Source organism: Prionailurus bengalensis, chromosome F2 (genome assembly GCF_016509475.1).
Source record: "Prionailurus bengalensis isolate Pbe53 chromosome F2, Fcat_Pben_1.1_paternal_pri, whole genome shotgun sequence".
Classification (NCBI taxonomy): domain Eukaryota; kingdom Metazoa; phylum Chordata; class Mammalia; order Carnivora; family Felidae; genus Prionailurus; species Prionailurus bengalensis.
This window is the reverse complement of record NC_057353.1, coordinates 46,981,252-47,053,340: the sequence shown is the minus strand read 5'-3', so window position 1 is coordinate 47,053,340 and position 72,089 is coordinate 46,981,252. Positions and strand designations below refer to the sequence as shown.

Here is a 72,089-nt window from a genome sequence, read left to right as displayed (position 1 = left end):
AAGATCTTTTCCTGTCCCGCAAAATTTAAAACCATATCCCCAACATCAGTGGCCACGTGTGCTTTGTAATTTCAATAAATTCCGGAGCACCATAATTCATGCTTATGCCTTCTGGCCCGGGAGCTGTATAGCACTCTGACTACTTCCTGCTTCTCAACAAGCATTTCGATTTCCTTCCATCCTTCCAAATGGAAATGAACTTGAAGTCTTTTTTTTTTTCTTAATTGTATCTCTCAAAATCTTTGCCTGAGCGATAGCTGGCAAAGGAGGACTTGGCTTTAGACAAGACCTCTGGGAGATGAAAATAGGCTGGAGTCATTTCCATTCTTTGAAGGTCCTGGTCTAATATTCTTGTAATGGAGACGTTCAAATAGGGTCAAAATATTTGGTGTTTGTTTTTTTTTTTAAATGCTTAGTTTTCATAAGCTGAAACTCTTAATGTGCACACGCGAAAATACAATGCAATAAGAAATAATAATGTGACTAGTAAAAATAATAATGCAATAAAATAAGGCTAGACAGTTGCAGAATTTATTAAAATATTAACTGATAATACATAACCATTGGTGTGGCTTGTCATGGGACTAAGTTAAAGTTGTATGAAGATCATTTCATTTTAATCCCATCCGTGTGTTTAACTTCAACTGAAGAGAAAGGTAAAGCTCTTCCAAATAAACCTGAGGCCTCAGAGCAGTGCTCCCCTCCTCCAACCTTGGAGTTGTGACATAAGACAGACTTTAAAGTCTTCTTTAAAGTCTTTAAAGTCTTCAGGTTACTTGTAGACACCACCCTCATCAGGTACAGTTATCTTAAAACTGAGGAACTAAAAAGTGGTCACACCTTTCCTATCCATTTGCTGGAGTTTCAAATGACATTGTTTTATCCTACGCATTCTTTTCTTTTGAAGACAGCAGCTCTCCTATGAATAGCTTTTTATATTCCTTATCCCGTTCTTGGATCTCTCGTAGCTCTGGAGAGCACCCAACTCGATGATGTCACGAGGAGGCAAGTTCGGGCCTCGCATGGAGCGTCCTATTGGTGGTCACGGGCAGGCCTCCTCTCCCGTCTTCTCGACTGTGCCCCTGTTCCGTTCAGTCAGCAAACCAGTCGCCCCTCCCTGTCTTTTGTGGGGCCTCCCACATTGATAACTAATATCCACAATCTTTCTGTTGTCTTCGACTCTCCGTGAGAGAAGCGAACCAAAAATACGTTGGGGTGTCGGTACCACAGAAACTGTGACCTCTCTATCTGTTAATCTGTAAATATTTTGAAAGATAATGCTTGACTGATTGCTACTTAAGCAGATTCCCTTCCCCACTCTGACTCTAAGGGAGACTTTTCTCAGAGCCTGTCTGCAAGGCAAACAATATGCTGATCTTAATAATTAAAGCACTTCCTGCCAGGATGCATTTTCAGTTGGAGGCTGTAAGTGCTCCAGAAAATATAAATTGGTCTAGTCATTACCCTTCCCCCAATGCCTGGGTCGGTGATGAAGCCAGGAACCTTTTTTATATAATAGCTTCAAATATTTGATTTCTTGAGACTAATGATTAGATGCTCCTTGCCATGATGCATTGACAAAAAAAAAGGCAACAGTGGGAGTTCTAGATTGAGAAGTACACATGGAAGAGATAAATGGATGACTGTAGGATATCATTCACTGTAAGGATCTCATAATCAGTTAAACATTTTTTATTTTGTTGCAGATACAGCTGAAAAGCTTTATGAACGTCTCATCTTAAATTGTATTTAATCTTTTTTAAATATGCCAACACAAAACATTTTTTTTTTCATTTGGGGGAAGAGGTTTCAGAAGAAAGAAATGAGAGAAAAGACAATAAATGGCTCCCTTTTATATCCTTAGGCCTCCTACATGCTGTTAGCGCTCCACAGCTCCCGTCCTGTGAATACCAGGCAGGAGCAGGCAGGGGGAGTGAGAAGCACTCAAACAAGTCAGGGCTACGTTCAAATTCTGACTCCAGCAGTGACCAGTCAGTGAGACCCAGAGTACATTACTTGACCACTCTGTGCCTCCATGTACTCCTAGAGCATTTGTGAGAATGAAAAGGAAGAAAATACCTGGTTTTCCTGAAATAAATTTGTGGTAGACCGTGCTAATCCCCATTCCTCTGAGACGGGGAAGGTTCTGGAAAATGTGAAGAGCTTCTCTCATGGTCTCAGTTTGAGAAAGTCTTCAGAAGAAATAGTACTACCATGAGGAGGAGTCTTGACATTTTGTGGCGGGTAATATGGAGCACTTACCAGTGCCCGTCTATTCCCGCTTCCTTGACCTGGCCGCCGACTGCCACCCACTTGCGGCCACTTGAGTTATAGTCATCGACATCTCTTTGCCTTTCCTTCTCCCAGGTCAGCAAGCAGTCAAAAAGCAGGTGTGGTTGGTGCCACAAGATAGACAAGAATCCTCAACCCTATGAGACAGACGCTGAGTGCATCCAAATTATCATGAAGTGGTCGTTAAAGAGATCTCACTTCTTGCTTCGGACTATTTTTGAGGAGACTTATTAATGGGCGTGAGTAATGCTTTCCTTATAGATCTCATAAAATTTTACATTTGTCTGTCTGTGTTTTCCACTGCTAAGTTTCGGGAGCCAGGACTTGTGTTGACCCCGTTCAGGACCCACGGCACCAACCCTGCATTCACTGTGCTTCCTGATCCATCTGTCACATAAAAAGGCTTGTCTCCTGGGTGCTCCTTTCCAAAGTTTCTCCTCGCGATGTCAAGGACTGTGAAGATGACTTAGGATAGTTGTATCAGGTGGGAGGAGATATAAGCTCTTACTAGACATTTAGGAATAGTTAACGATCAGTCAAAAATCGAAATAAATTAAGATTCTCTGCCTTGGGTTTACTAGTGGAGGCTTCCTCTTCTCCCTGCTCCATGGTCCTCTCTCGAATTCTCCAAGCTGAATTAGAGTTAGGGTTTGTGGGTTTCTCCTACCGGGGCTGAGGCTTTTTCTACCAACTCACTCTCTTCTACGTCCTTCTCTGCTGTTTCTTCCTTGTTTCTGTTCATCGCTTTTTCTGGTCCCCTTTTCTGCCACCGGCCTTATTTCTTGCCTTTTAGTTTCTCATTTCTCATCTTTCCCATAAAAGGAATAAGCGTCATCGTTGCTGACCAAGTCTATTTTTTGTTCTCTGTGGGCTCATGCTGGAACTCTATTCAAAAACTGCCAGCATACACTGGGTCCTGATAAAACCATAGAAAGCAGAGAACCCACCCCAAAAATAAATAGTCACTTCCTTCTTGGAAAGGCCTTTAGTAGTACAACCAATACATCCTTCACCAAAAGCTGTGAAAAGCAAACTGTTTCCATACCAAGTGAGCTCCCTGAAACGTGCATCCTGTGCGTGCAATCAACAAATATTTCCAGAGCCTCACGAGGTCAGGCAGTAAGAAAGGTGATAAGTTCCCGAAGTTCAACTGGTGTCTGTCCTTGAGAAGGTGAGTAAGCCAAAAGGCCCAACAACAGCAGCTTTTCTCCCACCCCTCCTACCTTTTCCCGGCATGATCTTTCTCCATTATCACTTATCACCAACTGACCTGCCCTACATTTCCCCATTTTGTCTTCAGTTTCCCCCAACTAGAATGCGAGCTCGAGCTCGGTGAGGGAGGGACTTTTGCATCTTGATGCGTGGCTGAATCCCTAGGACCTGAACACCGCCTGGCATTTCAAGGTCTCAAACATATATGCTGCACAAATGAAATGCAGCATGATGCATGCACCATCAGAAATGTGGATGAGGGGGGCGCCTGGGTGGCTCAGTCGGTTGGGCGTCCGACTTCAGCTCAGGTCACGATCTCGCGGTCCGTGAGTTCGAGCCCCGCGTGGGGCTCTGGGCTGATGGCTCAGAGCCCGGAGCCTGCTTCCGATTCTGTGTCTCCCTCTGTCTCTGCTCCTCCCCCGTTCATGCTCTGTCTCTCTCTGTCTCAAAAATAAATAAATGTTAAAAAAAAAATTAAAAAAAAAAAAAAAGAGATGTGGATGAGGTGCTATGGAATTCTAGGAATCCACTTGAAACTGAGAATCATCGTGTGTGTGTGTGTGTGTGTGTGTGTGTGTAAAAATCAACATTCAAAGAGAAATTTGATGCTTTGGAGTGACGTAAGTAAAATATCGGAGTTTAGAAGAGCCGTGGTCATCTAGAACCGCACAGGAGGGGAAAATGTGACATTTTCTACCTCTAAAGCTTATTAAGGTGTGTGTCCTTTCATTGAATTGTGTTAGAAATGCCTACCTTTCATTTGGAAAGAGGGGAATGGGAAACATTCTCAGAGATTCCTTAGAACACAAAAGGCAACCTAGGTCACAGCTGTCATAGGCACATGGGAGGAGCCTAAGAACTCAGCTATGGGGAGTCCCGGTTTCTTTCTGGTCTCTGCTATGTGAGCTTGAGCGCGTTACTTTACCTCTCTGAGCCCTGCCTCCTCAGAATATCCATATTCTGATATAGATATATATCACCTCTATAGCTGGAGGTAGCCTAAAGATTAAATGAGATAATGGTTGTAGTTTTTAACACGGCACCTGCCTTTAAGCCCACAATTAAAAAGGCAGCTATTCTTCTAGTCATTACGCTCATAAGAGCAAAACACAGAGCTCATACCCTTGTGGTGTCCATATCACTGAGGAGTGGGGACACCACATTGCTAAGGGTATATATGTAGTTTCAAGCAAGCTCTAAACCAATCCCCTGGCTCCAGTTCTTTATTCCTATACAAGGTGACTGGATGCAACATAAATTAGGTACCAAAAAATATTAATATCCCAGGCTTTCCCAAACCTGGTCGGAAACTGAGAACAGAGAGATCACACTCCTCTCCTTTTTCTCTTGCTACTGAGTGGCTAGGATGGTTTTCTTTCACCCGGAGTATGGTTATCTGGGTGACGGCATCATTATACTGCTCATCCCTTCACATGCACCCCTTTCCGCCCTCCATTACTGAAAACGCTTTCAGCAGAGAAACTTAATCCACAATTTTATAAGCCACTATAGCCATGTATTTGAAAAAATTTTTTTTCTTTCCTGCATAAATACACAACATATTTTTTGATACCCTGAAGAAAACACATCTTGGGCAGAAGAAGGGAATTTTTAAAAGCACACAATAAAAGAAGCAAGGTGCTGGAAAATAGGAAAGCCAGGAGTCTACTGGGCCTCGCAGAACTCCCTGGCCATTGAGTTTCTTGGGTTGAGTGGCCTTGTAAATTGGTGTTTGACCTCTGAAAAAAATGGGGTCCCAAGGTCAGACTTGGCCTCTGGGTCTTATTTTCCCTGTTTGGACTACTTGGGCACTGGATGAAATGTTGGCCCCGTAAGATAAACCTTCCCTCTCTCCTGTAAGTTTTAGCTTAAGCTTGTTATCCTAGAGCAGGGTTTCTCAACCTTGGCACTGTTGATATTTGGAACCTGATAATTGCTGTTTGGGGAGCAGTCCTGTTCACCGCTATAAGACCATTAGCCAAATCCCTACTCTTCATCCATTAGAGGCCGGCAGCAAATTCCCCTCCAATGCAGTTGTCACAACTAGAAATGCCTCCAGACATTACCAGATGTGCCCTGGGGTGCAAAATTGCCCCCATGCAAGAACCACTGCCCTAAAGTTATCATTGAAGAGAGGTTAGAAGGACGCACGATGCTTGTTGGGTTCAGAGCTGGTACAAAATTGCATAATGTTTTAAAACAATTTGCTTATGAAAATATAATCAACACATATCTTACCCTTCCCCCCCGCCAACCCGCCACCAAAAAAGTGCTTAGTTAAGCAAAGTACACTTATATATTAAATAATCCTTTCTTAGGGAGCCTGGCTGGCTCAGTTGGTGAGCATGACTGTTGATCTCGGAGTCATGAGTTCAAGTCCCACATTCATCATAAAGCTTACTTTAAAAAGTAATCCTTTCCAAAAAAAAAAAAAAAAAAAGTAATCCTCTCCTATAAGTAAATGGCCCAATTAATACCTATTGTTGCTAGGTTTGAAACAAAGACACCATGACCAACTCAAGTTCAGCCTTAGGATTTAAATTTTTTTTAATGTTTTTTTTTTTAATTTATTTTTGAGAGAGAGAGAGAGACACTCAGGGGAGGGGCAGAGAGAGAGGGAGACACAATCCATGAATCAGGCTCCAGGCTCTGAGCTGTCAGCACAGAGCCCGATGCAGAGCTCGAACCCATGAACCATGAGATCATGACCTGAGCAGACGTTGGAAGCTTAACCGACTGAACCACCCAGGCGCCCCCAACCTTAGGATTTAAATAAAATATTGAAAAGGTGCTTTCTCCCACGAGCCTCCCTTTGGAAGAGGAACAGAAGTTGCTCTTTGGGTAGAGCAGTCCGAGAAACAAGTCTTCCTAAAATGTCTTTGCATTTCCTTTTCCTTCTAGCCAGTAAGCTTTCTCCAAAGAGCCGTATGTCTTGCTTGCTTACTTTGTTCACCTATCTGTTTCAATATCTCCTTATCAGAAAGGCCTTGCGAGCCCAATCTTCACAAACAGCACCTTCCCAATCTGGTCCTCCTAATCCTGGATAGCACTTCTCACCATCAGACATACTGTATATTTTACTTTTCCTTGTTTTCTGCCCTCTACGCCCCTAAGGTGTCAGTTCCAGACGATCAGGGTTTTTGTTTTATTGTCTGCTGTATCCTTACACCTGTGAGTAGTGCCTAGCACTAGATAGGTCTCAGTAAATATTTGTTGAATGAGCCAATGAACGGAGGTGGTGAGTGCTGGGCAAGGAGGTGTCTGTCAAACGCCAAGGAAGGTTCACGTTCCCCTGGGATGGGGTGGGAGGGAGACTTTTCCCTGCATCTTGGATAGCACCTTTTGGGTTGTGAATCGTGTGAAAATAATAGCTACTTAAAACAATGAAAACGTAGGAGAAAACCATGGTCTGTTTCTTCCTTTCACCAAATGGGGCAAAATAGTACCTGCTCTATCATGTCCGCATTACTGTCCTTGAGAATCATCCTCCAAAGGTGTTTTCACCATGTCTCGTTTACCCTTAGTGTGAAAGTGGCTTGCGTTTATGGTTGGCGTGACATAAAGTGGCAGATTATTTTAGATCCTCAGTCCTCATTTTGAGAGCCTCTTGGCCTCTTTTAAGTCATGCGTCCGTGTTTCTTCAGTTTTTTCAAGTATTTTTAGCCATATAAAAGCAAAAAAAAAAAAAAGCGAAGCTATCGCTATGTGTCGTCTACAATTATGAAGAGCAGTTATTTCAAGCATATTATATCTACTTAACTTGATCACTACTTTTTGAGGACAATGAAGTGTAAATTCAAATTGGGTACATCAAAGAGTTTAAATGTAGACATGGAGACATTCTAAGATGATCCTGTGGTGAATATTTTTATTTTTTAAAAAATGGAAACAAAAGTCCTGCTACGAAGCAAGTAATTAGTCCTGTGATATTGTGAGTTATAATATGAAATATACATTTGGTCTTTGTCCCTCACATTTCTGGCTCCTAAAACCCTTGGAATTTCCAAAGTGAGGAGGGTGACAAAGGTGTCTTTTGTTATGTTAATAAGGCGACTTTTGGACTGCGCCTAAGGATGGGGGCCGGTTGCCAGGAGAACCAACCTAGTGATAAGAGAGTTGGAACTTTCAGTCCCATCCCCTGCATTTCTGGGGAAAGGAGAGGGCCTGGAGGTTGAATCATTGGCCATTGGTGATCAATGGCCAATGACCTAATCAGTCTTGCAGTAATGTAGTAGTAATCAGTAATGCAGCCTCCATAAAAACCCAAACGGACAAGATTCAGAAAACACATGGTGAACACGTGGAGATTTGGGGACAGTGGCACACTCCCAGAGGTCGTGGAAGCTCCTGATCTCTTCCCCATGCTCTGCCCTATGAATTTCTGCCATCTGGCTATTCCCGAGTTACCTGCTTTTATAAACACAGTGGTGATGTGGTAAGAGAAAGTTTCTCTAAGTTCTTTGAGCCATTCCAGCAAATTAATTGAACCTAAGAAGGGTGTCATGGAACCTCTGATCTACAGCCCATTGGTCAGAAGTGCAGTTGACAACCTGGGCTGATGGCTGGAGTCTGAAGATTGGGGGAGGGAGCCGTCTTGGAGTACTGAGCCCTTAACATATGGAAGCTGATGCTTTCTTCCAGCACATAGTGTCCGAATTCAGTTGAATCATAAGACACCCAGCTGGTGTCTGAGAATTGCTTGGTGGTGTGGGGTGGAAATCTCTGTACACTTTGGAAGTGGGTGCAGAACTGTAATCCCTTATTCTAACCAGGCCTCTCCTTAGCCTATCCAAGCTACACACAAACATCACATCTGGCTTCTTGAGTGACATGATTAAAATTACAAAGAGCAAGATAGAATTACAAAGACCCTAAAATATATCTGCCCACTCAATGCATTTGAACTCGGTTGGGCAGGATACGTGCAGTGGTGGTCGTGGGGGTGTAGGGGGTACAAAAACGAATAAACATGTAAATGAATGAGTGAAAACACAGATGGTAGGACTATTTTATGGCAAAGCAAAAGTAGTTTATTGCACAAGTCACTCCATCTTTCTGGAACTCAGTGCGAGGGAGCAAAATAGTGTAGAAAAATATTATGCAGAAAATAATCACTTTAGGCAACTTTGGGGTAGCCTGATTGTTTTTTGGAATGCCATCAAAGTGCAGCCTGACATTCAAAATTTAGTGACCTCTCCTGCTCTGGGCAAAATAACCTTGGGAGGTGAGGAGACAAGCTGGATATGTCCAAAGTGTACAACTTTGCTCAAACCAAGAACTAAGGGACAGTTCTTAGAGGCTCAGGACCAAGATTCATTTTTTCACCCACTTTTACAAAGAAGAAATAACCATCAGCACTCTCATTTTGGAACTCAAAAACACTCTTTTAAGGAAGTGATATGCCCAGATCACCTGTGATGATCAGGATTTACTACAAGGATATTGGGTAGCAAAGGACATGTTGCTTCTTTCGGGCTTCTAGATTCCTCATGTCTCTGAGCACCTGCTTCAAGCTCTCCTTGGACACTTAACATTTGAGCCTTCCAAAATGAGAGTGTTGAGTTGTTTTGTCCCCATTCAGAATGGACAGTTTCACATCAAGCCATCTTCAGCCTGCATATGGCTGCCATGGGCTGTGGATCAATCCCCTGGCCAGCCCTATCAGTCACAGCAAAAGAGCATGGTTAGTCACCCAACATAGAAGGCACAAGCCGTGGCAACTTATGCAGAAAATAATTGGGCTACTTTCAGTAAAAGGCAGCTGTGGGTACATTGGGAAGAGGCTGTTTCCTAACCAAGCTATGTCTATTGATGGCAGTGCTGTCCTAGTAATCAAGGTTACCTGTAACCTCTCGCCTGTATAACTGACCGTTCATCAAGACTTGTCAAGACTTCTCTGTCAGATTCTTCCATCCCTCCCCCTCTCATCCCCCCACCACCCTTCCGGGGCAGGCAGAATGTGCTGCTCTTTTCAGAAATGACTCGTTGCCCAGCTGTGGGGAGTGTCATTGTCTGACCCCCTCTAGCTCTCAGCAACTGAGAGGCTCTGCCTCAGCTTTTCAAGACAAGATCACACTCTTGGGGGCCGGGGGGAATCCCCAGCCCAATAACTGAACAAGATAATGGTGCAAAGGCCTGGCCATTTCCCCTCAGTGCAAGACTCCTTGAGCAGCAATCTCTGTGCTGCCCTCGTCATGGGGCTAGCCAGCTTGGTCCAGTCTGATGGCCTTCTGGCTGCTCTGCCCTCCAGGTTCTGCTTCCCTCCCCTTTTCTGCGGTGGAAGACTCCTCCCTCTCAATATGCACGTCTCTTTCTCAGCCTCAACTTCCTAGAGAACCTCGCTGCTGCAGGGGCTCTCTTCCCTTAGCCCTGAGGATTTGTCAGATGCCAGTCCAGGATGTGTGCTGTCGTGTGAAAGTCTCCCAAGAAACTGCCCCCGTCCCAGTGATTCTCGTGTTCCCAGAGGAGAGGTGTAAAGGAAAACACAAATGATGTGTTAAAACCTGAATAATCATCATGTGGGGGAAAAAAATGAAAAATGGGTACAAATCACCAGGTTTGGGTTCAGTGTTGGATTTTTTTCTTTTTCTTTTCTCTCTTGGTTCTTTCAAGGGGCGCCTGGGTGGCTCAGTCTGTGAAGTGTCCAACTTTGGCCCAAGTCATGATCTCACGGTTCATGGGTTCAAGCCCCGCATTGAACTGTTCTGACAGCTCGGAGCCTGGGGCCTACTTAGGATTCTGTGTCTGTCTCTCTCTCTGCCCCTGCCCCACTTGCACTCTGCCTCTCTCCCTCTTTCTCTCTCTCTCTCTCACAAAAATAAATATTGAAAAAAAATTAAAAGAAAATAAGTTAAAAAAATTTTTCAATAATAATTAGAAGTATTCCACACAAGTAGAATTAGTTGCTGCCTGAGATGGGAAACTCCTATCACTGGGCTATTCAAAAGGCCATATTTATTGAGTGAGAAATTGGGCCACGTGAATTCTAAAGTCCAGGTTCTATGATTTAATGAGAATTCAATATTCTTCACCCGCAGCAGGTGATACAAAGAAGAAAATCATCCTTGGCTCTAATGGTTCACAATCTAATTAAAAGGACCCTGTTTCGTTTAAAGTTATTCTATATAAATAGAACTGTTTACAGTACCATCCATTTGATGCCAAATCTGTGCACTCCCCCATATGTAAAAATCTTAAAAGCATACTCAAAAACTAGAATTGAGCTGCACACACACACACACACACACACACAGAGCTTAGAAGCAGGGAGCCCTTGCTCCTGTAATTTCTTCCCTCTCTTACAGGGTGACTTCTTTGACTTCTTTGACCTTCAGGTCATGCAATAAGAAACATCTATTTCCTTGAGCTTTCCCCAGGTAGGAGCCAGATTACAATGGAAAAAGAGAATCACTTAAGAGGTTGTGTTGCTGGGGATTTTAATTTTTGAGACACAATCTAAATTGTAGTTTGAAAATTAACATTTTGAAAAGCTCAAAGGTGAAGAAGGAGTGCCTGAGTGGCTCAGTTGGTTAAGTGTCCGACTCTTGGTTTCAGCTCAGGTCATGATCTCGTAGTTTGCGAGATCGAGCCCCACATGGGGCTCTGCACTGAAGGTGTGGAACCTGCTTGGGATTCTCTCTCTCCCTCTCTCTGCCCCTTCCCTCCATTCTCTCTCTCTCTCTCTCTCTCTCAAAATACATAAACATCAAAAAAAAGTTCAAAGGTGAAAAAGAAAAGAAATAAGAAAAAGTTATAAAGATAATATTCAAACTTGTTCGTTTCTTTTCAATATGTTAATTAAAAATCAACATTAGCAAATGCCAATGTTCATTGTCGCACGGATCCTTGGGGGAATTTTGATATTTTTTTATATCTATATTTGTTGAATGGAATACCAGTTGGAAGAAACCAGTTTCTAGGTCTTTGGCCTATAGGGTAGAAAACGTAGGTATGCTAAAGAGATCACATATTGTTCAAGTTTATACATGGTAGGTTCCAATAAGTTTATAAAATGATACCTGCAATGATACCTGCAAACATAGCGGAGGGCAAGTTTAAGGCCAGGCGAGTTTTGGATTAGTTCAAGCTTAGAATGCAAGTAAAATAAAGAAGGCAGGCAGGGGACAGTAGCAGTTAAAATACCAATGTCAGGATTTGACTTTGGATTCCATCTCTGCCTCTTACTAACTGAAGAATTTGGAGCAAGTTACTTCACTTTTATGTGTCTCTCCTTTCTGAAAAGTAAGGATAAAGAAACCTACTTCCTATTAGTTTTGTGAGAATTCATATGTAAAGCACTTAGCACACAGCTTGACATGTGATAAGGGGCCAGTTATTGAAAACAACCCATAACAAAATGTAACCTTGAAATAAAAACCTATCACTGGGGTGCACGGGTGGCTCAGCCAGTTGAGTTTTCAGTTCTTGGTTTCTGCTCAGGTCACGATCTCAGAGCTTGTGAGTTCGAGCCCCGCATTGGGTTCTGCAAGTTGTGGAGACCGCTTGGGATGCTCTCTCCCTCTCTCCCTGCCCCTTCCCTGCTCGCACGCTCTCTCTCTCTCTCAAAATAAATAAACTTTAAAGTAAAAATAGAAATAAAAACCTATCACAATGATCACTTCTAATGTTTAAGTGGTTAACTTAAGCTACAGACAAGGAAGACTGAAATATGAGAATAAGAATTCTTATTTATTGACCCTCTACTATGAGCCAAGCATATTGGCAGACATTTTATTCACAAAACACTAATTCTCATGTTCTACCTCGTACTATTATCACCATTTTGAAGCTGAGGATGGGAAGGCCAGACTCTCTAACCCAATCTCTTTACTAGGCCAACTGCCTCTGGGCATTGCAATTCGATCAAATTAATTAGTAAATAAAATTAAGATACTAAACAATGCAACTGATTGCTGACTTCCACATCACTCCTGTCAGATGTCACGCACCATATGGCGGAATATTTCCAACGATGGGGAGCTTCCCTCTCTGAGGCAGCACATTTCACTGCCAAAGAACTGATGCTTACCGAACTCTCTTCTATTTTGGTAAAATATGCTTTAAAAGGGAATGAAAGTAGAGGAATGAGAAATTGCCCTCTGTGTTAGTAGGTTAACACCTTTGACAGCGTGATTAACTTGTACTCCTGGGTTGGCATCATAGGTCTTACAGTGCCTGGTGGACCCTGGTCTCAAATCTACCCCCGGTCTTTAAACTACTGGATAGAAATGAAAAGCAAGGGGCGCCTGGGTGGCTCAGTCAAGTGTCTGACTCTTGTTTTCAGCTCAGGTCATGATCTCATGGTTCGTGAGTTTGAACCGTGCATCAGGCTCTGCATCAGTGTGGAGCCTGCTTGAGATTCTCTCTCTCTCCCTCTCTGTCCCTCCCCAACTTGCTCTCTCTTTCTCTGTCAAAATAAATAACTAAACATTAAAAAAAAAAAAGGAAGAAATGAAAAGCAAGACAGAATATTCCACTGCCTTCCATCCCTCTCTAGTGCCATTACCTTCTGGATTTGTGGCACTTATTTCTGAAAAAGGCGTGTCCCGAGATGCATCTTTTGCAGCACAGAGAGGCTTTTCAAAGTTAGAAGAAGGAATGATTACCTTTGGGAGGAGTCAGAAAAATTACCTAGAAGAGTTATTCACTAAAATGCTAAAACCCTGACTTGAAGAAGTTAAATCCTTCAACATGCAGTTAGCACTATGACCACCAAAATATCACGTTCACTTTAAGTCACCAGAGAATGAACAGTAAGCACTGTTTTTTCAGTTAATTAGTTACATATCGTCTTTAAACAACTAAGTATGTACATGGAAATCCAAATATATACACACACCAGATAAATTACAAAGTTCTCTCTCTCTCTCTCCTTTTAAATGAGGAGCAACTTTTGTTTTCTTAAAGCTCTAAGATCCTTTGAGCCTGGGAAGAACTACTTCGAGATCCCTTTGACAGTAAGCTCCCTCAAAATACTTATTTGGTGTTGTTTAGACACATAATTAGTAAGACCAAAAGTAAAATTAAAAATGAGAAAAAGATAAGATGCACAAATGGTGAGTAAGCACACGAAACAATATCCAACATCATTTGTCATTAGGGAAATGCATTTTAAAGTTTATTTATTTTTGAGACAGACAGAGACTGCTTGAGCTGGGGAGGAGCAGAGAGAGAGAGAGAGAGAGAGAGAGCATTCCAAGCAGGCTCTGTGCTATCAGACTCACAAAACCACAAGATCATGACCTGAGCCCAAACCAAGGGTGGGATGCTTAACCAACTGAGCCACCCAGGCATACCAGGGAAATGGATTTTAAAACCACAATGAGATAGCACTACATACCCACTAGAGTGGCTATAATCAAAGAGACTGACAATACTAAGTGTTGACAAGGATATAGAACAATTGGAACTCTCACACATTGCTTGTGCGGATGTAAAATAGTGTAGCCACTTTGGAAAACAGTTTGGCAATTTCTTATAAAGTTAAACATATACTTACCATACAATCCCTCACTCCTACTCCTAGATATTTATCCAAGAGAAACAAAAGCAAATGTCCATGTAAAAAACTGGTATGTGTTCCCAGCGGCTTTATTCATAATAGCCAAAAGCAAAAACAAAAACAAAAATAAAAAACCAAATATCCAACATTCAGTGAATGGATAAAGATATTAGTATGTCCATATATGGAATACTATTCAGTAACAAAAAGAACAAACAGGGGCACCTGGGTGGCTCAGTTGGTTAAGTGTCTGACTTTGGCTCAGGTCATGATCTTGTGGTTCGTGGGTTTGAGCTCTGTGAAGGGCTCTCTGCAGTCAGCACAGAGCCCACTTTGGATCTTCTGTCCCCCTATCTGACCCTCCCCTGCTTGCGGTCTCTCTCTCTATCAAAATAAATAAATAAACTTTAAAAATGCACATAAAAAGAATAAACTAAATAGACTCACGCTAACATGACGAACTGATTTTTGGCGAATGTGCAAAAGAAATTCAATGGAAGAACCTTTCCAAAAAATGGTTCTGGATAAATTGGACATCTATAGCCAAAGCAAATTGAGCCTCCACCTTGAGTCACAGAATCCATGACAAGTACATAGAACAGGTAACCATGTTAGGGCTCTTGATACAACTATTGATTAGAATTAGGTTTGATGTATATGACATAAACCCCAATTAGCAAGGACTTAATTACGTAAGCTTTTACTTATCAACAACAACACCAGCTTGTGGTTTCCGGCTAGTACCACAGTTCCCAGGTGTTGTGAGAGCCCTGGGCCACCTGAGCTTTGCTGTTCCACCTGGCCCAGGGTGGCTGCTAGAGCCCTTTCTATCCACATTCTGGCCAGCAAGAAAGGGAAGGGACAAAGCAGTGGGCATCCTTTTCCCTTATGGACCCTTGCCAAGAGTCAAACTTGAAACCTCTCCTTCCACCTCTTGGCCATCACTTAATTTACAGGGCCCACCTTGCTGGATGGGCCGTGAGAAATGTGGGTTGTATTCCAGGTAGCGTGGTGCCCAGCTGTATATCAGAAATTGTACCGATATTGTTAAGGAAAAAGGAGGAAGGTATATTGGACAAAACTTGCAAACTCTTCCACAGGCCACATTTACATTTTTTTCCTTCAAAAGTTCTCAAGCCTCTATCTTCTTGAAAGGTCTGAACAAGAAATACAATTTGTCTATAAAATTCTGCAGGGTGGCTGGGTGTCTCAGTTAGTTGAGCATCTGACTCTTGATTGCGGCTCAGGTCATGATCCCAGGGTTGTGGGATCAAGCCCTGTGTCAGGCTCTGAGTGTGGAGCCTGCTTAGGATTCTCTCTCTCTCTCTCTCTCTCTCTCTCTCTCTCTCCCTCTACTCCTCTCCTCTTCTCATGCTCTCTCACTCTCTAAAAATAAAAAGAAAACTAAAACACCCAAAACTCATTGATTATCATTCACTCAATAAACATAGAAATTATTTTTTTTAAGAAACCGTGCTAGGTGCTAAATTATTAAGAGAAAGACACACTGTTAAGGTAAAAAGAATGCTTCATTATTTAAAAAAAAAATTTTTTTTAACGTTCATTTATTTTTGAGACAGAGAGAGACACAGCATGAACGGGGGAGGGGCAGAGAGAGAGGGAGACGCAGAATCGGAAGCAGGCTCCAGGCTCTGAGCCATCAGCCCAAAGCCTGACGCGGGGCTCGAACTCGCGGACCGCGAGATAGTGACCTGAGCTGAAGTCGGACGCTTAACCGACTGAGCCACCCAGGTGCCCCTAGAATGCTTCATTATTAGTAGCAACTAATATTATTGGGGCACCTGGCTGGCTCAGTTGGTGAAACATGCAACTCTTGGTCTTGGGGTTGTGAGTTTGAGCCCCATGTTGAGCATTGAGATGACTTAAAAAAAAAACTCTTATTATTGGTATGTAGTTTTAAGTATACCTTCTTTATTTTTATTCTATAGAAATGATCTAAGACACAAGGGGTTAAATTTTGGCTTTCAGAAAATAATAGGTTGTGTTGTTGTATATGATCCTTTATTTGTATATGGGTTTTTTTTCTATATTTGTATATATTTATCAATGTATCAAAATATATTTGATATTTATATATCATTTGTATATGATCCTTTATTTGAAAAATATCCTATATTTTTTTCAGAAATAGACTGGAAGATGATATTTGAATTGTAGTAGCCCTTTCTAAATTTATGTCTTGAATCTGTACCCTGAGTCAAGTAAATATTTCAAAAATGATAATGTCCCATTTATTTTCAGTATTTATACACAAGTGGATTACCCAAGTCTCATCTCTCTTCTCATTTTACCCCTTATCTCATTTCATCACTAACCAAATCTCTATCAGGGTCCTTTGCAGAGAAATGACCATAAAGAAAACTTACTCAGCTTTAATGAATAGAGAAATACTTCCTGGTATTTCTGTATTTAAATAAATACTGAGAATGTGTTCATCAGTGAATTTCACTTATTCATGTTATTATTCATAAATAGTAGTATTAGTAATCTCCAAAATGCTATTCCATTCTTATAAAAGCCCATTTATTCATCTTTCTTCCATGCAACCAATCTTTACCAATTACTTATAAGGACATGGCTAATGGAATATATTTGCCTTTCCCACTAAAATGGGATTCCACTGTGGTCCAGAAGTATCTTTTTCATTTCCATCTTTCCACTCTCAGTACCAGTTAACTTCTGGTATCTAAATAGCTATTCAACAAACATCTGTTCAAGAATGAATGAAAGAATAAATGTGGTCTTTCCAGAACCCAGATCCATCGGTGGTGTTGTTTTCCTAAAGATGATGAAAGCCTGTCCATGGTCATGTTGCATGTTTCACTGACATTCCAGAATCCCCTGGTCCTGATCATATTTACTTGCCCTTCTAGAAAGGCCTTTGAGATGTTTCAGGAAAGGAGAGCAGTAGGATATCATAACCAAAGCTTCATCATAGAACACGCTCTCCTTTCGGTCTATGCGGAAGACATTAGGAGCTTTCCCCGCATTTAAACATTCCCTTTATTCTTGGTCAAGTACAACACCCACTTCTTCCTGACCTCTGACTCTCAACTTACTCTAATAAAACAATCAAGCCTTTTTTTTTTTTTTTGTCAGCAGCTCAGGGTTAATTGTTCTTTCTAGAGAGTGACCTTCATACTGTTTTTAATCCCTACCTTCTCGCATCTACAGATGCTGCCTGGCTGATATATTTTAACTTATTTATGCTGCTCGCTGCTCGAGTGCATAAGCTATTGCTAGCTGTGCTGCTGTGATAGGAAAGTTACAAAAGGAAGGTGACCTCATCTTATAAACTGCTTAGATAGATCTTTTTTTTTTTTTTTTTTAATTTTTTTTTCAACGTTTTTTATTTATTTTTGGGACAGAGAGAGACAGAGCATGAGCAGGGGAGGGGCAGAGAGAGAGGGAGACACAGAATCAGAAACAGGCTCCAGGCTCCGAGCCATCAGCCCAGAGCCTGAAGCGGGGCTCGAACTCACGGGCCGCGAGATCATGACCTGGCTGAAGTCGGACGCTTAACCGACTGCGCCACCCAGGCGCCCCTAGATAGATCTTTTAACAAATGGTGGTTTAGAGAAATAGTTCTACGCATGTGTCCTTTCTTTCCGCTGGTCACATACCGATTCAAATGTTCCTCTAGCTGTTACTTATTCATTTTTTTAATAGTTCAAGCCTGAAGCCTGCTAACTATATATTAGCCTGATTGAAAAAAAAAAAATCAATGTTTAACAAATAAGTGAGGCATTAACTGTATGAGAGTTAGTCGCGTCAAAAACACACATCTGACTTACCCAGAGTAACCATCTTTTGTCCCATGGAGTGGGTTTGGTTCAAATTTCCTATCAAGTTGCTGAAACATTGAAAGAATAGTTCAAGGATTCCTGAGGATTTTATGGTCAAGAAAGTGTGTGAATTCCTCCTAAAAATAATTTCAAGTTGAGAGCAATTGCCCCAGAGGAAGACCGGGAGAACTAGAAAACAGAAATTCTACTCCCAGGTCCAGGAAAAATTTTACATCAGGTCCTGGGAAAACTGCCAGAAATCCACATTGCCCTTGATTCCTTTTCCAGATGCCTGTTTTACTAGAGGGGGGATTTTTTTTTAAGTGTCTTCTGATATGTATGCATTCTTATTATATTTTAAATCCGTAATGAATTCCAAATGTTCCCTTTGCTTGTTCTTGGGTACTCCAGGACTGAAATGCGTGCCAGGAAGGAACAAATTCTTTTTCTGACCTTTCACTCCATGATTGCTACTGATCACTTCTGAATTGCAAATTAGGCACTTTTGAAACTGTGTTTCCCAGCTGTCTTTACCTTCCTCGAGCCATTGTCACCTGGCGACAAGCTCCACTTGTGAGCAGACGTGGTAGTACCTGTATTTTTTTCTCATTTTTCTTTGTGCAAAGTGTACCTCTCATATGAAATGACTCTTGAATTCAGACAAAATTCCTGGTATGTATTATACACCAGTGTCTTCATTTCTGCACCTCTAATCTCAGTGGTGACTTCCAAAAGCTATTCTAATATTTAACACCAAATTAAAATCTTTACCTGTGCTTTTACAAAGTGTAAAAATGTGATACATTAAAAAACTTAGCAGATCAAGAGAATGAGAAGACAAACCACATATAAAATATTTGCAAAAGACATATCTGATAAAGGACTGTGATCCCGAAATACACAAAGAACTCCTAAAACTCAACAATGAGAAAACAACCAAGATTAAAAAGTGGACCAAAGACTTTAACAGACACCTCACCAAAGAAGATAGACAGATGGCAAATAAGTATATGCTAAGATGTTCCGCATCGTATGTCCTCAAGGAAATGCAAATTCAAACATCAATGCCCTTACATACTTATTAGAATGGCCAAAATCCAGAACAGTGACAACACCAAATGCAAATAAGGATGTAGAGCCATAGGAACTCTGATTCATTGATGGTGGGAAGGCAAAATAGCACAGTCTCTGTGGAAGACAGGTTGTCAGTTTCTTACAAAACTAAACATACTCTTAGTATATGATCCAGCAATGGCTTTCCGTGGTATTTCCTCGAAGTAGATGAGCTTTATTTATAATTGCTGAAACCTGGAAACAAGTAGGTAAATAAACTGTGGTACATCCAGACTATGGAATATTATTCAGCACTAAAAAGGAAGAAAATGCTGTGAAGGAAAGCCATGAAAAGACATGGAGGAAACTTACATGCATATTTACTAAGTGAAAGAAGCCAGTGTGAAAAGGCTATATACTCTATGATTGCAACTCTGGGACATTCTGGAAAAGACAAAACTATGGAGACAATATAAACATCAGTGGACGGGGCGCCTGGGTGGCGCAGTCGGTTAAGCGTCCGACTTCAGCCAGGTCACGATCTCGCGGTCCGTGAGTTCGAGCCCCGCGTCAGGCTCTGGGCTGATGGCTCAGAGCCTGGAGCCTGTTTCCGATTCTGTGTCTCCCTCTCTCTCCGCCCCTCCCCCGTTCATGCTCTGTCTCTCTCGGTCCCAAAAAATAAATAAAAAACGTTGAAAAAAAAAATTTAAACATCAGTGGTTGCCATAGATTAAAAAAGAGAGATGAATAAGTGGAGCAGAGGATTTTTGTATGTTACAATATGATATATATGATATAATATATGATTTGTATGATACTGTAATAGTGGATACATGTCATTATACATTTGTCCAAACTCACAGAATGTATAACACCAGGAGTGAACTCTAATGTAAACTGTGGGCTTCGGGTGATAATGATTTGTGAATGTATTTTGACAAAATATACTATTCACTTTTCACAAATTAATTTTATGAATTTTAACAGGTATACCATTCTGGTGGGAGATGTTGAAAATAGGGGAGGCTATGCATGAATTGGGGCAAGGATATATAGGAAATCTCTGTACCTTCTCAATTGTGCTGTGAAAAATAAATTCTACTAAATATATGTTAAAAAACTATACGCATGTTAAAAGACAATTGAACTGATTAAATTTTAAAAATCCCATTATCTTTATTCAACAATTCATAAATCAGGTCGAGTCCTATCTAGCATATAGAAAGCTCCAAAGAACTCTACAAAATGAAAGACTTTTATAGGCAGACGGAGGTGGGACAAAACAAAAGGGGGTAGAAGCAAAGAGTGGATTGTTTGGGGCAAGGTCACCTTCCTTTTGGGGATGGCAGGGGTCTATCAGGTGAATTACCTTAGTAGTGCTGACCGGGAAATTCCAGACTGACTAGGTAAGATTACATTCCCAGGAGAAGCTGAAAATGCAATTACATTAGGTATTAAGTCTTGGTTTAGTAATGTGGGCTAAGCACAAGTGACTCCATTTGGAGCCTGTTGTCTCTTTTTTAAAAAATTATATATATATATATATATATATAGTGTATAAGTGACTGGACTCTGGACTCAGGGTTAAGATGTTAAAATGGTGTCGAGTTTCCTGCTACAATCTTTCCCATCTTCGCATTAAAATATCATGTAAGACTTTTTGAAAAATAAGAGTCAACCAAATATTTTCCAGAGGAATTTCCACTGACTATACAGGGCAGAGGAGGTTGAATCTAGAAATTGTATCATGGATAATTTATCCTCTGAGAAAAAAGGGCAAAGTTGGTAGGAAGAAGTTAAGCCTTCAAACTGTTATTCAGTCAAAATCTACAAATCCCCAAAGAAGGTACAACAAAAGTACAGAGAGCTAGGGAGGCAGGAGTGGCTGGTTACAAAATGTGATGGACAGACCCCAGGAATAAGGAAGTGCAAATAAAGCAGCATGTGGAAGAACACTGACAGCCCACAGTAATCACACTTGTAGTTTTTACATTTATCACAGCTGTTTAAAACACACACACACACACACACACAGCCTCTGATTCTTGACAACATAAATTCTCCTCGTTGCAGACAACTAGACAGCAGGGACAGGACAAGATCTTGTCATGGCGGTTGCTCAACACGTGATAAATGTAAATGTCTACTGGAGTCCAGAATTTGGCCAAGGGAGCATGTACTTGCACGCTCCTACAACTTTAGACCTAAGAGTTTTCAAGAGGATGGTAAGGAGAAGCAGAGGAAATTTCATCCATCAGTTGGCCAACTCAGACTGGAAGGAACTTCCCTCGCTGACATGTAATAGGAAAAAAATCATCACAACGTAAAAGGGACCAAAATTTCTACAGTACAAGGAAATATAACACAATCTAAAGATTCCAAGGAAGAGCATATATCTGGAAATGACTTAACCACAGGAAAAGAATGCTCTAGAAAATGTCTCTGTCCTTAAGAGAATGCAAAGACATATGATGTCTATCCAACAGTTAAGAATGTAAGGAAACTAAAAATTTCACTGAAGAACTAAAAATGTCATGGGAAGCAAGAAAGCAAAATTGACTTTGCTGATAATCACATCAGTAATTTATAGGATGAATGTGACTGTGAGCTCTTTCGGGAAGGGACCATGATCTACACATTTATATTCCCAACGAGCAACATAACCCCAACCTGTGGGTCCTCATTAAGTGCTTATTGATGTATGAAAGCTCAAAGTTGGCTTGGTTTCGTTTACAGTTTTATTAATTTTTTTTTAAATTTTTTTTTTTCCAACGTTTATTTTATTTTTGGGACAGAGAGAGACAGAGCATGAACGGGGGAGGGGCAGAGAGAGAGGGAGACACAGAATCGGAAACAGGCTCCAGGCTCCGAGCCATCAGCCCAGAGCCTGACGTGGGGCTCGAACTCCCAGACCGCGAGATCGTGACCTGGCTGAAGTCGGACGCTTAACCGACTGCGCCACCCAGGTGCCCCTACAGTTTTATTTTTTAAATCGATGTGCAAAAAACCCCATCTATGACCAAAGTATCATAGAGCACAGGCCTAGAGTCTAAGATGTGGGGCTAGAGTTAAAAGGTATAGGCTGAAAAAAATATAACTGAAAAAGAAAAAAAGCTAAAGAGGCAGAGGAATGAGGACGGCATCAAGTAAATAGTGTATTTATTTAAAATTTTATTTTCATGCCAGGATAATTAACATACAGTGCTATGCTAGTTTTAAGAGTAGAATATAGTGATTCAACAATTCTATACATTACTCAGTGCTCATCAAGATAAGTGTGCTCTTGGGGCACCTGGCTCAGTCAGTAGGACATGCGACTCTTAACCTTGGGGTCATGAGTTTGATCCCCATGCTGGGCATAGAGATTACTTAAAAAGAATAAATTAAAAAAAATAAGTGTACTCTTCACCCCACCCCACCCCCACCTCTCCTCTGGGAACCATCTGTTTGTTCTCTGTAGTGAAGAGTCTGTTTTTTGGTTTCTCACTTTTTCTTTTTGTTTCTTAAATTCCACATAGGAGTGAAATCATATGGTATTTGTCTTTCTCTGACTGACTTATTTTGCTTAGCATTATGCTCTTTAGATCTGTCCATGTTGCTCTCAATGGGAAGGTTTTGTTCTTTTTTATATCCCACTTCTTTCTCCATTCATCTATCAGTGGATTCTTGGGTTGCTTCCATATCTTGGCTATTGTAAATAATGCTGCAATAAACATAGGGAGGCATATATCCTTTCAAATTAGTGGGGAGTTCTGTTTTTTTTTTTTGAGAGGGAGAGTGTACTCACGATATGGGGAGGGGCAGAGGGAGAGAGAATCTTAAGCAGGGTCCGTGCCCAGTGTGGAACCCTATGCAGGGCTCCGTCTCACAACCATGAATGAGATCATGACTTGAGCTGAAATCAAGAGAAAAGACGCTTAGCTGACTGAGCCACCCAGATGCCCCTCAAATTACTGTTTTTGTGTACTTTGGGTAAATACCCAGTATTGCAATTACTGGATCATATGGTAGCTTTTATTTTTTGTTAATTGGCAAATTAAGAAAATAAAGTAGTGAGACTATCAGTTTGATTTAGCATTAAGAAAGGAAACTCTGCTTTTCTAAGGTCATTCTAGAAGTCAATAGAGTAGTTGAGAATATTTAAAACTGCCTTTTATCACAAGATCAGGTTCCTTTTTCTTACTCCCTAATTTCATTTGTTTCTCTTCCCAAACCAACCCCCTCCCCCTTTTTTTCTTAAATGTTTTCATGCTTTGGACTTGCCAATGCCATCTACAGTATCACAAGTGCTAGCTGTTAGGAGATAAATCCTAAATCTCATTGGCTTAAAAATTAGAAGTTATCCCTTAATAAAGTCTAAAATGGTCAGGGAAAGGCTTTCAGGGAAAGCCAGGGAAAGGCTTTTTCCAGGCTCCTTTCATTTCATGGTCCCTCTAAAGACTTGGAATCTTTTCCATTCATTTGGCAGATAGAGGTCTATTCAGGGACTGACCAGAGGTCCACAGAGGAAGTTTATGGGACAGGCCTACAAGTGGAGCCCTTCACATTGGTCATATGTCATTAGTTAGCGTTCACTCGCATGGCCATGCCTAACTGCAAGGGAGACCTGAGCAATGGAATCTAGCTGTGGCCCTGACAGCAAAATGGGTTTGGTGAAGTCGGCCTCTGCAACAAACTCTAGATTATTCCAACCATAGATAATCGTGATCTAGAGCACAATGTGTAGCACTCTCCTTTCTTACTCAAAGTTTGCAATAATCTGATGGAATTGGGTATTGTGTCCCATTTAGTAGCCTGAGGTTATATAAAAGCCTGATTGACAAACCAAGATTTGTACCCAGTCCCGACTCCGAAGTCCATTAAACCATGCTGCATTTTTCCAATTAAATCATAATATTAACGTGAGATTAGAACCTGAATGAATTGAGATTAAATTTAAAAGATCATGTAACTGCTGCTTATCAGGAGAGTTGATCTTTCGAGGCTTTTCCAATTTGAATGATGCACTTTTGCAAATTCTCCTGAACTCTTTCTTATTTTAATGTATGGCATAGATGTGAAGACATCATTACAGTCCCTTGTACATGAACGGAGAAATATTCACTGTCTTATCCCTTAAGTCATTAGTCCTGACAAACTCACACAAATTTGCCTTTCCAGAGGGAACATCTTTATATCTCACTTTTTAAAGACATTTTAAATAGTTTCATTTTGCCTTCACAACCCTTTGAACAGTAGAGACATGTCTGCTTATAAATGAATAATAGTTCAATTACTTTTCGCAATGAATGGTGCTAAGCAGTATAAGATTATAATGACTTCTATGTATCTTATAAGTACTTCTATAAGACACTTATATACTACATATATACAAAACTTCATTTAATCTTCACCACTTAACAAGTTAAGTGTGTTTATTACCAGTATTTTATTGATGTGGCAATCAAGGCACAGAGGGTTGAGCAAGTTGACTGAGGCAACAAAGTTGAACAGTGAAGGAAATAAAACAGGTCAGGCTACATGAAATTCTCCCAGTAATTCTCCCCAGCTCAAGTTCATGGGTCCTCTTCATTCTTCCTTTTGCCTTTATCCTTGCCATATATATTCCTATTCCTTGGTATACTTATCATTCGGGGCTTTTAGGACTTTCTCTATTCTTGCCTCCCTGCAACCTCATTACACATTTATTCCATGAACTCAAATTCCTTGATTTGAGTATGTAAAACCTAATACTAAAAAAAAACCAAAAGACAAAAAACCCCAAACCTAATACTTCCTATTGTTTCCTACACACACGCCTTGCTCTTTAAACCATGAAGCAAACGCCTAATTTAACGGTTTCCTAAAGTAAATCCACAATTTATTAATGCATAGAAATCCCTAAACCTCCTCTAAAACAAAAAGGCTTATGTTCTACCTACACACATTGTTGAGATTAGAGAAACATCAATTTCCCTTTTAAGTAAGATTTAACAATATTTTCTGTCAACTTTCTGGTGCCGTGCCTAGCACAAAAGCAAAGAGAACTTGAAAGGGTTTTGAAATAGTTCCTTTGAGTCACTCTCACAAAGAATTTACTTGGGAGTCAAAGAACAGTGACTTTACCATCTCAGAAATATAACCCTGATCAATTTGTTCACCCATTCAGCCTAGCATGAATCTGTCCTGATGCGGAAACGGGGGGGGGGGGGGGGGGGGGGGGGGGGGGGGGGGGGGGGGGGGGGGGGGGGGGGGATAAAAAACCCTGAAACTGGAAAACTCTCTTCCTGGTTTGTGCTTTACTGTCTAAATGCCAGCGGGAACTTCAGGCAAAACGTAATTTGCAGACCAGTCTGTGTTAGAAACACTGTATCCAACATACAGAACAGACAAGGCGCCGCAAGAGTGAGGAAAGATTTTACGTGTCTGCTATTGACAAATTCAATCCTCCGGACAACCTGAGGCTGAACTCTTCAGAGGCTCCTTTGTCAGCTGTGTCTCAAGGCAGGCCTAGTAGGTGCTCAATAAAGGTATGTTGGGAAGAAAAAAAGAGACAGCCCAAGAAAGACTCTGAACGATAGAGAACAAACTGATGGTTACCAGAGGGGAGGGAGATGGGGGAAATAGGGGATGGGGGTTATAGAGTACATTTATGAGGAGGAAAAAAAAAAAAAGGATAGGTTGGAAAAATCTGTAAGGCCAAGATGGAGTGTGCAAAAGGTAGTAGGAAGATTTCTGAGTTCTCACTGCAACTATAAACTTAGAGGACTTTTGCAGCTGGTTTTGCAGCTCATCCAAGCGCTAATCTTTTCTTAGCTCTAACACATTTAAAGGGAGTAAGAGGCAGAGGCATTTTACACCGTCGATGTATCTCTTTGAACTTCCTTAAGTTGACTGGGCGGAGGCTCTACCGTTTTAGGTCCGCCCGTTTGAGCGGCACCTGCAATTTCCGCTCCTCACTTTACCCTCTTCCTGGCTCCAGGTCCTCGCTCCTGGCCCTGCCTGCGGCCCCCTTCCACTGCCCGCTGGGTCAGCGGGGTCCCTGGGAACTACCACGTCCCGCAAACCTTGCTTCAGGAGAAAACAGGTAATGAATGATCTTTAGGTTTTAAATCACTGCAACGTGAAGTCTTCAATTGGACGCACGATTTGGATGGAAAAATCTGATCTACGAGAAACGAGTCAGTACGGTCCAACCTCCGCTCTTTGCCTCTTTTCGTGTTACGGTTTCCAGGATCACCCGAATCCTCCATCTAAGAGGGCTGCCGTCTCCCCTCGGGAATTGTAGGCTTTCTGAAAGCGGCGGCCTCTCCTTCCAGGCCGCACCTCCCGCCAGCTCCGCCCCGCCCGACCCACCTCACCCCCGCTTCGCGCCCCCATTGTCCCCTCGCAGCTGTCACAGCGCGCACATCCCGAGGCCCCGATTGGAAAACCTTCCCGTCACTCAGCCCACACTCCGGGGCCGAACGCCTCACTCCCTATTCCGAGCCTTAAAAGGTCTAAGGCCGCTTTCCGCGAGCCAGCAGGTAGAGCCGCGGCGGCGGAAGGGAGGAAAGAAGGGGCTGCGCGCTCAGGTTGGCCCCGCCTGGCGACGGGGTGCGGCGGGCGGAGGGGGTAGCGCGCCACACCGCCCCTCCCCGACCGTCTGACCGCGCCCTCCCCCTCCACCCCCAAGGCCTGATCACAATGCCAGAGCGGCGGAGCCACTCGCGTAATCCAGCCCCCGGCCGGCCCAGGAGGCAGTTAACCACTGCGGGGCACGGAGGGCGGGGCGGACCAGGGCGCCTGGAAGGGGATGGGGGGGGGGGGGGGATGTGAAAGGTCCCGGATGTTGCTGAACCGGAGCCCCTTCTAGAGAGTGACTGGCGCAGGCGCAGAAGGGCCGCACGGAAAACCAAGGTGGGGGTGGGGAGGAATTTCCTTCTTGCTGGTTTTGAGGAAGAGTGAGCCTGGGAAGATTGCGGGGGATCCGAGGGGAAGGCGAGGTAGGAAGGTAGTGGTAGGGGGAGGGGGAAAAGAAAAAGGAAGGAGCTTCCTGCCCAGGCTCACTCTCCCAAGAGCAGAGAAGTTGGGAGCTGAGCGGGCTGGGGAGGAGTGTTGGTAGCAGGAGAGGTGGTGCGCTCCGCCGCTCGCCCTCTAGCGCGGGCGGGCAGGACGCGCGCGCTGGGGAGCGGCGGTTGCACTGGGCCCCCAGAGCTGTGGGCACCAATCAACGGTTGCCATAGCAGCGTTTGACGTCATCGTGCGTGTGGTGCCCCTGCTGCCGGGGCTGGTGATTGGAGGAAACCCCGTGTCTGCGGAGCGGCTGTAGCCTGTGAGCAGCGAGATCCAGGGACAGAGTCTCAGCCTCGCCGCTGCCGCCCAGAGACTGCTGAGCCCCCGTCCGTCCGTCCGCCGCCACCCACTCCGGGCACAGGTAAGAGACCCGGCCGCCGCCGCCTCGTCCTACTCCTTCCTTTCCCAGACCAGCCTTCGGAAAGCGCGGGGGCCGTCCCCGCTCCACAGCCCCTCAGCCCCGCTCGCCCGGCGGTAGCGGCGCTGGGCTGAGGCGGAGTCTCCTCAGGGGGAGACGGGCGGCGGCTTTTCCGCTGGGTTCGGGCGGGCGGCTCGCGGCCGCCTCGGGCTGCTTGCTTCCGGATCGACGCCTTGGCCCCGATAAGCTCCGGTTCCCGGTCCCCGTCCCCCGGGTGGAATGGGCGCCCACACGCGAGATCCCCAGGGACCCGGCCTCCAGCTCCCGGGGGTGACCGAGGCTCCGCTGGGCGCGATCCGTTCCCACCCTTGCCGCCCGCCCGCCCCCCCCCCCAAAGCCCCTTCCTCGTCGCCGCCCAGCCTCCCGCTTCCGCCCGAGATAATGACTCGGCGGCTGCGGGCATTGCAGTGGCGCAGGTGAGGCCGCCCCCTCCCCTCGCCGCCCTCCCCTCCCCCTGCCTCTCCCGCCCGCTCCTCGGCGCAGCCTCCGCGCCCCGCGCTGCGGCGACGGCACCCAGCCCTCCCCCACCCGGGCGGCGGCGCGGCGGCAGGGCCGGGCCTGGGGACCGGGCCGCGAGCCGAGGCTGGGCCGGAGGCGCCCGCCAGGTACACGAGGGCGAGGCCTCCCTTCTGGCACGGGCGGGAGCCGGCTCCGGGGTGGGGCTGGCCTGGGACCCGGGGCCGAATTTCCTGGGTTCCGCGGTAGGGTGGGGGATGGGGCTGGGTTTTTTTTTTTGTTTTTTGTTTTTTTTTTTTCCTTCGGGTGCATGGGGGCTGTGCGCCCAGGGCGGGGGATAGAGAAGAGAATGGGGAAGACGGTGGGCCGGCGTCTCGCTCGTCTGTCTGGTGGGCTTGAACCGAGGGTCCCTGTGCTCGCTTTTTAGATGGTGACCTCCTCTTGGGGCGGGTGAGGCTGAGCGTAACAGGCGGCTGTGGCCCCGCTCGCCTGGGTGTGGCTCTTGCCCCCTCCCCCACCTGCTGCAGCTGTCGGGTCCTTATAGACTAAATGAGCACCAGCGGTGTCCGGTGGCGGAGGAGACGCGGGTGGGAGAGTGGGGTGTGTCCGCCGCCCGGCCGGTCGTGGTTCCGCTTCTGCGGGCGGCGCTGGCGTCTCTGCCCCCGGGGCGGGCGGGCTGCTCCCCCCCCCCCCCTTCCCCGGCTCGGGCGGGGGCGCGCTGCTCCTCCCTCTTGCTCTGGTGGGGGGAATTAACACTCGGCGGTAGGTTGGGCTCCTTGACACAGATCCGCCATGACAAAGAGGGAGAATCGGGGACTTGGGCGGAGCCAAGGAGGGGTGGTTGCGGATAGCGCGGACGCAAGGATTTGCACTTTAAAGTCAAGGTCTGCCAGTGTTCCTTTCACCTCACTCGACGTCTTACGTCGGTTAAGGGTTAAATGGGTGCGGCTAGTCTTCTCCGCAGTACAGAGGCGAGGCCTTGGAGTACTAGTTACTGTGTGAGAAGCCCGATCCACTTCCCCTTGTACCAGAGGGGTTGGGGAGAGAAACCTTTGTACTGGTTTTTGATAATTTTTCGTTAGAAGCAGCATTAACCTAAGAGCGTTCTTGAGATCCTAGGGGGAAAATTAGTAATTTTGAGGGGTGTGGGGGGTATGTAATCATAAATTTTAAATAGTTTCGCTTTGACACGGTATCCCTTGCACCCAAGCTAGGTGATTACTTGTTCACCTTGTTCCGATTTGGCTTTAAAAGAGAAGTATTGTGGGATTTTCCTGAGAAGGTGAAGGATCTGATACCGGGTGTCAATTCTTCTAGTGACAGTGGCTCTTCTGTTCACCTTTTAATAGTGCACTTCAGGCTCTATATTTACCACTTGCTGTGGGATCAGGGTATGGTTTAGCATCTTTCTGTGCTGTTTTAGCACCTTTCAAAAGGATATCTTTAAGGAAAAGCATAACGGGTAAGTTAAAAAAGGTCTAGGGAACTTGAAGATGAGAGAGAATTAGGTGGGAAGTTATGGGAAGGGCAGCTTGAGTGATCATATAACCAGTTAAATTTTGACTACTGGAAACAATGCAATAACTCTGCATTTAAACTAGAGCAGTGACATAAGAAACACCAATCACACTAGAAGCACTTAATAAATACATCTTAGTGCTCACATGAAGGTAAGAGTCAGGACTCATCGATGTGTTTTTAAAGCATGTATGTGTATAACAAGGTGCAGGTAGATGAGGTGTTAGGGTCTGTTAGATGGCAAAGGCGCCGTTGTTTGTTTTGTATTCAGAATGCCTTAAATCAAGCAGTTTGACCCGTTCTTCCAGAAAATTATCATGCCAAGATCAGCTGTCAAGTGTTGCAGAGATCACTGGGTTTGGGGTGGGAGTAATACCAATAAAATGTAAACTTAAATGCTTCTGACTATAACAGTAGGTATTATTAAAATGAACAGACACGAATTACATTAAGCTGACTTGAATCATGGTTCTGGAAAAATGGTAGAGGTTGTAACGTTCTTCATTGGCACTGCTAAAGAAAAACTGCTGACTTTTGGATTACTTAGGATATTGGAAATTGGAATTGAGATTTTGGCCAAGTAAGGTAAGGGATGGATTTTAAGGTAGCCTTTTGATCAAATGTGCTTTGACTTTATGTGAAATTAGAATCTTCTGAGCAAAGATGATGTAATGCAATTTTAGTTTTGCTACATTTATGTTAATGGCTTTAAATTTGCCCCCTGAAAGCTGAGGGCATTCTCCCTTCTCCCTTCCCTTTTTTTTTTTTTTTCTTCCTATTGTCATCCTTTTGTAGGGCTGCATTAAATTCCTCACGTGAAGACTCTTCCACAGGCAATTAGGTTTGAGGTGTTAATCTAACATTTACAAAAGGTATAATACTGAGTCTTTATTTTCATGGAAAAAATATCTGAATGTTACTTTTTTTCCCTGCAGAACATCCAGTCATGGATAAAAATGAGCTGGTGCAGAAGGCCAAGCTGGCCGAGCAGGCTGAGCGATATGATGACATGGCAGCCTGCATGAAGTCTGTAACTGAGCAAGGAGCTGAATTGTCCAATGAGGAGAGGAATCTTCTCTCAGTTGCTTATAAAAATGTTGTAGGAGCCCGTAGGTCATCTTGGAGGGTCGTCTCAAGTATTGAGCAAAAGACGGAAGGTGCTGAGAAAAAACAGCAGATGGCTCGAGAATACAGAGAGAAAATTGAGACCGAGCTCAGAGATATCTGCAATGATGTACTGGTGAGAATCAAACATTCAGTCTAGCTTCACTATGATATAGGATTCCTATAATGAATATCGGGTGTTGGTCTCAACTTTTTCTTTCTTTGGTTTTTCTTTTCTTTTATAAAATTGAGCGTTCTCAATTTGGAAGTCTTCAGGGTGTCATTACTAAAAGGTTATTAAAACAGTTGTAGTTAAGCTTGTGTAAATTAAATGGAATACTGATTATCAGTCACTTCAGGTAGACTAAAAAAGACTGGTAGTATATTTTATACTAATTGAAAAGATAAAAGTATTTCTGTTGTGGTCAGGGTGTTTGTAGTAGTCTAGAACTCATTTTCTTAAATGTACATCTGTGGATACAGGAATTTTGCATATCTTGTTTTATGTATGAGAGATGTAATAGAAGACTCATTACAGACTTAATACCCTTCCTTGGTTTAGCCAGTATAATGTAATGAATTAGCTATGCCAAAAATTATGGCTTCAGAGTTGCTTTTTGCCTCTTCTTGCATTTAAGTGTTAGAGGTCAACTTTGACAACTAGAGTAAAAAATCATGAATAACTCAAACCTGATTTTTTCAGGTTCAGTCAAGAAGTCGTTTTAGAATTCAGCACCTATTGTTTTGAAGCACTGCTTCTCTAAGAAGCTTAAAAGAATAGAACATAGCAATATTCCTTTACACACAAGTCTTTAATTACTAGTAGAATAGCTTTACATCCTAAATTATGAATATTTTCCTGAAATGGTACTTTCTTCATGCTTTTATTTATTTTTTTTTTAATTTTTTTTTTAAACGTTTATTTATTATTGAGAGACAGAAAAAGACAGAGCATGAGGATGGAGGAGGGGTGGCGGGCCCAGAGAGGAGACACAGAATCCGAAATAGGCTCTAGGCTCTGAGCTGTCAGCACAGAGCCCCATGCGGGGCTCAAACCCACAAACTGCAAGATCATGTCCTGAGCCAAAGTCGGATGCTTAACCGACTGAGCCACCCAGGTGCCCCAGTGCTGTCTTAAAGAACAATATTTTTTTTATCTTAGTTAACATGGGCTCACAAAATCTTCTCATGTATTATCTTTCTTCGGTGCTTTTTTGTTTTTTATTTAAAATCTTCACATTGGTAGGTGTCATTTATTTTTAAGATGGGAAAGGAATTCCATGTTTTTATTAAGGCTAAATAACATGTTTATCTTGTGGTTTGCTAAGGTAATAAGAATATTTAAAATACAAAAATATGTTTTTCTGTAATAAAAAATGTGTTGGGTGTTTTCCCCCCTTACTCTCTTTACTGACTAGTACCTGCATACATGATACTGAATTTTGTAGCTCTGGTGGTTTCCCCCCAATTATTATACCTGATAGATTAGATAATTTTTATTTTGGTTTCAGAGAGTTTGTTGGCTCAGGAATCTTAGGAGTAAAAGAGGATGTAGTAACATTTTACTTTTTACTAACAAGCTTCTTTGCTATTTCAGGTAGGTATTTGCATGTTTTCCCCATACAAGGTCTAAAAGCTCCTGTCATTGTGAGGATTTTCCTAGGAAAAGACTAGCAGTTTTAATTTTGTTTTCCTTTTGTTTCCTTACCAAGAAAAAAAAAAAATACTGCAAAGGATCAGTGGATGAGAATAACTAGATTAATCTGTAAATACCTTCTGTTTGTCGATTGTTAATGGGGTTTGGTATTGGTGACTACCCATGTTATCCTTCAGAATAGTACTGGCCTCTCACCAAGCCTGAGTGAAATTTCCACCCGGAGCATATAGATAAATCAGAGTTTAATTCCTTCACTATACAAAAGCTAAACAAAGTTTTGCTTCCAGCCTTGGTCTTTTGGTGATCTAAAAGTAGATCTTTCGGCTCTGCTCTGTTAGTGGTCTTTGCATGGTTCATGCTTCCTAACATATAGTATGTACTCAAGTATTTGCTAAGTAAATGAACAAAAAGGCTTCTTTTGGAAAAGAGGGTAGTAGAACTAGGTCAGCAGCACTGCTAGTTTTCCAAGGCCTTTTCTGTTTCATCTTGGGAAAATTCAGTATTTACAGATATTGTGGTTCTTTACAAGTAGGCCTATCATCTTTTTTCAAACAGGTCATGTTGGCTCTGGAAATAGCTTACGTAAAATTCCTTTTCCCCTTCAAATAAAATGAAAGAATAAAATACGGAAGAACTGCCATTTCTCGTAGAGAAAAAAATTTTTGATGTACTTGATGATTAGTGAAAGGTTGTTTTAATTATATTTTCAGGTCTCACCTGGTAAAAAGTAATCATAATTTTTATTCTAGCTTTTTCTGAACTTTGATTTTGTTTTTGTTTTTGTTTTTTTCACTTGAGAAAAATAAGCAGGTAATCCCTTTTCAGAATTTAATGCTTTTGTTGCGGTTGCATCAGTGATGAACCAGACTTCATTGTTCTGTCAAGCACCTGTATGATACTGGCTAAGATCTTTTCTCATAAAAAGGAGCTAAGTTTTTCTAAAGAGCTTTTTAGTTGTTATAAAATGGTGACTTCCATTCTGGTTATGTGCATTTATCAAGTGTTTGTTTAATTTATACCATTTACTAAACAAAGAGTAGCCTTGTCACTTTGTGCAAGAATTGTAGAACATTACTGTGGAAAATGGTCACAGGCATATTCTTGACAGCATGGAGTTCTCTTTATGCTAGAGAACTTGGGGTTATTCCTTGTGTTGTTAATTTGAAGTTTGCAATATGTGGACTAATGCAGTCTGCCTTTTCCTGCCAGATCTTAGACCAAAAGCTCTCTTGGTAGTCAGGCAGGGACCCAACACTAGTGATCTCTAATACCTCCTCTGCATAAACCCACAAGAAGAAGCTAAAAATTGGACAGTTTTGTCTTGAACGTGAAATGACAAAATGAGGACATATATACTAGAAAACCCAGTTCAAGTTCAAAGAAGAATGTAGTGGTGTAAAAAGAATGCCAGGTTTTGAGTCAGACCAACCTAAAAAAAATTTTTCTTTTTTTTGTTTTGTTTATTCATTTTTGAGAAACAGAGAGACAGAGTGTGAGCAGGGGAGGGGCAGAGAGAGAGGGAGACACGGAATCTGAAGCAGGCTCCAGGCTCGGAGCTGTCAGCACAGAACCCAGCACAGGGCTCAAACTCACGAACCACAAGATCATGACCTGAGCTGAAGTCGGACGCTTAACCGACTGAGCCACTCAGGCTCCCGGTTGAGTCAGACCAACTTTTAACCATCTAATAGTTGCAAGGCCTAAGGAAATCATGCGGTCCCTCTGAGAAAATGGAGTTCAGTTACAATAATGTCTACCCTGTAAGGTTGTGATGGAGAATGAAATCAGGAGTCTCTTAACTCAAGAGTCTAGGAATGGGATTTAAATCCAAGAAGCCTTAAAAACTGTATTTTTGTGGGGCAGAGGGTCCATACTGACCAGTAAATTTTCTGAAGTTGTATTAAAAAATTTGAAAGCCACAGGAGTAAGACAACAGCTTCTAGGAGGTGAAGCAGTAAAATCTTGAATCTAGCATTTGTAACAGTTGGCAACAGTAGGAGAGTAACAGTAGTAGTTAACTCAGTTAATTTGACTGAATTCAATTTTATTAAGTTTTTCTACATTTTTATTTGCCCAGGGCACTTTTAAGGTGTGGTTGCTGGGCATTGGTTTTTATCTCCAGGCTACAGAACTGCTATTAAGCAGCTAAGAAACCAGGTAGCTTTGGGGGCTTTCCTGGTCTGAGTATCTTAATATGTGCCTTGGGCTTTGAAAACCGCTGTATGCAATTGTAGGCTGAAAATCACTACGCAGCTCATTTATTGGAATAAGTGCTTCTCAAAAGAATTCTCCAGTTATACTCCTCTTTACCACTTAATATATTTACATGTTTTTGTCAAAAGGCTCTTGGTATGTTTCAAAATACAAAGACCTTCTGTGGCATAGTAGATACCTACAGTCTCTTCTAGAGAGGAATACATTGGACAGAGTCTTTTTGATAGTACAATATTTTTTGAAGAGTTAATCGTGATAAGCAGTAAGTATTGCACCTGGTAAGGTGTTTTATACAGTTGGGAAGTCTGAGGTGTATGATAGGGAAATGAAAGAAAATAAAAGAAGGAGAATAGAAAGGCAGGTGTTTGCTGTCTGGTGGGAAGGGGAAGAATAATCAACAACTTAAGAGCACCAGGCTACCTATCCTTTTCCAGTATAGCAGTACTTCAGTAAGAATGGAGTATGTTCAGGGCACCTGGGTGGCTCAGTCCATTAAACATCTGACTCTTGATTTCAGGCTCAGGTCATGATCTCAGGGTTTGTGGGATCAGGCTTTGCACTGCTTAAGATTCTCTCGAGCTCTCTCTCCCTGCTCCTCCCGACTCACTTGCATGTGAGTGCTCTTTCTCTCCTTCTCCCCCTCTCTCAAATAAACTTAAAAAAGAATGGGGTGCTTTCTACCTGTTCTAGTAAGAGACATGGAGATGTTTAGTTTTAGTCATAAGATGAGCCGTGAAGATTATTATTATTAGTGTGTTAAAAGCAAACTGAGGAAATGATTAAAGGACTTAAAGTTGGGATTAGAATGAAAAACACCTGAGTTAAAAATCCCAAAAGTATAGGAAGGACAGGCATACTTCTAAAATAATGATACAACTCTTAGAATCTACCGAAGAGAAAGGAAGAAATTGTTTGCAGCCCCAGCAGAGGCATTTTGAATTAGGTGGAAAATAAGCTACTTTAGAGTTATTTATAATAGCTTACCAAGAATAATTTTGCTTTTCATTTTTTAAGAACACTCAGCTTTTTTGTTAAAGAAATCCTACTGGTAATACCTCAGTAGTGGTACAGTAGAGGCATCCTAATTAGTTGGTTAATTGAAAAGTAGTCTGTGCAATCATGCTTGTTTTAAACCTTTGTTTTAAATGAAAATGTAGATGTTTATATGTGTTCTGTTGTCTGTTTTTAATGTGAGACCAAGACTGTTTTTTTAAGTTTTTATTTATTTATTTTGGGAGAGACAGAGTGTGAGTGCGGGGAGGGGTAGAGAGAGGGAGAGAGAAAATCCCAAGTAGGCTCCACACTGTGAGAACTGTGAGATCATGACCTGAGCCGAAGCCTAGAGTTGGACACTTAACCAACTGAGCCACTCAGGTGCTCCCCATAACCTTTTCAAATACTTTGCTAACTACTCCTACAGATGAATCCTTTATAAATACATTTTGGGTTTGCATAGTAGAGTGAGAACATAAATGTCTGATAAGCAGTCAGTACAGAATCCTAGAGATGTGTAATTGTTTCTAATCTTTCAGTTGTTGAACCCAGGTGATTTTTCTGTGTGTGACTCTCCTTTAAAAACTAGTTGTTCCAAAGCACTCAATTTAGTTTTCATAGTAACCTACCTTTTCACACTCGTATTTCCTAATATTTAGGTAGCATAACATTTTAAGTAATTGATAGTTTAGCGTGGTTTGGAAACAAATATTGGATTGTTCATTGGATATCTTAAACAGATACCAGTAACTGCTGGTACAAGCTGAGGGGGATTCCAGAGAATATCTGAAAAACCTACTATCCTCAGGCATTTAGTCCAAGTCATGGTCATTGCCCTGTTTGCTTAGCTAGGAGTGAAGAATGTAGTATAATTTAGGTTGTCAATTAAGTGAAATTTGGTTAATCCAGCACATTACGGTTTTGTAGAAGAGTTGTTGCATTCAGGATCATTCTATCAGAACATTGGGTGGAGAGAACATCGGTTCCTTTAAAATGCTTTTTCAGTAATATTGCAAGAGATGAGACTGGGAGAGATGGGTACTGGTTAGATCATACTACACTACTATACCTACTGTATATACACCTAGTATAGTGCTGTAAACTAAGGAATGGGTGACTTCAAAGGACAGGAAAAAATTTCAGCAAAGAAAATGACACCAGGGGCATATGGTTGGTACAGTCGGTTAAGCATCTGACTCTTGATCTGGCTCAGGTCATCATCTCAAGAAGTTTGTGAGGTTGAGCCCTGCATCAGGCTATGTGCTGATGGTGCAGAGCCTGCTTGGGATTCTGTCTCTCCTTCTCTCTGCACCTCCCCCCTCCACTCCCCTTGTTCTGTCTCTCTCTCTCTCTCAAAAATTTAAAAATGACACCAAATTTTGCCTCTTAGAAGGTGGGTTGGTAGGCGAAAAAGAAAATCAGAGCTTTTATAATGTGGCAGGTTTTTTGAAGATTTGATCTTTGACGGTCTGGTTCTTTTCTTTGGACTCATTTTCTCCTTTTACTAATACCAGAATAGATTCTCACTGCCTTCCATTTTATAGTTAATCATTATTTATACATCTATCTTGTTTTTATAATTGAGGCTCTAACCTATGAAAGACTTTTACCCCGTGAATATACTATCTACGTTCTATATAGATACTCTTTCTATATTTTCTATGTATCTATAGTGGTTTGGGCACATAACGGGAGCCCAGTATATGAAATAGTGTGGCCTTTATAATATTGAATTAAATGTTTTGGGCTATTGAGATTAATTTGACTATGTATTTTTGATCCCAAAAGTAGGCAGTCTTTGGTGCATTCACATTGAAGAATGTGTCTATGTATGAAAAGAAATTTTTTTAAGTTTAAATTATAGATGTTCAGATGTCAACCATGTTTTAGAAAACTTACTGTAATCCACTGAAATTATAATAGGTATTAGAGTATTGTTTTTCCTAGAAATTCAGAGATCCCTATTGTGATTTCATCCTCATTCTTGTGGCTCTTTATTATGATGGTTTTACATTGAGAGTAAACACTGCTCTTTAGGAGATTTAGGATTGCTGTCAGTTTCAATATGTCAAAAGCTAGAGTTCATCTTTCTTTTGAAATTACCTGTCCTTTTGTCTACCTAATTTTACCAGTTCTGTGCTGCATACAGCTCTTAGATATCTGTAAAACACTGGTTTCCTTCTCTCTGACTGCTCTTTGTCAAAATCCCATACACAAAGCCTTTGGGTCTAGTTTGGTCTTAACCACTCACTGTTCCTGTTACAAACCATTGCTAATTCCCATCTTTATGGCCTGATGATTTCTGCTTCATTATGATTTAGAATTTACTTTTATCCTGTTCTTTTTTTTTTCAACTAAAGAGGATTGGCTCCATTCCTTCATTCTCCTTGAAAACAGGATAGACCATTGATGTTTATGGTATTTAATTAGATACTAAGTTTACCAATATTTTTTAGGTAGCACAGATTTGAACTGGCTTGGGAGGAATGGTGTGCTTAGCCACTGTGTCTCAGCAGTTCCCAGTGTATTTGGTACATTGCTGTGCAACAGGTCATTCTTCATTTGTTCTCTCTGAATGAAAATGTGGTACCAGTTGTCATTTGTGGTCGATTTAGTTTTGCATTTTTTGGTAAGATACGATGTGTGACATAAGTACATCTTGTCAGAATTCACTAGTTACTTTCTAGTGGCTTGCCTATTTGTTTATAGCTACAGTTGGCTCTTGGGGCAACAAAGCATGAATTTATAGCTAGCTGATTAATTTATTAGCATGGTCCTGTGGTATGCACATGCACATTTGTTTACATTGAGATAGATAACTAAAAGATTTCAGCATAAAAACTTTTGTCAGTTTCTTTTGACAGAATTTGTTGTGAGCATTCTTTCCTTTTCCCCTAAATGAAAATATGCTTACAGTGGGGTTAGCCATAGGCAGGATGGCAAGGTGAGAATGTAAGGACAGTCAAATGTTAGTATGTAGAGTTAAGTAGACCAAAAGAAGACGGTTGACCTCCTGTATGCCTGTTCTTTTTGTTTTGTTTTGTTTTGTTTTTAATCTAAGAAAGACCCTATTGCATTTAATTTGTGAGGAGTGCCCAATTTTTTATATTGGGATTTCATTTATTTGAATTGTTTAATGAGAAGTTAAAAACGCTTTTCAGGGGAGGTTAATTGCCTTCTTGAAAATAGCTTTTGGGATCTAGGAGTTTTTTTTAATTAGCAGTATTACTAAGGAACCCAAACCAGTCTGAACTGAGGGTTTCTCATCTTAATTGATTAATTACAAATGCTTTTTTGAAAAAAACCTTTTTTTCCTTTTTTTTGCTTCTTAACACATATAATAAACACCATTCCCAGAGTTTAGAAGGACATAGACCTACTTGGACCGCATTTAACAGAGGGACATTTAATGAAAATCCTACCCCAAATGCATTACTTTTAAAATGTGATTCTGTGGAATTGACAGTTGAGGGCAGCATTATGTATAGGCAGGCTGGAGTATACTTAGAACAAGTAAGTTCTCAATTCAGTGATTTGAATTGTACTGTGTTTGGAAGAGGTTTGGAAGTATGACATCCCAAAGTGATCAAGCACTTTGTTACGAATAATGACTTTTCTTCCAGTTCCCCCTTTGGTTGTTTTCATCTGATAGAGGGGATTATCATCAGAGTGTTAATTTAATTGGATCACAAGAATAAGACTTGAAGAATAATCTTGTGTAATTTTTCTAAAAATAAAGGAAAGCGTATACAACCTTTAAAGGGTGATAGAATCTAACAGGCTATGCAGACTTTTAGGCGTTGTTTTTTTTTTTTGTTTTTGTTTTTGTTTTAATGATTTTGGGCAAGTTATTACATTCCTGTGACTGTTTCTACATCTTCAAAATGGGAATGATGATAGTATCTACCTTTAGGATGTTAAGTCCTTTGCTCTTAAAAAATCTTGACAACTTAGGAAAATAGACACAAATAATATGAGAGAGGGGAAGTACTTCATGTTGTTTGAATATGAAAGAACTGGTCTTCACTTTTTTTAAAAAACAACTAATAAAATACAGTCCCACTAGGGAGTTTATACATACTATAAATCTGTGTATGTGCAAATTAAACACTGTCAAATTAGGTGTTTTAAACAAAAAGTGTTTTGTGATGGAAATATTGAGAAATGGGGCCTTGATTGGTGACTGCCCAGGTCAAGGTTGACACCAGCTAGCAGGGGAGAAGAAGGAAAGCCCCCCAAGCATAGCAGGACAGTTTTACTAGTTACCACTTAATGGTCTATAAATTCTTTTTGGTACTTTCCACCATTTACTTTTAATCATTAGGAGCTACATTTTGAATATGAGGTAAAACATTGATTATCCTAAGATTATTTTGCTGGTATTAAGGATCCAAAGGCAGACAGTTCCCTGAATCTGATTTAACTTAGCATTTTTTCATACCACTTATTGTGAGTCTTTTCACCCAGTTAATATTTCAAAACATACATGCAAACTGTTACAGAACACCAGGCTTTCTATCACAAGTTTTCTGCAAATTATCTGTTGATTCATTTGGAGGGAAAAAATCAGGGAGCAACTGTTGTAGCTTTCGACAGGAATTAGAATGAAGTTTCAGGCTGGCTTTGACATTCCTTAAACACCAGGGATAATATATCTTGGTTTTCTCAAATTCAGTTGTTGATTTTCTAGAAGTTAAATGGTGAAGATTTGGCATGTATTTATTCATGGAAAATGTATTCAGTTAAGTGATTGGTCAGAATCCTCTGTGATCCCCATCCTTGAAGTGAAGCAGCTCTTGTTTTTTTCATACCATATGACCTTATTCATAGGCCAACATTGCATAGAAAAGTGGATTTAAGTAGAAATGTCTGCAAATTAGTTCTTGACACCACCTGATTAGTTGGCAGTTTTGGTGGGGCACTTAACTAATTGGTTGGAAGCAACTAATGGAAATTGCAGTTGAGAGAAAAGACGCCATTCCAGCCACAAGGGGGAGTAAGAGACTAATTTCCAAATCGATGGGCCCCTATTGCAACAAAACAATCTTGCTTTCTTTTTAAAATTTTAGATCTAGGAATGATAAAAGGCTCATTTGCTCTGCAAAATAAAGTGAAAGTTTTGGGAAGACTCTCCACAAGCGAATTGTGCAAGACTAGAAATTTGAACTTACACAGTGTGCTGTAAAATTGGAGTTAAATTTCCTATTGAAGATGTTATTAAAAATGACTTTTGCAGGGTGTTATGAGGCTTGTAATTAAATAATAAAATAAATTGGAAGTTGAACTTTAGAATCATTGGATTTTAGGCTTGGAGGAGCATCCAGCCTAGCTTTTTTTATTTTCGCAGATTAGAAACTGAAGGTCAGAGGTTAGGTTACACCATAAGCATTAATATTTTTTGTCTTTCTCTCTCTCTCTCTCTCTCTCTTTTTTTTTTTTTTTTTTTTTGAGGGAGAGCGAGAGAGAGATAGCATGAGTGGGAGGTGGGGGGAGAGAGGGAGAAAGAATCCCAAGCAGGCTCTGTGCCATTAGCATGGAACCCACGAAGCCATGAAATCATGACTTGAGCTGAAACCAAGAGTAAACCAACTGAGCCACCCAGGCTCCCAATATTTTTTGTCTTATCATTGTATATCACCTTAGTTGTAGATTGAGACATGATGTTTACTCTGTCATAAATGTATGAATTTTTAAGAGGGATTGGGGATTGTCAGAATAATGGAAAAATTACCACTGTGCTTTGTTTCATTAAAAACAATGACTTCAGTTTTAGACTGTATTTTAGGGCTCTGTACCTAGCTGCAAATAATGAGAATCACATTTGGAGTCCTTTGTGCCTCAATTTCCTGCCCTTTTCCCTTTTAACCACTGGCATTTTTCATTCATGATTTGTATGAAAACAGAAAATTTGTATCTTAATGTCTTCATTTGTTTTCATGGAAGAGGGCCATGGTAGTACAATTTGCAACAGAGGAGTGGGTCTTTCCCATTCACATATTTGGTGAAGTCAAGTCAAAGGAGGCTTACTCCACGTATATTTTCAAATTGCAGTCCATAAGTATCTTATTAAAAGTTCTTTTGCTTTGATATTCTGGGGCTCTTTTACTAGTTGCAAATGCCATTTTATGTAGTTATCAAGGGAAATTAAATTTAGCTCTGTTGGGATACTCAAAGAAAAAGTGGGACCCTTTCCCACCTTTTATATTTTTATTTACAAATGCATCATCACTTGTTTCTTGCTGTTTCTCTCCTAAATAGAAATTTTACCAACCCAATAATAAAATTTGAAAAACATAATTGAGTAAAAGAACGGTATGTGGATGGAGAGCAAACTCACTGGTATTGTCATGTTCTAGAAACAGTCACTATTAAAAAGAATTTTTCCTTTAAAACTTACTTTTATGTAATAATTACAGTATTAAATAGCTAAAAGAGAAAATGATCTTATCTACATATGGTAGTTAAATTGTCTTTCTGACCAGTTATCTTATTTTTTAACTTCAATTTTGAAATAATTTCAAACCTGGAGGAAAAAAATGGAAAACAAGTATGATATATTTCCCATATATCCTTTACCTGATTTCCCCATATGTTAACATGTCCTATGACCACAGTATCATTATCAAAATCAGTATTTTATAAAATAACTGATGAAAGAAACTACATAACCTATAGAATTTATTCACAAATAGTACCACTATAACCTTCTAATTCTTTTCCAGAATTTAATCCAGGATCACACTTTGCATTTTATTGTCATGTCTTCTTACTCTCGTTTTAGGTGGTTTTTTTTTTTGTTTGTTTGTTTTGTTTTTTTTTTTTTTTGCGGGGGGGGGGGGGGGCAGGCAGAGGGAGAGAATCTTAACTAGGCTCCACTCCCACCAAGGATTATCTCAACCCATCTCAAAACCTAGAGATTGTGGCCTGAGCCAAAATCAAGAGTCAGATGCTTAATCAACTGAGCCACCCAGGTGCCCCTTCTTACTCTCCTTTAATCTGGATCAGTTTTTCACTCATTCCCTTTCATGATTTTGCCACTTTTTTAAAGACTACTGTTCGTGTTATTTTGTTGACTGTCCCTCAGTTTGGATTTGTCTAGTGAGTTCTTATTGTGCAGATTGTGCATTTTAGAAAAGAATTCCTGGAAGTGATAGTCCCCTCCGGAGATAACATGATGTTGTCCTTTACTTAACCAATTATAGTTACATAGGGCATTAATTTAAACAGCACCAAGGACTTCTAGAAACACCCTATGATACAAGAGTATCAAGCAGTAGAATTTTTTTTAAGATAGATGCCCCATAATGTGATTGTTTCGTCAGAGGTTATGAACTGAATGTATTTTGCTGAAGTACTTTCTAAATGGGTTATGTCAATTTTCTCATGAATGGATTACTCTTTGAAAGGGGGAAGATATCTCAGTTCTGCAACTTGTAATTTTCCTTTGAACTAGATTGTTTATTAGTTGGCTTTATGTATTGGCAAGTCTATATCACAGCAATGTAATTTAAGTGCGTAGTGGCCATTCTTTAATGCTGAAATAAATATATAAACATTTTATAATGGGTTCTTGTTCATTTTTTAGAGTTTATTCTAAGGACCCATAGTCTATAAATTGACTCTCATTTAAGATAGGAAATAGTGACCTTGAATTTAAAGAAAATCTAAGGAAATCTAAGAAGGAATAGTGGTGGTGTGGGAAGTATTCAGTATTCAGCATTAGAGAAGTTTTCCTGGGATAAAATTGGAAGGGAGAGGTTTTGAAATTAATGCTGCGGTGAAACACAGGAAGACCCTATCTCTGGTGGATTTTTGTCTCTTAGTCTACTTCAGGGTTATTACATACAAACTTGGAGCTTATCCAGAGGTCCTGGAAGCATATTGGGTTATATAGGTACCTAGCCTGGCCCTTGGCTGCTGAATATAGTTGACCCTTGAACAATGTGGGGGTTGGGGCATGGACTCCCCACACAGTTGAAAATTGTACAACTGTTGACTGTACCCAAAAACTTCTTACCAGTACTGTAAACAGTCTGTTAACACATATTTTTATGTTATGTGTGTTGTACACTATATTAAAATTAGAGAAAAAAATGTTATTAAGGAAATCATGGAAAATAAATGTACAGTACTGTGAAAAATCCACTTAATAGGAGGGCCCACATGCTTCAAATCTATGTTATTGAAGAATCAACTGTATATGTGCTTCCAGCACCCAAACCCTTGTCATTTTTGAGGAGTTTCTTAGGTCTTTAGAGAAACAGAACGTTTCTTTGTAGAATAATCATTATCTGACCTACAGTAGCAAGCTTAAGAATTTGTCCTGTTTTGTCTTAACTAGAGGTTTGGTAAGGTGATGAACTCTTGAGAGTGTTCAGGTTGCTGAGCTATGATTATTTCCTCCTTGACTCTCTTTTAAGATTATTCTAAGTTTCTTCTGTTATATTAAAATGAAGTTATTGAAATTACACATATGTAATAATTCAGCCTGAGGATTTAATACTTAAGGGCCTAATATGTACAAAATATGTGTTTTTAAAGAGCCTGTAAGCAGGTTAAGAATATGGAGGTATGTGTGAAGTTAAAGGTACAAAATCATAATTTTATTTTAAATTATTGCTCTGGATAATAATTTAGATGTTCTAGAACATAGGATATGAAGTAAAAAATAAATGAATGAATGAAAACCTGATTTTATCCTACCTCCTCAGAGGTAATCTCTATTAGTCCTAGTCCTTTTTGTATCCTTCTGAGAATTTATGGTGCCCGTGTAAACACTTGTGTCCTTAAAGCTTAAAGAAGACACATGAGTAGGATCATATACAGCGAGGGGGCGCCTCGCTGGCTCTGTTTACTAGAGCACATGACTCTTGATCTTGGGGTTGTAAGTTCAGTCCCCACGTTGGGTGTAGAGATTACTTAAAAATAAAATCTTTAAAAAAAAAAAAAAACCAACCAAAAAAAGCCCTAAAGTATTCTGTAAATTGTGCACACGCAGGCCTACACACACCTAGACTTTGGTGTTTGTCTTAGGCTTCATTCTATATTGACACATGCCTCTTTTTTTTTTTTTTAATGGTTTGTAGTGTTATATGGGTGTAATAAAAAAAAGCTAAGATATTTCCTTTAATTAAAAGCTCTTCACTAAACACTAGAAGTACAGAAAATGTAGGCCTAAGCAGAATAGTTTTGAGAATTAGCTTTAGGGAGAACATAGGATTAGAGCTAGATACTGAAAGACAGATGGTATTTAGCACAGATTACTTTATTATTTATTTACTTATTATTTTTAAATGTTTTATTTACTTTTGAAAGAGAAGAGCAGGTGAGGGGCAAAGAGGGAGACAGAGGATCCAAAGCAGGCTCTGCTGGTAGCATAGACCCTAATGTGGGGGTCGAACTTAAGAACCTGAGAGCTGAGCGATCATGACCTGAGCCAAAGTCGGATGCTTAACCAACTGAGCCACCAGGCGCCCCTGTTATTTTTTTTTAAGGTTTATTTTGAGAGAGAGTGAGCAAGGGAGGGGCAGAGGGAGAGCGAGAAACCCAAGCAGGCTCCGTGCTGACATGGGGCTCAGTCTCACCAACCATGAAATCATGACCTGAGCTGAAACCAAGAGTTGGATGCTTAACTGACTGAGCCACCCACGTGCCCCAGCACAGATTACTTTAAATCAATAGTTCTTACCAAGTGATCTGTGGATTGTTTTTAGAGGGGCTCCATGAGGTCACAACTATGTTCATGGTAATACTAAGTCACCATTGACTCTTCACTCTGGTCATTAGCACTTATGCAAAAACGGTGGTGGCTGAAACTGCTGGTTCCAATACTAATAAAGATAGTAGTACCATATTGTGTTAGTAATTTATATAATCCTTACCATCACACATCCACTTTTTGGGAGGGGGGAAAGACCCGCTTAACTTAATGTCCTTGAACCTGTAAAATCATTAATAGCCTTTATGTAGACATCTTTTTAGTATTCTTTGAGGCATAATGGGAAGTATAGCAGTTATTTCCAGAAGTTTTTGTGATTATTTGAATTGTGAGCTGAATTAGCTGCCTCCTCATTTCCACCCACAGAGCACTCTTTACTTCAAAAGAATGACAGGCAGGCAGGCTATGGTTTTTCAAACTTGGGTATTTGGCAGACATCATCTTGAAAATGAAGAAAGTGAGCTTGTCAGTAAGGAAAACAATTGGTATTTGTGACCAATGATACAGTTTAAGCTTTGAAGCACAAACGAGAATTTTGGAAAACTTATATCCACTTCCATGATCTTGACAGCTTTTCAAATTTTTTTAAATGTTTGTTTATTTTTGAGAGACAGCACAAGCGGGGGAGGAACAGAGAGAGAGGGAGACACAGAATCAGAAGCAGGCTCCAGGCCCCGAGCTGTCAGCACAGAAGCCTGACACAGGGCTCAAACTCACGATCCGCCAGACAATGACCTGAGCTGAAGTTGGGACACTTAACCGACCCCAGCCACCCAGGCGCCCCCCAGTTTTTTTTAATGAGTATGAAGAGATCTCAAGACCAAAAATCTTGAAGCCGTAAATACAGGGCATTTATTGTCACTACTTAGTTTTTTCCTACGAAGTGTATCTGTTTAGAGAGAAATAATAAGTACCATGGTTGGGAGGAATAAGTTAGCATTTTTTAAACATGAGGAAATTAGATCACATAAGAGGGGAGTCTGGACTTAATAAGGTGGATCTCTGGGAGAGTGGTGGATTGGTTGGTTAAGGTATTTAAGTTACTATCTATAGTGCAAATATTTCCTATGGTAATTTGTTTACTTGATTAGTTTAAACAGTACTTGAAAGAATAGTTGGTTGGAGAACTGTTGGTTCAGATTAAATTGTTTTATCTTCCAAAGGGTAACCTTGTGTACTAAATGCTTTCCATGTATTAATTCGTTTAATCCTCAACAATCTTGTGTGTTACATCTACTAATAATAATCTCCCTTTTACAGATGAGAAACCTTGAGATTTCAGGGAGATTTCAGAACTTTGTCAAGGTGATGCAGCTAGTAAGCGGTGAACTGGGATTTGAATTTAGGCAGTTGGCAGTCTATTTCCATAGATTATGGCTTTACAAATCTGCTGTAAAAAGAATAAAGGAAAATGTTACTTTCCTTTGATAGGACCATCCTGTGTTTTAAAATTAAAGCTTTTTGCACACTGTTTCAGCCTCTTAATAGTTACACAGATTTTAGATTCCTGAATTCAAAGTAAAGCATTAAAAACAAGATTACAAGAGCACTAAAGCAGATTTTTGAATGTTGGGATCCTCCTACCTTATATCAGAATAGAGTGCCTGCTCTGTCAGGAACAGAGATTGCCGCTTTCCTATTTATACTCTCATTTAGACCTCATAGCAGCCTTTGAAGTAGATTTTCACTTTGATCATTTTATAGAAGTAGATTTTGATTTAATTTTATAGATTAGAGCTGAGATTAATTGGCTTGAGATACCAAAATTAATGACAAGAGGAGCTTTCAAAGTCTGCCTGATTTTGGAGTGTTTGCTTTATTACCGAGCTTTTGTTCCAAGAAGTGCTTGGATACCCAGAGATTAGAGTCTTGCCACCGGTTCAGGTAGTTTGGTGTTGTAGGTGGTTTCTGGTCTAATTGTTGCCTAAAGGTTTGATGTTTTACTCTTCCTCTTAATTTCATACTATAATCATTCTAAAGGACCAGTGATAGTGGTATGTCCGTAGAATGGCGATAGATTTTCAGTTTATAAACCTTTCTTTAGAAATGTTTGACCACAGAGGCACCTGGGTGGTTCAGTCAGTTGAGCGTCGGACTTCGGCTCAGGTCATGATTTCAGTTTATGAGTTGGGTTTGTGAGTTCGAGCCCCACATCAGGGCTCCCTGCTGTCAGCACCGAGCCTGCTTTGGATCCTCTGTCCCACTCTCTCTGCCCCTCCCCCACTTGCGCTCTCCCAAAAATAAAAAAAATAAATAAAAGAAGACCCAAGTATTTGACCACAGTCAGGATTGAATGTTTTAAGTTCCTATTAGTGGAGGCAAGTTGAGCCTACCCCAGGAAGGGCAGCCAAGACTACATGACATGTCGGTTTATGTGGTTCCTTAATTTTAATGCACTTCCAAGTCAAAGCATTGATGGTATTAGATCATTCTTGGATCAAAGCATGTGTTAGAAACTATTACTAATGTATCTTGCTGTGGTAGATTGACTGGTTTGGGGGAAAAAGTCATTGCTTGACCCCCATATGTGTATCTTAAGTGTTTTCACAACCTAAGAGCTTAATTGTATTTGTAGATGGAGAAAAAATCTTTTATCTCTAACCTCAAGGGCCACATAATCTATCCATTGACTAGATTAAGGTTCAGTGCCTCATCTTAAGAATGATACCATTTCTGGGGCGCCTGGGTGTTTCAGTTGCTTAAGCGTCCAACTTCAGCTCGGGTCATGATCTCCCGGTTTGTGAGTTTGAGCCCCACGTCGGGCTCTTTGCTGACAGCTCAGAACCTGGAGCCTGCTTCAGATTCTGTGTCTCCCTCTCTCTCTTCCCCTCCCCCACCCATGCTGGTGTGCTCGCTCTTTCAAAAAATGAATAAACGTTAAAAAAAAGAGAGCCATATCACTTAGCACTGGATAATGAACATTTACAGAGAGGTGTTGGATGTGGGCTTCTAGTGGTATCTTGCTGCTTTCTGTCCCACTTAACATTAAGAGACAGTGGTTGTCATCAAAAGCAGGTTTTTAAATTGCTAGAGAAAACAGTGTGAATTTTTAATGTGTGTTTACTTTGGAATGAGAGAGTGTGTGTGTGAATGGGTGAGAAGAAGAGAGAGAAACACGGAATCTGAAGCAGCCTCCAGGCTCTGATCTCTCAGCCGAGAGCCTGACACGGGGCTTGAACTCACGAACTGCGAAATAATGACCTGAGTCAAAGTCGGACATGTAATCAACTGAGCTACCCTCGTGCCCCAATACTGTGAATTTTTAAATCAAATTGTATTTCAGCAAGGTTCATATGGATTATGTAGCCTCAGTGCTTGAGTTTAAGATGTTTTTTAATTTCGTGTTTGACTTAAATATCCTTTTCCATTTTAATTACATTTGTATTAAAGACAATGTACTATGCTATAGAAGAATTTTATAAATGCAGGTATGTCAGTAGTCAATCTTTGTCTCATAGTTGGAAGTTGTGATGTCTCACCTACCTCTTAAATAATGCTATGTTTCCCCTTTGCATTCAGATTCTTAACAGTGTCCCAGCATTATCACTTATATTGTACTACAGTAGATGAATGAAATTTAGGAGGTTGCACTGTATATTTAGTAGGATATTCTCTGAAGTTTTTTTAGTATGTTTTGCAAATAGCTTTTAGTCCTTTCCTCCCTTCCATTTTTTTAATTTGCTCACCTCCACAATTTTTTTTTCCTTGTCACTGCTGCTTTCTGATTAGTGCTGCTTTGTTGTTTTTCCTTTTCTTACTCTTTTTTGAGAGAGCGAGCACTCATGTGTGTGCTGGGGTGGGGGTGGGGGGTAGGGAGAGAGAATCTCCTGTGGGCTCCACGACCAGCCTAGCACAGAGCCGGATGCAGGCTCTATCCCGTATCCCCATGACTGTGAGATCATGACCTGAGCCGAAACCAGAAACCAAGTGTTGGAAACTTAACCAGTAGAGCCACCCAAGGGCCCCCTGTTCTTACTCTTTCCATCTTGGTCTTCTCCCTATGTTTGCCTCTTTCCTCTGGCTTCTTAGTCTGGAAAATATACCTTTTCTTTCCCTTTCATCAGTTTAAGAAATGAATATACTTAATTGCCTCTTTAGTGTCAAAATTAATTGAATGAATTCTGTATCTTCAGTATCTAACATTAGAGTTGAATGAAACCACATCTGATTTATGAATCTCCTCTATAAAATAGCCAAATAATCATCTTATTTTTCCTTAAAAATCTCTGGAAGAGTAGATGGAGCTGTCTGACTAGATGGCCTATTCCAAGTTTGGACCACTCATACAAATCTCTCTTACTGAGCAGAAATCTGCCTCTTGCTAAATTTAACTAGTCTCGTCTAGAGCCATTCTTGTCATAATTCTTTAAACCTTCGTGATGGTTTCTAGTTTCTTGACCACTCTTGCTTTCCTGGATATTCTCCAGTTTGTCAGTGTCTGTTTTGATACTTTTTTTTTTAAAGAAGCAATATATTCTAGATTTGGTGTCATTAATACCTTATAGAACTTAATCATTTTCCTTAATTTTGATTCCTCATTCTATTAATATCTTGGAATCACATCCTTTTTGGTAGGTGTATCACCCTATTGAGGCAGAAAAAAAATGGAGCATAATTTTAGTAGTACAGGTCAGATTTCCTAGTTGGAGTTCACAAGTTCGTTGTGGTTTTGAGCACATAGCATAGCTGGGCCCCATTGTCTTTTGTAGGATAGGGATAATTTAGTTTGTATCTATCTCATGGGTAACTTTTGGAAGGATCAAATTAAATAATTTAAGTGTCAGAAATGTCAACTTCATGATCTTTTTTCTTAGTTGTTTAATGTGTCACCATTTAAATTTATAGTGACTTTTAAAACAGTGATTTTTTTCTTTCTTGTGATTCTGTGGCTTGCCTCAACTGAAGCTCTTCACATGGTATATTGGCTGGAGTCACTCATTGCTGCATTTGGCTGGAGCTGACATATCCAAATGACGTACTTAACATGTCCCATTCCTTGGGCTAATTTGTCTTGTCCCTTCTCTCCAGCAAGGTGGTTTGACTCTTTACGGGCTGGATATGGGTTCCAAGAGCAAAATGGAAAGCTGCCAGTCCTCTTAAGCGTTAGGCTCAGAAATGGAACTCAGTCACTTCCACTGCATTCTCTTGGTCAAAGCAAGTCATCAAAGTTAGTCCACACTCAAGAGAAAGGGAATAAATTCCACACCTCAGCAGGAGGAAGAATGGCATATGTGGACAGGAATGGAGGGGAATTAGTGGTGGGCATCTTTAGAGAGTGTCTACCACAATTCTGTTTTTTTTATATTATAGTTAGCTTATCGAACCAAATGTTAGCCGGCCCCTTTATTTATTAATCTTTAGTATCCAGTCTTCTTGTTTAAGTTTTAATGGTTCTTAGCTTTATGTCATTGGAAGATATGATTGCTGTTTATTTGCCACTTACTGCTTTTTCAGCTTTTTACTTGTAACAGCTTTATTGAGGTGTAACTGACAAAGAACTGCATGTTTTCATAATGTACAGTTTGATGAGCTTGCTTTCTCAACTTGTAGTCAGCATTTCATTCACCAGAAATACTTGTCACTGTTGATTAACTTAATTTGGTTCTTTTGGTCAATCATTAGGCCAGTAAGCTGCTTGACTACTGTTGTCTTGCCTTCCTATTACTTGTGCTTTCTGATTAATGTCTTTTAAAGTTTTTTGTTGTTGTTACTGTTTTAGTCAGATACTATGGCTAATTTGGCATTCATTTTGGAGGAAGAGGTGCTTAATTGCAGTTTAAAAAAATTCCCATATGAAATTTTCACTCCAACATAAAACAGCGTTTTTGGGGATACAGAAGTTAATACTCCTAAAAGATGGGTTACTAATTTCTTGACACCTTGCATAAGTAACTTCCACAAATTATATACTTTAAAGTTTTACGTACATCTTAAGTGATTCACTCTTAACTGCACGTGTTTGTGGCCCTCATCTTGACCTAGAATGGGTTAAAGTCTTTGAAAAGTGAAGGTCATGACTGGGCCGTATTATTCTTTTTTTAATTTTCTTTTTAATGTTTTATTCATTTTTGAGACAGAGACAGAGCGTGAGCAGGGGAGGGACAGAGAGACAGCCAGACACAGAATCCGAAGCAGGCTCCAGGCTCCAGGCTCTGAGCCGTCAGCACAGAGCCCGATGCGGGGTTCAAACTCACAAACCCGAGATCATGACCTGAGCGGAAGTCAGATGCTCAGCCGACTGAGCCACCCAGGCGCCCCTGGGCCGTATTATTCTTAGTTTCATTTGTATTCTTTGCCAGAACAGTTGTCCACAAACTTAGAGACTATCTTGCCCATCATTGTATTCTTAGTGTTTTTAGCACAGTGGAATTAGGTGAATGTGAAAAATACTGAAGCAGTAAAATTTGAAATATAAATGCATAGGTGACAAATTACTTTCATGATTGGGCTTAGTTATTGTCACTTCTTTTACTTGAAAATACTTTTTTTTTTCTTTTTCTTTTTTTGAGAGAATATGTGAGAGAACAGAGGGAGTGGGAGAGAGAGAATCTAAGGCAGGCTCCACTTCCAGTATGGAGCACAATGTGGGCCTTGATCTTACAACCATGAGATCATGACCTGAGCCAAAATCAAGAGTCAGACACATAACTGAGGCCCCCAGGCACCTAAAAATATTCTTAATGTAATGTTACATATGTAAATGAGCCAGAGAACAGTTCACAGTTGACTTGTATATACACGGAGCCGCCTTTAAATTTGCATATTTTTCTTTTGCTATTTGATCTGAAATTATTTGTGAATTCTGGTTAATCACATATTTTTCTTTAATTAGACATCATAGTCTAATCCTTAGCCTAGTCTGTCAGAAATAGAATTTACCCTTCTAAGTGTAGAGTTGCCACCATTTAAACCTAGACTGACTTCAAAGCCACTCTGCTATGCCACCTTCCATAGTTGAAAGAATAATGTATTTTTATAAAACTTGAAAAGGCCTAATCATTTGTTTCTAAGTGACATTTTTAAAAATCACATTCACATCAGTGAAAAATCCACTGATTATATTAAATGGAGCAGTGGTTTTTGGAGGTAGATCCCAAAAGAGCTGCCATAGTTAGGGTTCAAAGAGTGCTCATGTCCTACAGAACATGGTCTTCAAAGGACAAAACACTTGGAACTGAGAGATCTTTGAACACAAGGGTTATGGGTGTGGTTGTAATATAGTTTTTGTTTCCTAATCGAAGTGTTCATCTGATTTCAGGCTAGTAGTTTCAAATATTGGTTAATAATAACAGGAAACATTTTAGATTGACTTCTCACCTTCAACCCCTTCCCATAATGCTGTGCAGCTTGGCCCTACTGCTGTGTTGGCCACTACCCACTTCATCTGGGTATCTGTAGCTTCTAACTGTTTTGCATATAAGTAGGTGTTATTAGACTGAATTACTGGGTGACTGCCAGAAGAATAGAAACCAAGAATTAACTCTTTTCCTTGTAAAAACTGACTAGTTTGGGACTAAGCTTCGTTGAAAATTGACTTCCCTTGATTCCTAGGGTATTTTTAGGTAGGAAAATTGGGGGTGGTGAGATGATTTTGGTTTTTGATTATTAACTTTTGCCTAATTGTACTACTGGAATTCTCTTTCTCCCCTTTAAAAGAAAAAAAAAAATCACTAGTTTATTGTGCCTTCTCCCCTGAATCCCAGCCATCTAATTTTTTGCTTTGTATCAATTACAGAATGTAATTATTATTAGCATGTTAGGGTTTAAATTAATTTAAATTGTTAATAAAAAACAAAATTATAGGATGAAGTTTTATCTATTGTCTGGTGTCATCTGTAAACATGTATTTTATTAGCTAAACATCACTTTAATGAATTGACAGGTTTACTCTTCAGATCTTTAATTCTCATAATCCTATCTACCTACTGTCCTAATTAGAAACAGTTAAACTTTTGACTTTGAACAACTTTCTGCCTGTTGTGAGGTTTTGCTTGAATTGTGTTCTTCTAAATGAAATTAATTTTGTTCTGCTTTCTCTTTATGCATTCTAAGAGTGTCTGTTACATTATTGGTTTTTGCTTGGGTCATAATCCTCCAGAGTCCCAAAAGGTTCATCTCTTACATTCTTTTCCTTCTAATGACTACCTTGAAAATGGAAAGTTTGACAGCCTGTTAGAAAAAGCTTGTTGGGAGCTGTGCTGCTTTCACATTCACTGAAACATTGTCATTTTTATCAGCATGTATATAGATAGCAAAATGTGAGGGAGGTACATATTCAAAATGTATCATCCTTAAGTAATAAATTCAACACTAACTTCAGATTTTAAGTATTGCTGTCCAAAGCATCCTTCTTTTAAACCACAAATTCCTGGGCCTACTACATTAACCAATTGTATTATTGGCAATAACGGTATTAAAATTTTGTCACTTAAGCTACATACAGTATGCTCTTAAGAAATGCAGATATTTTTTTAGTCTTATAATGATTTTATTCTTATTATGACTGTTTCTTTTCTTCTAAAGTCTCTTTTGGAAAAGTTTTTGATCCCCAATGCTTCACAAGCAGAGAGCAAAGTCTTCTATTTGAAAATGAAAGGAGACTACTATCGCTACTTGGCTGAGGTTGCTGCTGGTGATGACAAGAAAGGTATACTGTGTTTTTCAATGTGTTTGTTGTGTTTGTATAATATAACACAGTATGGAAATAGTCTTTTTTTTTTTGTTTATTTTTTTGAGAGAGAGTGAGCAGCGGGGAGGGGTAGAGAGAGGGGAGAGAGAGAATCCCAAGCAGGCTCCATGCTGTCCGCACAGAGCCCAACACAGGGCTTGAACTCATAAACCGTGAAATCATGACCTGAGCCGAAATCAAGACTCAGACACTTAACCAAATCTGAGCCACACAGGCGCCTCTGAGATATCGCGGGTTGTGTTTTTTAACTGCTTAGAGCACGAAATGAAGAGCAGTAATTAATTTTTTTAAAGTTCTGAGAAGGTACATCTACTGCCTAATATTGGTGTTCTAAAATGTTCACTTGCTGAAAAGCCAATTTTGTGCATAAGAATGTTTCCTTAAAATTTTAAGAAATCATGATCACAGCATAACTGTAGAGCAGTACAGACTAATTACTAAAAATGTAATAATTCTGAGGTGATTTGTTTTTGTCTTGACGTTGACCAGTGGCTAGTATGTTCCTAGAGAAGGTTTTTGTTTGTTTTTTAATTTATAAGCCTCATTCAGTTAAGGTTGCTACAGCTTAATATTTCAGAGGATATCATTGGATATTAAAGGTTTGGTTTGAAGGAGGAAGATGAAGTGCAAACTTTGTCAGTACATTTTGGTGTGTTTTATTACCCAGGGATTGTGGATCAGTCACAACAAGCATACCAGGAAGCTTTTGAGATCAGCAAAAAGGAAATGCAACCAACACACCCTATCAGATTGGGTCTGGCCCTTAACTTCTCTGTGTTCTATTATGAGATTCTGAACTCCCCGGAGAAAGCCTGCTCTCTTGCAAAGACAGTAGGTATTTTACCTGTTTTGTGGAAATTTAGTAATCCTTATTATTTGAGCACTTAAATGTACTTTTTCGATCATAGGCTTTTGATGAAGCCATTGCTGAACTCGATACATTAAGTGAAGAGTCCTACAAAGACAGCACGCTAATAATGCAATTACTGAGAGACAACTTGACAGTAAGTACATAACAAACATCATTAATGGCCACTGTGGTTGAAATTCTGTTGTTTCACTGATAACTTCAGGAATATTTTCTCACCTCCTTATTGAATGCAAAATACTATGTGCTATTTAGAGCTGTGAAGAAAAACCACCTTTGCAGAAACAAATAATAAATAGGTCAAGGACCAAAAATGTGTACTTTGATTAGTTACATATCTGTTGTTACAATTTTAGTTCTTAAAAATCATTTTTTAACCCATGGTTTTCAACTTTTAATCACATAGACTGTTTTATTTTCTGTTCTAATCTGAGTGTTTCCATTTGTTCCATTTTAGTCACAGAAGAATTTAGTTTTTAGTATCAAAAGTATAGTAAAGTTTTATGTTTAAGTTCCGTTAAAAATGATTTTCTTTAAAAAAAAATAGTTTTCTTAAAGTTGCTTCCATATGTACTCCATCAGTAAGTTCAGTTACAAAATTGCAGATATTCTGTGCAATCTAAATGGAACTGTATTTTGCCTAGCTAGCCTTTTGTTTAAAGAAAAAAAAAAAAGGCTTTTTATGGGACATCATGCTTATCCCTTCTTAGGATACTCCAGACTGAAAGAAAGAAGTACAATGCCTTTTTAAAACAGTTTTTTATTTGAATTGGGATCCAGATAAAGTCTACACCTTACAAAGTGGTTGTATCGTCTTTTTAGTCCCATAGGTTTTTCCATTCTCCTTCAGATAAATATTAAATTTGAAGTTTTGAGGCTTAAGTGACAAAATTATCAAATTCTGCTGTGCCAGGTAATGAACTAGGAGTGAAGATTGCAGTCAGTGTAGAGCTTGAGGACTGTATATCATCATTTCATATATTTTACTTCTAAGCTTTATTCCAGTTCACTGCCGGTTTTCTGAACCTGTTCAATATTCTAGTATTGAATACTCTCAGCAAAGGTTTTTGAACTGCATCATGTACTTTATTATTACTATAAACAAAATTATTTTAGAAAGTGTAACTGGGGGCTACCAGAAACTTGTGGGATTTTTTAGTCAAGAGAATAACCTGTAATTTCGTAAAGAATGAATTTCTTTTCTTTTCTTTTTTTTCTTTTTTTTTTTTTTAAATTTTTTCTAATGCTTATTTATCTTAGAGTGCCCGCACGCAAGCAGGGGAGGGGCAGAGATAGAGGAAGACACAGAATCCAAAGCAGGCTCCAGCCTCTGAGCTGTCAGCACAGAGCCTGATGCTGGGCTTGAACTCAAAAACCATGAGATCATGACCTGAGCCGAAGTTGGCCACTTAATTGACTGAGCCACCCAGTGCCCCAAGAATGAATTTCTTACAACAAATGAAAGAAGCACTTCAATTTGTTACCTCTTTTTAATATTAAGAATTTTCATATTTTCTAAAGGTTTGAAGTGATGAACCTTGTCATTCCTATAAGGTAGAAATTGGGGCCTGCTTACTGTTACAGTGTCATCACTTTTTGAGAGGGCGTGATGTGATACATGTATTTCCAGCTAAATTTTGGATATTAGTATAGCATGAAGAGCATCCTGGAACAACTGAGTAAGAAGAAAAGGAAGGATTATATTCTGATTCTGTCACTAGTTACTGTGGCTTCTCTGAGCCTTGGTGGTATCACTGGGTATCATTATTAGTTGGTTAGATCATTTATCTGTTAAGTAAAGAAATTTTGTCAAAACTACCTAGTATTTGAGTCTGGATCTGGTTGACTAATTATTGCTAACGCATAACCCTAGTAGAAAAAATGTGTCAAGTTTTTTAACGCATTTATGGAAAATTCAAGAATCTTTGAAGTTCAGAACTGGGAAGAGGTGTTAGAAGACAATTTCATCTTATAAACCCCTGTTTAATAGGAACACACAGGCTTCCAGAGGTCATTTAATTTAAATATGACCTTGGAAGAAGTCTCCTTTCCAGGCCAGAGATCTATTTGGTTAATAAATAAAGCTAGTGGGTGATTTGGGAGTTAGGAAAATATTGAGGTGTTTTCATTGTATAAGCAATATAAAATTTAAGATCATCTTGAATTAGGCCTTTTGTAATTATCTCTAAAAGTCATTATGAACTATTTAGATTTGCAAAAGTTAATATTTGAAGCCGCTGAACTAATTTTGAAATCATTTTTTTAACTTGCTGATAAACTTAATGAAAAATTAATAGAATCCATAGTCTTAATTACTTAATTACCTCTCGGAAGGTTGGGTTGTGACCAGTGTTTTGTATTCAGCTATTTATTTTGAATCCTACAGATTGACAAAGGTATGTTTCTCTAAGCTAAAAACATTAGAAAGCTAAATTTGTAATTTAATTCAGACTTGATATCCTCACTCTTGAATTTCATGGAGTGTGGGATTCCCTTTCAAGTGGGGAGTCTTAAGTTTTACCAAGGGAAAGTAGTCGACCTGAGCTTGAACATGGGTTGGATCAAGAGGATCTCTCATATTGGGGGTATTCAGGGCAGTCCGATATTCTCGTAGCTATTAATACTTAGTATTTTGTGGCTCTTCTGTGATGTTTATTTTGTTTTCTCTCATATGAATAATCAAGAATTTCTTGTGTCTGACCTTGTTATTTGAAGACAACTCTTTGTACTTAAAATGTTTACGCAGTGGTTAGGGAGAAAATAAGGATGTTTTCCATCTTCATTGTTCTCTTCATTGCTATTTTCTAAAGAAAGCCTTTCCACAAAAGCTGTGGTTACGTTTTGGTACCTTGATAAGTATATTAAGATTTTTTTTTTTTTCCTGAACTGTGCTGAAAAATCTTTTTTTTTTTTCTTTTTTTTTTTTTTTTTTAACCAGTTGTGGACATCGGATACCCAAGGAGATGAAGCTGAAGCAGGAGAAGGAGGGGAAAATTAACCGGCCTTCCAACTTTTGTCTGCCTCATTCTAAAATTTACACAGTAGACCATTTGTCATTCATGCTGTCCCACAAATAGTTTTTTGTTTACGATTTATGACAGGTTTATGTTACTTCTATTTGAATTTCTATATTTCCCATGTGGTTTTTATGTTTAATATTAGGGGAGTAGAGCCAGTTAACATTTAGGGAGTTATCTGTTTTCATCTTGAGGTGGCCAATATGGGGATGTGGAATTTTTATACTAGTATAAACGTTTGGCATAGTACTTTTGGTACATTGTGGCTTCACAAGGGCCAGTGTTAAAACTGCTTCCATGTCTAAGCAAAGAAAACTGCCTGCATATTGGTTTGTCCTGGTGGGGAATAAAAGGGATAATTGGTTCCAGATACAGGTGTAGTTTTTGTGGGTACTTTAAGGTTTGGAGCACTTACAGGGCTGTAGTAGAAATGGGCGTCCCGTAGATATTACATGTTGAGCCATGTGTATCTGTGGCGTACTCATTCTCAAATGTGCACACCTTTGACTACAGTTACAGAAGTGATCCTTTAGTTGTGACCCAATTTACTCTGGATAAGGGCAGAAACGGTTCACATTCCATTATTTGTAAAGTTACCTGCTGTTTGCTTTCATTATTTTTGCTACACTCATTTTATTTGTATTTAAATGTTTTAGGCAACCTAAGAACAAAGTACAAGTAAAGATGCAGTAAAACGAATTGCTTGATATCCATTACTTTATGTATATCAAGCACAGCAGCAAAACAAAAATCCCATGTATTTAACTTTTTTTAGGGTTTTTTTTTTTTGTTTTGGTTTTTTTTTTTTTTGGTTTCTGTTTTTGGTTTTTTTTGCTTTTGTGATTTTTTTTTTTTTTTTTTTGATACTTGCCTAACATGCATGTGCTGTAAAAATAGTTAACAGGGAAATAACTTGAGATGACGGCTAGCTTTGTTTAATGTCTTATGAAATTTTCATGAACAATCCAAGCATAATTGTTAAGAACACGTGTATTAAGTTCATGTAAGTGGAATAAAAGTTTTATGAATGGACTTTTCAACTACTTTCTATACAGCTTTTCATGTAAATTAGTCTTTTGGTTCTGAAACTTCTCTAAAGGAAATTGTACATTTTTGGAAATTTATTCCTTATTCCCTGTTGGCAGCTAATGGGCTTTTACCAAGTTTGAGTACAAAGGTTATCATAACAACAAAATACTACTACTATAACTACTACTGTTCCCAACCACCATGTCCCATATTTCTCCTTGTGTTTTTTTTTTTTTTCCAGACGGGAGATTGATTGGAAAAAAAGTAATGTGTTCCATTTAAAATTTTGGTATATGGCATTTTCTGACTTAGGAAGCCACAATGTTTTTGTTCTTGGCCCATCATGACATTGGGTAGCATTAAGTTTTGTGCTTCCAAATCACTTTTGTTTTTAAGGATTTCTTGATCTTGTTATAGCCTGCCTTCAATTTTGATCTTTATTCTTTCTATTTGTCAGGTGTACAGGATTACCTTTTTTAGCCTTCTGTCTTGTCACCAACCATTCCTACTTTGGTGGCCGTGTACTTGGAAAAAAGGCCGCATGATTTTTCTGGCTCCACTCAATGTCTAAGGATACCTTGCTTCCTTTGCTTGCATCCCACAAACTATTTCCCTCATCCTATTTACTGCAGCAAATCTCTCCTTAGTTGATGAGATTGTGTTTATCTCCTTGTAAACCCTATCTTTCCTGAATGGTCTGTCATTGTCTGCCTTTAAAATCCTTCCTCTTCCTCTCTTTAAATAATGATGGGGCTAAGTTATACCCAAAGCTCACCCTACAGACTATTTCCTCAGTACCTTGCAGAAAACACCAAACAAAAATACCATTTTAAAAGAGGTGTATTTTTTTTTTCTTTTAGAATGTAAGCTCCTCAAGAGCAGGGACAATGTTTTCTGTATGTTCTATTGTGCCTAGTACACTGTAAATGCTCAATAAATATTGATGATGGGAGGCAGTGAGTCTTGGTGATAAGGGTGAGAAACTGAAATCCCAAATACTGTTTTGTTGCTTGTTTTATTATGACCTCAGATTAAATTGGGAAATATCAGCCCTTTGGGACAGTTGTCCCAAATACTACATTCAAATAAAAGTGCAATGGAGGCCTTGGGGTCTTTCTTTCAAGGAGAAAAGATCTTTTATGCATTGGGGTAAGATAATCCTCTTCATGGCTCTTTTTTTACGATTTCTCCTGACCCCCAGGCCAAGGACATGAAGTAATCATTTATAGCTAAGGAACATTAAGCTAGACTTGATTCTCATTCAAGTAAACTATAAATAAAATCTAAAGCTTGTCACATTTGCCTATTTATGTGCATTAGTCATCTAAATTAGTTTGATATTGAAATAAATTGTGATAATACTTCATTAATATTAGCTGTTAATTTAATGTTTCTACGCACTAGTGCCCAATAGATGAAGGAAGATTCCAACCTGAGATTTTTTGCCTTGGGATTTGAATAATAAATTTTTATAACATTTCTTCAATTGTCCCAAATCCAGGCTTCATGTCTGTTTTTGTCAATGTAACGTGGTATTTCCAGGAATTTGGAGAACCCAACAGTGTATTTTGCGTGTGTGTAGTCTTGGAGTTGTTTAAAACAAAGAAAAGCTAGATTCCACTTCACAGTTGTCCTTTGAGAGAAGAACCAGCAGTGCGATCAGTTGAAAGGATGGACTCGGCTGCAGCTCTGGCCTCTGGTTCTAGCTTTTGAATTTCATAGGTCCGCTGCTGCTTCATGCTATAAAGATCGTACAGATGGCGTCGGGGAGGGAGGATTAGGAGAATTAAAAGAATGTGAAGTGGCTTCACTAAGGCCTCAAGTTGTTTTCCATTCTGGCTTCCCTGCAGTCAATCCTCCCCCATGGCCCAAATCCTATTTAAAACTAGTCAAGGCCAATATGGAATGTGTAGTCTCAAGATTATTTGTGGTTAGACCTCAGTTTGAGAGTAAAACCTTCATTGAATAATTGGGGAACTCGTAACCAACAATGAGATGTTGAAAAGTCTTACGTGGCCTCTTGGTGCAAATCTGAGAATTTTGGAGACTTTGCAGTAGTGACAGCATCATTAAAACAGTTTAATATCCATTACGTTAGGGGAAAAGGGCACTTCATTTGGATGCACGGACGCGATAGTCCTTGCATGAGAACCTGCAGTGTGTTAGGAACTTTCTAACTGGTGCTATCTTCTCAGAGACAGTCTTAACACATTCCTGGAGGGGAAGAGCAAGAAACCGTAATTTTTTGCTTTGTTTTGTTGTATGTAGGAAATTCTAGTGGCGGAATGGAAACATCTACAGTTCTGAGGTGGTGGCTGAAACCAGGCACTTGGAAGATGGCTAGACTTGGATCTTATGCTAAATGTGAAAGTATGTCCATAAAATTCTCTTTAGTGTGACGTGGCAGTCACAATCTTCTTGGTTAATTCTAGTTCTCCTAAAGATTAAAGGCCTAAAAATAAGGTATTGCTGGATCTGTGTAGGTTGTTGTGTTTTGTTTTTTTAAAGAAACTTCACAAACAGACCTTTAAGGAAAATGATACTCTTGGATGACAAAATCGTCTTGGAGAGAGCTCATCACGGTAGATCTGCTTTAACTTGAAAACTAACCACAAAAGTGTTGCAGTATCCATCCAAATCCGACACTGCCCACCTGGATTCTTCAAAGTCTTAATTTATATATGACTGTCAACCCCCAAGTAGTTCCTGGAATAGCAAGACTTTTGACCTGCGAGCTTTCTGGAAGACATCTGCACCTGCCCTGTATTATCCTAATTACTCAATTTGTTTATTTTGATAGAGGGCATGCATGGGTGGTGGAGGGGCCGAGAGCAGGAGAGAGAATCCCAAGACGTGGGGCTCAATCTCACGATCCTGAGATATGACCTGAGCTGAAATCAAGAGTCAGGTGTTTAACTGACCGAGCCACCCAGGTGCCCCTTACTCAGTTGATAAGAATGTCTATCATGCTGGACAAGCAAACATGTGTCTTGGCTATAGAAACCAAGTTGAAAGTAGGTGGATTTAGGCACAGCTCTTTTCAACCCCGAGTGATGCCAGAGACTCAGTTGATAAGGAGTACTTTTTTCCATATTTGAGCCCATTCCATGAAATTTCTGAAAGCACAAACTTAACCGGTCAAATGTGCATAAAAGACTTACGTATTAATTTCCAAATCCAGACCTCAAAACCTATCAGTACAAGATTCACGTTTGAGTCAGGACTTGCAGAACGAATGGGGTGCGGGTGGAGGTTAACAGCATGTGCAAAGGCTTCAAGTTACGAGAGCTTAAAAGACAATTTCCATGCTCCCACAAGCAAGGGACTCTGTCTAGGGAAGAAATAGGTTAACATTCTGTTTTCTAAATAACAGGCTTGTGGTTTTCACTTTTCAATGCTTTTGATCACCTGAGGAGCTTAAAAATGTCTGTTCCCAGCAACCAGTCTCAAGGATTGTAAGTTCTTAGGTTGGAGTCCAGGAATATGCATTTTTGGCAAAGCTCCCATGGGCTTTAATGATCGAGTCTCCTTACTGCTGAAGTCTACAGGGGGATGGGGAACACATAATTGGGAAGACTACATTTTGAGTCAAAAAAGGCTAGTTCTAAAACCACAGTCTGTAAAACCAGGTTGTGGATCTGCTCAGCAGATGCTTCCCAAAGCAAGGAGATTAAGGAGAAAGTTACCTGCCATAACAGGTTCTCCACATTAATGACTGGTTTGGTGTGGAAACAGGTACTATTTTGGAACTTTCACTGTGTCGAGAGGAAATAAGTAACAATTTTGTGTATTTTAAGAAAATGCCATTTGCGCTTGTAAATCATGCCATGCACAAAAATCAAATCCAGAAGAATGAAGGAGTTAACGGGTGAACAATGTTCGTGAGATAGAGGTGATAACTTGGTGACTTTGCAGTTTGTAAGGAAACATCTCAAAATGGACACAACATGTATAACTAAGAAAGTTATATGTAAACTCAGACTCGGTGTATATATGAACTTTAAATTCAACTACATAAAAATTTAGGTGGAAGTGGAAAGTAACTGAGACAACATATAACTGACAAAGAATCAGTATGAATAATACAAACAACAAGAAAATAGGAAAGTGGGCAGCCAAGATTTTGAACATTTTCATGGAAGAGGAAATAGAGGACCAGTAATTATATGAAGAGAGGTTTAACAAGGGAAATGTGAACCAGGACCACAATTAGATACCACCGTCTTACCCCCCACTTAATACAATTTGGAAGTCTGGTAATGCCAAATATTGGAGATGATGTGGTTTGAGACCTCTTACACATTGCCGATGGGAGTTACATCCCCCTGGAAAATAATTTGGCATTATCTCAAAGGTGACTTTCACATCGCTATAATCCAGCAACTTGCCCCTGGGTGTATGTCCTGGAACACTTGCATGTGTGCACCAAAAACTGCTGCACTTTTTGAACAGGCAAAATAGACGATCCAAAGGCCCATTGGACAGAGAATGGTTAGAGTTATTTTATCCAATGGCAGTCTTCATTAGTGAAAATAACTGCAGCCCAGCGGGTAACATGACTGAATTTTAATAACATTCTGTGAAAAACAATACGACATAAAGTTCAAAAATGAACAAACCTTTTGCTTAGGCATACACCTACGTGATAGGATTTCTCTTTCCTCTACCAAAAATATGAATGATACAAAATTTAGGATGGAGGTTGCCTGTGGATAAGGGGGGGGCACAGGCTAGGGCAGAAGGACATAGGTAAATGTAAGTAATTTGTAACATTACCGGCTTGGGGACGGGGTGGTGGGTTCACAAATACTCATTAGAAAGCGATCCATTCAAGAACAGGGATAAAACAAGGGATACGATTAATCCAGCTCTGGGCACTAGAGGTCACAAAGGAGAAGAAAGGGAAACGGTACAGTAGGCCAGTACATTCAGTAGTCAAAGGCTTGCCTGATGGTGGTAAGATTAAGCAAAGAAAATCTGAAAAATAGCCACCAAGTTTGGTGAAAGAGCATACAAAATGGTCAATTGCTGTCCTATTCATTACACCCTAAAATCGTCCTACCTACTCTGGAGGAGCAGGAAGCAAGAACTGGAGATTTGGTCAGAGGAAGGACTGAGTTGGCAAGGCTGTACCAGGAAACACTGGAACAAATGAAAAGTACGGTCTCCAAAATGAAGGAGCAGGAAAGTCTTTAAGAACTTTTAGTAGCACATAGCGTGCCCTTGTAGGAGTTTTTGTCCTAAACCACTTCGGCCAATTCAGCGAATTCAGACTGTCCTAAGGTTCTGCGCTTCCCCATCTTTAGAGGAAATGCCCCGCACTCAGTCCTGAGTCCCTGAGGCATCTGTCACGCCCCATGGATAGCCAAGTCTTAAGATTTTCAACTTTTTTGTCTCCTGTCCCTCTGCGATTCTTCGAGTCTCACTGGTTTCTGTAGGAAAAGTCTAATGACGATGAGAGTTCAGGGTACAGAATCTATTTCTAACCCATAAATAGTACTAGATAAAATATAAATATGGTTGCTGGTTATTTTTTTTTTCTTTACCAGGATTTGCAAGGGAGCTGTCCAGAAAGTCATTAAAAAGGTTTTTTTAATGTTTATTTTTGAGAGAGAGAGAGAGAGAGAGAGAGAGAGATTGTGAGCAGTATGGGGCAGAGAGAGAGAGGGAGACACAGAATCTGAAGCAGGCTCTGGGCTCTGAGCTGTCAGCACAGAGCCTGACGCAGGGCTTGAACTCGTGAACCACGAGATCATGACCTGAGCCGAAGTCAGACGCTTAAGTGACTGAGCCGCCCAGGCGCCCCCAGGAAGTCATTTTTACGGGCCTTAGTCCATTCTTGGAGAACTTTCTAAGGGGTCAAATTTGAAGAACCAAAAAAATTGGACATGGGAGAATTTGGAGAAAGCTTTGGAGTGCTCAGTGAAGGAGAGAAGGAGGGGTGCTCCAACGGGGCCACCTCACAGACTATCCTGGGATCGAATCCATGTGGCACGGAGTGACACTCGGCTCCCTGGGCACTCTAAAGTCAAAAGATGGACTCTAGCTTGCCATGCTGAGGGCAGAGTGGGGGAGACGCAACTGCATTAGAAATGGCCTGCTCTCCCAAGGTTTGTGGAGGCAAAGAATGTGGATCTGTTTCTAGCCAGCCAGGGTCAAGACCAGAAACTTGGCTTAAAAGGGCTGCCTGGGTGGAATCCCCATGGTGGAGTCTGAGTGGTGGTCAAGCAGCAGCTGGCAGAGAGCGCGCTCAAGAGATAATTGGTGACCGGTCCCGAAAGGGTCCGTGCGTGACTCTGAAAGTTGGCTTTAGCGTCTGTCCTGGGCAGAGGAGGGCAATGTCTAGTTGTCTTCCGGTCACGTGAGACCCTCCCTGCCCCTACAGAGTGTAGCCCCGGCTGAGCCATGCAGCCAGTGGATGAAGAGGAGTGGGCCACAGAGAGGAGAGGCCTTAGCGGGAAGCCACTTAGGTCTTCCGCCTCACTTACAATGTCAGCTCCCGGTGGAGAGTGACAAAGGCCAGTGCAAAGGATGAACGGAAGAGATTCGCGCTCTCGAGAACTCTGAGTGAAAGAGCCGTTGGAAAGACACCACAAAGCAAATGCGTTTGATACGAAGAAGACGAAAGAACGGAAACCCAAATGAGAAAAAAAAAAAAATGGAAACTGAAAAAAATGAAGTGACACGAGGTAATCGAATAATCTGGCAGGTAATCCGGTTTAGAACTAGAACCCAGTTCTATAAACTAAGAAAGCCTATTCCTGCTCCCCGCTATTTTTTTTTCTTTCAAGGGACTTTATTATTTATTTTTTTAATGTTTCTTTTTGAGAGACAGAGAGAGACAGAGCATGAGTGGGGGAGGGGGCAGAGAGAGAAGGGGGCAAAGAACCCAGAGCAGGCTTCAGGCTCCAAGCTATCAGCACAGAGCCCCATGTGGGCCTTGAACTCAGGAACTACGAGATTATGACTTGAGCGGAAGTTGGAGCTTAACTGACAGAGCCACACAGATGCCCCTCTTTGAAAGGACTTTAAAGCAAAAACACTATGAGGAATTATACATATCTCAGGGAATAAACTCTTCTGCCTAATGATACAAAACAGCTTTATCCCGAGAATAAAGTCTTGTCATTATTCTCTTCAGAGACAAAAATTCGGGTCACCTGGGTGGCTCCGTTGGTTAAGTGTCGGACTTCGGCTCAGGTCATGATCTCACCACTGGTGAGTTCGAGCCCCATGTGGGAGCCTAGAGCCTGCTTCGGATTCTGTCTCCCTCTCCACCCCTCCCCTGCTTGCTCTCTCTCTCTCTCTCTCTCTCTCAAATATAAATAAAAACATTAAAAAATGTTCAAAAACCAAACATTCATATTTTACAATGTTAATATCCTGGGTATCTTATTTTAAATAATTTGATTGTATCATTTAGTGAATACCTGAGAGTGTCTCCTCTCCAAAAGAAGTATGTTCAATGTCGTGGAATTTTAGGTGATTTGCAGTTAAAGGCCTTCTTCGGTTGCATATTCTAAATGACGATAGCATTAAATACTCTTTTTTATTTTAAACAATTTTAGACCTAGGGACACCTCTGTGGCTCAGTCGGTTAAACATCCCAATCTTGACTTCGGCTCAGATCATTATGTCACAGTGAGTTTGAGCCCCGAGTCACGCTCTATGAGTGTGGAGCCTGCTTGGGACTCTCTCTCTCTCCTCTCTCTCGACCCCTCCTCTGCTGGTGTGCTCGCTCTCAAAATAAATAAACATTTTTTAAAAATTTTAGGTCCATAGAAAAGTTGCAAAAATAGTACAAAGAATTTTATCCAGATTTTCCAAATCACAGCCTATTACTGTTTATATATTTTTTTCTGAATCATTTGAGAGTAAATTGTAGATATGAGGCCTCTTTACCTCTATATACTTCACTTTTTTTTTTTATCAGAATTTTTTTTTTTTCAACGTTTATTTATTTTTGGGACAGAGAGAGACAGAGCATGAACGGGGGAGGGGCAGAGAGAGAGGGAGACACAGAATCAGAAACAGGCTCCAGGCTCTGAGCCATCAGCCCAGAGCCTGACGCGGGGCTCGAACTCACGGACTGCGAGATCGTGACCTGGCTGAAGTCGGACGCTTAACCGACTGCGCCACCCAGGCGCCCCATATACTTCACTTTTTTTGAGAGAGAGAGAGAGAGAGAGAAAATGAGTGGGGGAGGGGCAGAGAGAGAGAGAATCCCAAGTAGGCTCTTCACCCTCAGCACAGAGCCCGATGGAGGGCTTGAACGCACAAACCACGAGATCACGACCTGAGTTGAAACCAAGAGTCGGACGCTTAACTGCCTGAGCCACCCGGCCACCGCTGCAGTGTTTATTTCTTAAAAACGAGAGAGTTTCACATAAAACCATACACAGTAAAACCTTGGTTTGTGAGCATACTGTGTTTCAGAAACATGCTTGGAATCCCAAGCATATGTATCTCAAAGCGAATTTCAAGAACCATTGGCTCAGTTGTGACCATGTGACGTTCAGTGTCACATGCTTTCTACTCGTATGGCAAGACATCACTCGTTTATCAAGTTACAAATTAATAGAAATGTTTGCTTGTCTTGCAGAACGCTCGCAAAACGAGCTACTCGCAATCCAAGGTTTTACTATAATTATAAAAACCAGAAAATTTACACTGATGTGATGCTAACATCTGATCTACAGCCCTTACTCAAACCTGCAGTTGTCCTACTAATGTCCTTTGTGGCTGAAGAAAGAAAACTCTCCCTGGGTCTACTAAGGTCCAGTCCAAGATCTTCAGTTGTATATAATTGCTAGGTCTCTTTCGTCTCCACTGATCTGGAACAATTTCTCAGTTTTGTCTTTCATGACCAAATAATTTGTAGGATGGCCTTCTTTTTTGTCGTTGTGTTGGTTTATCCCGATGTTTCTCCATTAGTTTCAGGCTATGCACTTTGTTTCAGGAATCTTACTGAGGTGCTGTCGGGTCCTTAGGGCGTTGTAACAGGAGGCACGTGATCTCTCTTTGTCCCATTACTGATGCGACTAAAGAAAAAGAGCTTCTCAGGTTAAGAAAATGGAGAACACTATTTATTCGACAGTTTCACTGGTTTAAAATTATACAAGTAAAAGAAACTGCGAACTCGCTAAACCCTTGTTAACAGGAGACCACTTCTGCCAGCGGCAATTATTCCTGATGGCAGGAATTCCTGATGGCAATGCCTGTCCTTAACTGTCCTCAGCTAGAACCTGCACGTACCAGAGGATCCCAGGAGGAAGTGTGTACTGCCTATCAGGGGAGGCATTCTGGAAGCCCTCCAGCCAAGTCCTCTACCTAATACAGCCTGCAAGCGAAGCTTCTGGAGGGCAGCAACTATGTCCTGTTGATCATTGTGTTCTCGGCACTCGGCACAGAAGCTGGCACAGAACAGATACTTAGCAAAAGATACAGAACAGATACTTAACCCCCCTTCTGACCTCTGTGCTAAGAAAAAAGGTTTCCCTTTTTTAAATTGGTAAATAGCTAACATAGTGACTTACTCCCAATAGGTGCTAAAAAAAATGTTGGGTTGGAGAAAATGACTCTCGTGTGGTAATCTTCTCCTAAGACCTTATTTCCAGAATAAAGTTTGTTTTGGACTTCATAGATGCCTGGTTTTTAATACAAAAAAAAAAAATAGTGTCATAGGGATATTGGTAACAGAAGTATCCCTTTGAGTTATCGGTTAATTTGGAAAAGACTTTAAAGAAATGCACTTGGCTTCTAGCCCAAGGTCAGCTTTATTACAATAACCATCCTCTGCATTGGTGGGGCTCTTATTCACAGGGAGGCACAGAACTGTGGCCTTTTCTGCTCCCTAACCTCCACGGATCTGTTTTTTTTGCTCTTTTTAACCTACAACCAGCATGTTGTCTCTGCCCTCACATACCTGAAATTCTGATGGTCGTTTGTGTTCCCCGGATTCTGTTGTGACTTGAGTCCTCTTTGAGAATGTAGAGCTCATCTGTCTGACGTTTAGGTATGACCTGGTCGGGCTGGGACGAGAGCCACATTTACCTGGTGATGTGCAGTGGCACGAACGAAACTTCTAGGGCCCAAGCGTATGTGAGACAGAGGCAGAAGGAGATACTAGACCCAGTGCAAATTTGCCAGCTCTGATTTGGAAAAAGCAGTTTCGGATGTGGGGGGGAAGCCATGTTCCATGCTGACAATAAGCCTCAAGAAATGAAATCTCTAGAATGATGGTTCCTAAACACTGCCCATTAGAATTGCCCCAACAGCACTCAAGACCTACTGCATATCAGTATCTGGGGTAGGATACAGGTATTCTTTTAAGCTCTCATTTGTCTAATTATAAGGGACCAAAACAGCCTTTGAAAAGCATTTGTCTGGTGTTCGGCATCCATCACGGGCCACTGGGGGAGTCAGGGCTCAGCCCCTCCTTCCACGGCTTGTTTGTGAGTTTTGCGCCAGTGACAACTTTCTTGCTTCTGAGCTCAGTTTCCTCATCTGTTAAAAGGATTCAAACGCTGGGCCTTGGGATCAGACATCCCCCCCAGAAAAGGAAAGGGGTTTGCAAGAAGCTGGGATTCCACAGGTAGGGCTGGGGGTCTCAGGCAAGTAACGGCTTTCGCTATTGCTGCTTTGAGCCTCTGTTGTCCTTCAGGTGGACAAGCTGGAGATCTAAATAAAAGGAGAGGGAAGAAGTCATTGCTTATTCATGTTCTCTCTCTAGAACTTCAGAGTGCAATATTTTCCACATCAAAGGCTCCCTGCCTGGAAGGAAGAAAAAACAATCCGCTGTGGGTTTAGCCACCGAAGTCCAGAGGAACTATTATTAGGTTTTCATGATAAAAATGGAACAGAGAACAAGTACCGAATTTAACTTCGCATTTAACACGCCTGCCTCACGAGAGAGTGACGTGGCACGTTTAACACAGGCGCACCTTTACAGAGCTAGCAATCCGCGAATGCAATTCCTTCTAAAACATCACAACAGACTTTAAACCTCAAGGTTCCCTCCGTGCCTGTGTTTGCTGCTCCTTTCACATCAGTATTCTGGTAACGCTTGACGTTTGTGTGATGCTTTGAAATTTTAAACCACTTTTAGAGTTGGGAACTGGAAAACCACCTTTATGAGGTTAACAGGGCTGGTATCAGTTTCTGCGTCTTGACATTGAAGAAGCCGCTTAGAGGAATTAACTGACCTTCCCCCCCACATCAGACATCCCGGCTGGCCGAGCGGAGCTGGAGCCCAGATTTGAAGGGGGAGAGTAGGCCGGGGGGAAGGGAAAAGCATGAACAGACAGTCGGGGAGGGAGCGGCATGTGGAAGGCAGGTCTGGAGAAACCAAGGTCTGTGCGTGGAGGCAGAGGGCAAGCGATGGGCACGGAGACGCAGGAACAGACGCCAGAAGACGTGTAGGGCATTGGGTATTCCGGGGGGCATCACAAATACCCTCAAGCTCCAGGGAAGGCAGGGCTCCGTGTTCCGCAGCATCAAGGGATAGACACAGCTGTTTACCGCGGGCACCTCTTGCTGTGGTTCCTTCCTTTAGGGCCGGGAGGCGTGAGCGGCTTCCATATGCCAACTGAGAAGACTGAGGACACCTGTGTCCCCAGACTTCTAGGCACTGTCATAGAGAACTCCTGAAATTAGACTGCCCTTCAAGACACAAAGGAATTTTTTTTTCAATGTTTATTAATTAATTAATTTTTTCAGAGAGGGAGAGAGGGAGAGCATACACACAAGTGGGGGAGGGGCAGAGAAAGAGGGAGACACAGAATCCCAAGCAGCTCCCAAGCTGTCAGCACAGAGCCCAACGCGGGGTTCGAACTCCTGAACCCTGAGATCGTGACCTGAGCTGAAGTCAGACGCCTAACCTACTGAGCCACCCAGGCGCCCCAAGACACAAAGGAATTATTAATGCACCCCAAAGGTGCATTAGGCAGTGGTGGAGGAGGTATTTGGGGACCTCCCTAGCATCTCACAAATCATGAGTGATTTTCTACTGCCCTTGTTGTTGTGAGAGGTCTTCGAGAAGACATGACCTCCAGTTAACCCGGGAGCTGGACCCTGGCCATCAGGGGCTCCTCACTCCCTCCCCTGTCGCTGGAATGCGGGCTCCTCTTGCCTTTATCCACTCCCAGAGGATGCTTCAAGGACATAGCCTTGAGATAGTGCTGTGATATTGAGAACACCTGCAGGTGTACGTGACTGAACCTAGTTAAAGCTTCCATATAAACTTGGAAACTTAGGTGGCAGGTGTGGGAATCTACTCTTCAGGCTGCTACCCAAGACACTCCTTAAATGTAAGTTCCCTTTGCTTATTAATGCTGCCAGCCACCAACCTGCAGTGGCCTGCCTCTGTCTTCTCTCTGTGTCCTTTGTTTGTTCTTTCGTCGTCGGTGCGTCGGGCCAGTCTCAGATTACACCGGGGGGAAGCTCTCTTTGCTATTTAGTTGTGGGGTCCCCACAAGACATACATTTTGCTGGGTTGGGGAAGGCATATCCAGTTTGGCTTCCCCTTGTTGATTTATCTAAAAGGAACATCCAAAGATTAATCCCTTGTCTTAATCTAAGGCTCCTGTAACTTTTACCTACAGAAATCGAGACTTAGTTACAGCTCCTTAAGTGAGCCATCAGTATGCAGTTTCTCTTTTCTTTGTTAGAGTCTGGCTTCTAATTTCCTTCACATCTCCTGGGGATCCTCCGAAGGGAATTAACTTCCTTTATCTCCTATTGCTTAAGATTGACTATAGAACTCCACAAAGCAAGAGACCCCCCACCCCCACCCCACAAAATACACTTTTAGGCCAAAGAGGAAGATAATTGGCTGCATGAGGACCTCAAATCCTACATGTCTTAACTCTTGTCCCCCAACAACCTGCCCAAAGGAAGCAGCCACTTCTCCGTTGAGCAGACAGCTCCAGATCTGGTTGCCAGCCTCTCAACACCACACATTATAGAGACTGTGGAATGCAAACCTAAGAACAGGAAAAAGACTCTCAAAAGTACCTGAAAACGTCCAACAGCTGCCTTCCCCACAATGTGCTACCCGAGTACATTGCAGAGAATGATGGCCCGTCAATGGACGGAAGGGACCTCAGAGATCTTCAAGTTCAACCCCTTCGTTCTACAAATGAGGAAACTGAGAACCAGAGAATGGAGGTGATTTGCTCAGGGCCATGCCGCTGATGGACAGAGTGGGAGAAAGTATCCAAAGATGAGATGAGAATTTTCTGAGGACTGGAATATAGTTTCAGGCATATTCCCTCTCCCTCTAGGCCTATGTTGTCTTTGTGAAGACAACTGCCTTCCAGCTCACACATGAACCCCAGATGTCTTGAGCTGCCTTCATTTCTTGGTCATATTCCTTTACTTCTAAGGAGAGAGTCACAACCTCTCTGTTGTGTTTAATATGTTTAATAGTAATATCACAACTGTTTAATACGGCAGCCACTTGCCACGAGTGACTTCTAGAACTTGAAATGTAGCTGGTCCAAACTGAGAT

The 72,089-nt window shown here is 40.8% G+C and overlaps 1 protein-coding gene across 9 annotated transcripts; it reads left to right on the top strand.

Moving 5' to 3' along the window:
• The first annotated feature begins 25,790 nt into the window (after positions 1 to 25,790).
• Positions 25,791 to 59,681, top strand: YWHAZ (tyrosine 3-monooxygenase/tryptophan 5-monooxygenase activation protein zeta). Of its 9 annotated transcripts, none has more exons than XM_043601484.1 (7): positions 25,791 to 25,930; positions 27,072 to 27,259; positions 30,226 to 30,530; positions 53,500 to 53,623; positions 54,333 to 54,496; positions 54,574 to 54,669; positions 57,472 to 59,681. In XM_043601484.1, the coding sequence occupies exons 3-7, from the start codon at positions 30,237 to 30,239 to the stop codon at positions 57,529 to 57,531; spliced, it is 738 nt and encodes a 245-aa protein (XP_043457419.1). In that variant the 5' UTR covers positions 25,791 to 25,930; positions 27,072 to 27,259; positions 30,226 to 30,236; the 3' UTR covers positions 57,532 to 59,681. The 9 variants fall into 9 exon arrangements, with proteins under 9 accessions (XP_043457419.1, XP_043457417.1, XP_043457418.1 ...); XM_043601482.1 differs by lacking the exon at positions 25,791 to 25,930 and adding an exon at positions 26,230 to 26,369; XM_043601483.1 differs by lacking the exon at positions 25,791 to 25,930 and adding an exon at positions 26,325 to 26,369 and having other exon boundaries at positions 27,069 to 27,259.
• Positions 59,682 to 72,089: the final 12,408 nt, after the last annotated feature.

Bases quoted from the DNA above. Each gene is read 5' to 3' on its own strand.
- YWHAZ (XM_043601484.1), top strand. From the start codon at position 30,237: ATGGATAAAAATGAGCTGGTGCAGAAGGCCAAGCTGGCCGAGCAGGCT. The intron at 53,624-54,332 runs GTATACTGTGTT...TTTATTACCCAG, and splicing joins TGCTGGTGATGACAAGAAAG to GGATTGTGGATCAGTCACAA. The intron at 54,670-57,471 runs GTAAGTACATAA...TTTTTTAACCAG, and splicing joins TACTGAGAGACAACTTGACA to TTGTGGACATCGGATACCCA.